The sequence below is a fragment of the Heteronotia binoei genome, chromosome 6, assembly GCF_032191835.1.
Source record: "Heteronotia binoei isolate CCM8104 ecotype False Entrance Well chromosome 6, APGP_CSIRO_Hbin_v1, whole genome shotgun sequence".
NCBI lineage: Eukaryota > Metazoa > Chordata > Lepidosauria > Squamata > Gekkonidae > Heteronotia > Heteronotia binoei.
The window spans coordinates 23,363,094-23,435,182 of NC_083228.1; the positions used below are offsets into that span (position 1 = coordinate 23,363,094).

The window sequence follows — 72,089 nt, forward strand, 5'->3', positions numbered from 1 at the left end:
ATCTTTTCCCAGTGGGGCACGTAGAAACCTAGTTTATCAGTATCCCATTAAGTATTGTCACTTTACCTAAAGACCTCATAACGATTTATCTTCCAGGCCAATCTTCCAGCATGGAACATTTTATTTTATATAGATATTTACACCCAGTTTTTCTGCTGAATGAGGGACTCAAAGAGGCTTACATCATTCTCTCCGTCTCCAGCATACTTGTATGATATGTTAGGTGAAGAAAAAATGACTAGTGCAAGTTCATCCATAACACAGTGGGAATTCAAACATGGGTCTCTAAGTTTCTAATCAGACACTCTAACTCAGGGGTGTCAAACATGCTGAATGAGGCCCCCAGAGGGCTCCTATCAGCCCCACCCCCCCCCGAGCAACTAGCTTCCATCTGCTTCCTTCTCCCTCTCTCTTGCTTCCTTTTGCATCACAGCTTGCTCTGCCATGTTTGCTCAATCGCACAGAACTATTGAGCCAAACCTATCTTCCTTCTATTGGCTGAGGATCCTCCCCCTCCTGGTCCTCTGGGGAAGAAAGGAAAGAGCCAGGGTTTCCTTTGCCCAGTTCCAGGGATCTCAAAGGACAGATAAAAAAGAAAGCACCATTAAGACTAACAAGTGCTAATGTTTAAAGCATGTTTTATTTTAATTTTTTTTTTAAATTAAATTGTGTTTGTCTGTGCCCTTTATAAATATTATATCTCTGCTACCTGGCATTGCATTTTATGACACACATGGCCAGCCCGACAAGGTCTCATTTGTGTCAGATTCTTCCCTCATAACAAATGAGTTTGATACCCCTGCACTAGTCCCTTTTAAAAGGCTCACAAACTTGACAGGCTGTGTTTGTCTAATGAGTCATACTTGAAAGTAATTACCATAATTTTTGTTTAATAAGGACAAGTCTGCAGACAATAAGAACAAAAGTCTCTTTCCTATCTGTTGTATTTCTATTGGTTGTATTTCCATAGTTTTCCAAATGTATTACCTATCTTCATATGCCAATGTAGTGTCAGATAGCATTGTATAATTAATGTGTGGTCATTCTTTCTCAAGGCAGCACTGACTATGTTTCCTGATGTTTTAAAAACATTTTAGTAGTCCCACTGAAGAGCAAAATTTAGCTTGCTGGCTTCCTTTATTATACAGGGAAAAAGTGGATTTATCTTGGACGGGAAAAGGACTCTTAACCGAGAATGAAATTGATACAAATAAGTCTTGTGTAAAAAAGAAAGATGTTTTCTTCATCCTTAACAGCCCACTCCACTGAAACGAGACATATGAAGTCGGGGCCATGGCTCAGCTGTAGAGCATCTGCTTGGTATTCAGAAGGTGCAGCTTCAAGCTCCAGCATAAAAAGAATCAAGCAGATGATGTGAACTCTGCCTGAGACACTGGAGAGCCGCTGCCAGTCTGAGTAGACAATATTCACTTTGCTGGATATAGGGCAGCTTCATGAGTATTCAAGCTGTCATTAAGTCAACAACCAAAAGCAAAAAAAATGTAGAAAATAATTAAAAACAAAGAACTTCTGAACAGGATAGGCGCTAAGCCACTCGAGTAATTCTACATCCTACCGCCAACACTGAAGATCCCCCCCGAGCCGCCCTCCATCCATCCTTTTCTTTCCACGGTTACCGTCAAGCAACGCGCATGCGCCGCGGCTCGCTTTGACGGCGAGCTGAGGTATAAGCCGGGACGTCACAAACCAATCACGGCTCTGAGTAGGCGGGGCCGCGCCTATTGTGAGGTTTGAGGTGAGAAGAGGCGGAGCTATAAACTTTTCGTGGAAACGGTCGCGGCCATTTGGAGCCCGGCGCGGCGAAGGAAGCCAAGCTGGTTGGGGCGGGTGCCGAGCGATCTGGCCCGGCCTGTCTTGGGGCGGCGGCAGGACAAAAGGAACAGCCACGACGACGACAACAGCAATCATGGTGTCTTGTATCATCTCCCGCGTTGTTGTGTAAGTGGGGGAAGGGTGGGTGGAAAGGTACCGAAACTGGCCGCTTCTCAGCCCCTCCCAACCGCTTTTCTGTCAGGCGCCGAACGTTTCCTCTCCCCCCCGATTGTGAGGTTTCTGTGAGGGGAGGGTGTGCTACTGCGCTTGCGCATGGATTGGAGGGAACAGGTTCGGGTGGGATGGGGGGCTCCTGCTCTGTTTACATGGCCTCTTTTGCGCGCTCCCAACAATGCGGGGCCGGCTTTAAGAAATGCTCTTTGTCATTCCCTTTAAAAAAAAAACTAATGTTTTCTATTTATAAATTCTTAATAGAAGCTTAATACTGTTCCAAAAAGAAAAAGCGAATGTAAGCACTTCAGTTACTCTCATTGTTGGTTAGTTACAATTTTTACTGCAAACTGCAATCAATATAGCATATATTGTACTGCTTGTTAAAATAATTAAAAAAAATGATATTGGTAAAGCACCCGCTGGCTTTCTTCCTTCTCACATTCTCCAGTCAAAAGGTTGACGTTTCATTCCCATGTTATGTTTCGGGGAGGGGGTGGGGGTGGTCTGATAGTGGAACTTGTGAATGCGACAGGTAAGGAAGGGGGTTTTTTTTGAGGCGCGCTGCTGCCTCTGGGTTTAGCTGCCGCTCCCGGCTGCTGCGCACTTGCTCTGCGGTTGGGTTCAAGGGCTAGGAATGGCACAGGCTGGGGAGCGCTTCTCGTTGTTGGTGGCGGCATGTGATAAAGAATGTGGCGGGACTGGATCGAGTTGTCTTGAATGTGGCCCTCATATGACAGGTGCTGCGTAGCCCAGAAAGCCTTCCTGAAGGCCAAGTCTTGGGATTGGGAAGTGCTTCCTCAAGGGAGGCTGTTTGTGGGTGGTAGACTCACTGTTTGAATTCTGTAGAACAAAGTAGAAGTCAGGAGCACCTTTAAGACAAACAAAGTTTTATTCAGAAAGTAAGCTTTCATGTGCTCTAAGCATGCTTAATTGAAAACTTTGTTGGTCTTAAAGGTGAACTTGACTTCTACTTTGTTCTACTGCTTCAGACCAACACGGCTGTCCATTTGGATCTGTTTGAACTCTGTGCATGTGTAAAGACTCTTTGACCCTTGTGTTCTGCTTGTTTTGCTCCCTGACACTGAAAATATTTTCGAGGACTTGGCTGTGATTAAGGCAGAAGTTGGCTCTTGAATGACAACGCTGTGAAGCGTCACAAAGAAAAACGGTAGAGTTTGTGGGATTTCTCAGCTTTTGGAGAAATGAAGGCTTTTATGGGAATGATGATGGGATTGCTGAGGCCCCGCTGGTGCTTGACTTAGCCCTTTGAGTGATACTCAGGATTTGCTACTTATATTTTAGCTGGTAGTACTGTATTAATTGGACTAATTAGTTTGGGCTTTGGAAGCACCATTTTGATTATGACAACATACAATTATTGTCTTGTTGGTTTGCTGTCAAATGGTTGTCAGAGGTTTGCAGTGCTTTCATTATGAGGTATTGAAAGTATGCTCTTTCCAGGGACTTAAACTCAAGTTGCAACTCTTGTTAGTATTTAATATGCTGCAGATTTGGGGTTAGATAGCCCCACCAACACGTGTGCTGTCAGCAGCACACCATAGTATTTGCTTGGCACTCAGCCAGATTTCAGCCAAACAACTGAAGCACTGGCAACATTGCTGGGGCCAGTGGTACAGGAGCAGGCATGATTTATGCCCATCATAATCTCCTGGACCTACACAACCATCAGCTGAGTCTTGGGTGAAGTCCTGAGATGCTATTAGTGCTTCTGGGGGTTGGCTTACCCCAAGAGAGTCTAGCCGTGTGTGTGTGTATTGTGTGGTCAAATCACTACTGACTTATGGGGCCCTGTAGGTTTTTCAAGGCAAGAGATGTTCAGAGGCGGTTTGCCATTGTCTCCCTCTGTATAACAACCCTGGAATTCCTTGGTGGTCTTTCCTCTGAATACCAAACAGAGCCAACTCTGCTTAGCTTCCAAGATTTGATGAGATTGAACTAGACTGGCCTATCCAGGTCAAGGCTAGCCCCGTATAGCCCCCATTATTATTATTATTTGGCTGGTGCGCCTTCACATCTTCACAGGAAGAAGTTGCAGGGGAGGGTTTTGGGGGGGAGGCAATTTAGGCTTTAAAAGTTGCTTATCCTAACAGGCCTTCTGTTGTACTTGAAATAAGGAGGTTGACGAACAGCTATCTCACGTTTTTACACTTATGTTGCAGGGATTTTAACTTAAGTTAGTGACAAGTGTAAAACAGAGACTGATTCCACATTAGCCTTTGTCCTGGTCTTGTTCTTGCCTCTTGAGTTGCTGCTGGGTAGGGAACATGCAGCCCTGTTCCAGAGATGCCAATGCAGAATCTGGGAAAAAAGAGCTGCTGCGAGGAGCCTTGCAACAAGAAGAGAAGCAAGTGGTAAGTGTGAAATCGGTCAGGGTGTTGGCTGGCCAACTGAATTCAGAAGAGGTGCTCAATTCTTAAATTACAGTTTTCTGTTATCTTAAAGTGTTGCTACCCCCATGCAGTTTGTTCCAGAACAGTAACTGTCTTGGAACTAGCCACTTCTCTTCTGAGAGCTCAGTTGAAGTCTGGTATTAAAAAATACCAAAGCTTAGATGGCAAAATGCATCTACAGTGCTGGTGGCTATGAATGGCACATAAACGCTGTGTTTGAGGAAAGACTGAGCCATTGTTTCCTTTTTTATTGTAGGGCAACTGGCAATATGTATGCATGCTCCATTAGAAAGTTGTGATTAAACTTTTTTTTTTGCCTTTTAAAGGGCATTATTTTTTTATGGCACCAGTGTTTTAGCTGTAAGGGACCTATTCTTTAAAAGGGAAGCTGTTTATTGTGGTGCAGCTAAGGCGTCCTGAGCATCTGTGCCACGTGAGCAAGCCATTAAGTGCTCAAAGCCTTTTCCTTAAAAGCGTGTAGTCAACCAGTAGACGTGTCTCAGATGTTTGGAATTCTATAATGATGAGTTTGTGGTAGAAATGGCCCAGGCAGCCAAGAGAGACTTGTTCTTAAAAACCTTTCTGAGCAAGCAGTAAGTTCCAATAAATGCATTGAGCTCTGAAGGTTCAGAGGCAGTCACTGCTCTGCTGGAGAATCAGCCACGTATCATCAAAGGGATAATGACATGGTTCTTAGAAGTCCAGCCTACTAATGTTCTAGTGGTGCATATGCATAGCATACAATAGGCTGATTTAAACTACTGATCTTAATCAAGATTTTCTATTTTAAGTACTTGCTAGGTAAAAGTGTAGATTAACTGATTGATTGCTGTGCAATAAAAATGTATTGATTTGATATACAGCCTCAAGGGGGGCGTGATAACTTTGTTATGTATTTAAATAGTTTTACTATTAGAAAGCATTCAGTTCTTAATTCCTTGTACCCCAGATGAGGAATCTTAACCCACAGCTATAAGAATTGGCCAGCACCTATCTACTACATTAGAAGCCACTTCTTTCCAGTGTTTGTTTTTGCATGTTGCTTTTTGTCTGGCCCATCCTGTAAGAAGCTAAGGGTGCCATGCAGGGCTTTCCCCACCTCAGTTTTCCTCTCACAACAGCCCTATGAAGTAGGCTATGTGACTGGCCCGGTCACTGAGTTTCGTGCCTTTTGGGTCTCCAAAATGCATATTACTATATTACAACTCTATATGGCTTTCTTTTTTTTATCCTGCCCTTTCTCCCCACTCTGTCCTGTCCCACCTCACAAAAATAACCTTGACCGGAAGCAAGGTCTGGCAGTGGTTAGTGGTGGAAGATGCTTATCTATTCATGGCCATGTCCTTTAATATTTCCTAATTAGAATGGCAAATGAATTCCAGAAATCTGGTATGGGTTTTTTTTTTTGGCAGACTTCTGGTGACCCCCTCGGGTTTTCAAGGCAAGACACATTCAGAGATGGTTTGTCATTGCCTGTCTCTGCATCATGACCCTGGTATTCTCTGGTGGTCTGCCTTCCAAATACTGCCCAGGGCAGATTCTGCTTAGCTTCTGAGATCTGACAAGATTGGGCTGGCCCGGGCTGTCCAGATCAGGGTGTAGATTGTAAGCATAAAACAAGAGTAAGAAGTTACCCAGATAGTTCAGTAATTCTGTGGTCAATGTGAAGCCATACTTAGAAGTATATGAATTGTTGTGCTGTGTGATTACTGATAAAGGTGTTTTTCTGCAGTTATTTCTTAGCAAAACAAAAAGCAGAGTTCTGTAAGTATATCAGTTTAAAGAACTGAATACATTTTCACTCAGTTCACACTTTATGCCAGATTATTTTTTTTAAAAGAAACAATACAGTTGAAGCTTTAAAACATAAACCCAGTTTAAGTAAATGAAAACATCTGATTCAGTTTTTTGGACACTTTTTAAAAATCATTTTTGCCACAAACGTGACCTGATCCTCTGTGCATCTGCATTGGTTACTGAGCAGTGAGTGGATGATTTGGCAAATCATTCGCTCAAGGCCAGTAATAGTTCTTTCTGGATGATTAGCTTAACTGGTTGAGAAAGCTGCTTAAATATTAGCATAATGAAGGCAAAGCTTAGCTTTGGCTATGCATATGGCCAGTTTAATTGAATTAGAATAACACTTTTATGGAATTAAAAGTGAATGATAATATATAATCTTAGGTTCTGTACCATTCTGTCTGAGCATAATTGTATTCCTGTCATAATTGATGGTTCATGCTCAAGTCAAGCAGTGTTACACTTTGACTTGGAATAAAAGGCCTTGCAGTATATATTGTCCTTTAATAGTACTAACAAGTAGGAGCTCTGCAAGGATTTACCGGGTGTGTAATTTCCCCCTCCCCCGCTATTTCCTCTTTCTTTTCCCTGAGGCCCCTGTAGTCTCTCCCCTTCTCCTGTTTCTCTCCTCACCTACCTTGTCCGTTCCTCTGTTTTCAGTTTTCCCACCTTCCCTTCCCCCAGCAGCCTCTCCCCATGCAAATGGTGGCCCATAAGGACAGCTCATTTCCCCTTGTATCTCATTCTGCACTCAATGTCCTCTTTCCTGCTGTTTGGCAACAAATGTATCTTCACTTTTCTTTGCTTCTTTGTCACCAGTTACCTTTTTTTCTGCTGTCTCCCTTCCCCCTATTTTCAGCAATCCTTATTTTGTTTATACCCCGCCTTTTCCCACAATGGAAACACAACATACATCATTTTCTTCTGCCTCACTTTATCCTCACAGTGATCCTGTGAGATAGGTTAGGCTAGAATAAGTAACTGGCCCAAGGTCACATAGGGAGCTTACAGGAGAGCAGGGATATGAATCTGGGTTTCTCAAATCTTAGACTGAAACTCTACTACACTGCATTGGATATTAGGGGTCAGGGCTCTGTTGAGCAGTATGAAGTAACCAGTCCTGGGTTACTCATGCAAATCACATGGTATCAAGTCAGCAGTGGTTTGTATTGATCCTTGTCCTGATGAACCTTCCCTCAAAGGCTGTAACAGACTTGGGAAGGGCCCTGCCCTCTGGCTTTAACTGACAAAACCGAGGCTTAAAGACTGGCAGTATCTATTGTGGCTGCCTAGCAATGGCCACTGAGGCATTTGTTTCTTAAAGCTACAGGCGCTCCTATTGTTTTGGGGGGATTAATTCCCAATGCATTTTTAACTTCAGATTTTTGTGCAACCCTGGTTTGTGGGCATATCTGTTTCATATGCTCATCCACAGAGTTGGCCACATTGAGAATGAGATGTATTGATCAAAGCAGGAGTCAAGTGGCACTTTTAAGACCAACCGAGTTTTATTGAAAACATAAGCTTTCGTGTGGTCTCTAAGCACACTTCATCAACTACTTTAGACCAACACAACTGCCCATTTGGATCTATCAAAATGTATTGATGTATGTCCAAAATAGCAAGCTTTTATTTCACTTTCTGCAAAGTACCCAGCAAACAAAAAAAAACAGCTTCAAGTAAAATAGTTTGTAAAAAAATGTTCAAATGTAAAACTGTAAGATTATTTAAGACCTCTTATTCAAATCTAATAACAGGGTCATTAACACATCACAAACCATTTGTAAAGGGTACCACCTGCTATATTTCTAAAATTGATCTTAAATCAGTTGCAAGAAATAGAAACCATCGAATATGTGCTTCTAAGATGTCCTTGGTATAGTTAAGCTCATGCTAAATACATTTTCCTTTGGGTTAAGGCTAAGCCAGGGCTATCTACTCAGTCTGTCTCATTTCAGATGCCAATCTGAATATCACAAAACAAGTAGCTAAGTTTTGTAATGCTTGTCTTTGTATTAGAAATGCATACATTTCTTGATTTTATGGATGCTTTTATTAATTTTACTATTCTATTTTAACCATGAATAATTTTGCCATTCAATGTTTAAATTTGTTTAATTATTAGGCTTTTTTGTTGGCTTGGTGCTGTATAAATAAACTGTACTGTACTGACTGTTTAAATGAGATACAGTAAGTAGGTTGCTTCTCTGAGTACTATGAGTAAACATCATTTGTGGACAGAGGTAACTTCATGATGCTGCGTTCAGCTTTCAGGGCTCTCCAGGAAACAGTTTTGAACCCTTGTTGGTAGCTTTTGTTGTTGGTTTACAACATATTTGTTTTATTTATTTATTTGTAATTTATATCCCACCCTTCCCACCAAGTGGCTCAGGGCGGAAGATGTAGCTGTTTTGGAAGATGTAGAATACTAAGTGTGAAAAACCTTTGAGTTCTGCTTCCTTACATGTCAGCAGTATTACACAGCTCTCAGCATTTGCACAACTAAGGATATATCTGTCCATCAGTTTCCAATTTTGGCATATTTATTTCCTTTACTGTGTTTCCCCCCTGGAATTAAACCAAAGTTAATGGTGACCATAGAAACTAAGCTTGTTATTCTGGTATGGTCATTGAATCTGTTAAACATCCTCATTACCTTGTATGCTAATTTACTGCTCACCCTCTATACGATTTCCATTTCATTGTATTTGAAGAAGTGTGCATGCACATGAAGGCTTATACTGTGAATAAAACTTAGTTGGTCTTAAAGGTGTCACTGGATTCACATTGTTCTGCTTTGGATCAACACAGCTACCTACCTGAATTTATTCCAAGCAGTCAGGAATAAAATGCAGCATTCACGTTGACATTTTCACACTTCATAGGTAGAGAAAATAGGAGAAGGAAGAAAGGAGAAAAAGAAAAGAAAGGAGAAAAGTCAATAACTTCTGTGTCAGCTGGTGTTGAGGTTTATAATCAAGTATGTAAATTTTAGAAATGATGGCTTTAAAAAGTGTACTTCAAGAAAGGCATCCTCCGGCTATCACATTACCTTCTTATTGTAATCCCTTTGCATAATAAATTCTGCATATATTGGTCATCACAGGAAAAAACCCTATAAAGTTCATATTAAAATTATATATCCAGTTAAACTTGTTACTGCTTAATAAAAGGACTGATGATTCCTTATAGAAAGGCAGTCACTGAAACCCTTATTTCTGCTCCTACTTCTACCATTTTCCATTCCAGGAAGGAAGAGAGAGGCCAGCAGGCCCTAGTTATAATACTCATATCTTTGTATGTCAATATGGAGTATTACTAGGGTTATTTGCGAACCTGGAAACAAATGCCCTGTCTACTCACTATGGGGAAATGAGCAGGTAATGCTTTCTGGCATATAAGAAAATATCACTTGGTAAATATTATACCATTAAGCCTCTACTAAAGGGGCAGGACGTTTTTCTTTAGGCCTCTTAGCAACCCAGTCTGTGATTTATGAATACAGAGTGTGAAAATTAGCCCTTTTAGAATGAGCAGAGACTCAACACCTAGAAACAAATGCTACAAGCGCTGCTAGTACACTTCATTTTTTAAAAGGTTGAATAGTACTTCAAAAGTATCAACTTTCTCTGCAGCTTGGAAGTAACTCTAGTTGAACGTTCTCCAATAAGAATTAAAACAGTTTTTTTCATTGGTGCCTCCAAATGTTTGATGCCTGTGAATTCTCATTATAGCTGCTATTCGTATCTTGCCCTTGAAGGATGGGCAATCGCTTAATTGGCTCCTATAGTTTACAGATGTGAATTGACTGAAATTAACCTAAAAGTGTTCTTCTCATAAACAAAATGGGTTAGAACAGTTTATCTCAAACTTTGAATTGAGATCCGAATTAGATCACAGGCCAGGAAGCAGAACATGAAGTGGAAGAAAAGGTTCTGGAGGGCTTGATGCCAAGTTTGGTTTCTCTTCTATATCATCTGAAATTTTCCATGAAATTGTTTGTCAATAATGCTGTAGTATATCTATAAATAATAAACACAAATAATACTATTTGTAAACGCTAAATGTAGAAAAAATAAACCTTATTCACAGGTCCATATCTACAGTGGGGGGCCCCAGAATCCCAGACCCACCTGTTAACTTCAAAGTAACATCCCCAGCCCCCCCAAACACAATCTACCATTGCCCCCAAATCCCCTGGACAGTCTGCACTGACCACGGAGGTCTCCGTGGTAGACCTTGGCTGAAGGTGAGAAGCCATATTTCTGAATGCTGGGAGTGAGGGGCAGACAGCGGTGCCAGGGGTGCTTCGCCCGGGGAGATGACGAGGGGGGAAGGGCGGCCAGCTTGCTTGCTCGCCTGCTCTTGGGCTCCTGTGCATGTCCTCCTCCCTGGCTGGCAGCTCTCACAGCTCATTCTGGCTATCTGGCCACTCATTCCTCTTGCCGTTGTGGTAGGAATTGGAACCTAGGAAGGTGTGTGGGGGGGTGGTGAGATGAGGTCTTGGACTTCTAAGGAGGGGACTTCTTGGAGGCCATACTTGGCTCACTGCATGGAGGGGGGAGGGACTATAAACCTTGTAGCTTCTCCTTGCAGCCATCTTTGTCTTGGGCAGCCCTCCCCCAACAAAAATCATTGCTGTGTGCCTCACCAAGGTCCCTACGTTTTATGCCGGAGAAGACAATGCCAGTGCGGTTTTCTGCACAGAATCTTGGACAAGGAACTGGACTCCCAAGGTTCAGATCGCCTGTGCCATGAAAGCTGATTGGGTGACCTTGAGCCAGTCATGTTTTCACAGTCTTACCTGCCAGAGTGGATTGGTGAAAGCTGATAGGGAGAGATGATGATGTAAATTCCCATAGGTCTCAGTAGGGGAGAAATACAAGCACAAATACCGAAATATATAAAACAGAGTTTAAGCCCAGTGGCACTTTTTAAGACCAACAACATTTTATTCAAGGTTTGAGCTTTTGTGTGCACTCACACTGTATCTGAGGAAGTGTGCTTGCATATGAAAGCTTATACCTTGAATAAAACTTAATTGGTCTTAATGGTGCCACTGGACTCAAACTTTGTTTTGCTTCAGACCAACATGGCTGCCCATTTGAAATACTTAAAATTATGGAGTTACTTTGCAGTAGGGCAGAAGTTTCTGCCCTTTTTGAGCCTGTGGGCATCTTTGGAATTCTGACACAGAATGGCAGGCACAATTACAAAATGGCTGTCTTAGGAGGTGGAGTCAGCCACAGAATGTCACTGAGTGAGATTATGCATAACTCTACAACATTTCAGGTAGAAGCTCTTTTTCATAAAATGTTTTTTAATATGGACATGTTGATATTTTGTTACCTATTTTCACCCCATGGAGAGCCAGTTTGGTGCAGTGGTTAAGTGTGCAGACTCTTATCTGGGAAAACCGGGTTTGATTCCCCACGCCTCCACTTGCAGCTGCTGGAATGGCTTTGGGTCAGTCATAGCTCTCGTAGGAGTTGTCGTTGAAAGGACAGCTGCTGTGAGAGCTCTCAACCCCACCTACCTCACAGGGTGTCTGTTGTGGGGGGAGAAAATATAGGAGATTGTAAGCCGCTCTGAGTCTCTGTTTCAGAGAGAAGGGTGGGGTATAAATCTGCAGTCTTCTTTTATGTATAGCTTACTTTCAATCATGCAATAAAGAGCCATGTGCTGGGATGGCAGCTACTGTTGAAGAAAGTTTTTAAAAATCTGCACAGCCAATCAGGCACCCTGCTGGGTAAAAGCCCCACTTGATCCCATCTATCTTCTAGGAACACTTGGCAGGCACCAAGAAAGATGTTTGTGGGGCCATGAAGCCCATAGGTGCCGTGATGGGAACCTGTGAAATAGGGTAAGTCTAGGTGTGGCTCCTACTTTAAGAAGCTCAATCAATGGATTAGAACTGTCTATTGTGATGGTCCCTCCTGCTTCCTCCCCGCAAATACTGGTTGTTAACTGAACTGCTATGCATTTGTTAAAGTGTTCACAATTCCAGTAACTTAATGGGTAAATGTAGCGTAAGGGTAGTGAAACATATATATATTCATTTAGATGCCTTTTAGAGAGATCAAAACACCTAGGGGCAGAGTGTTATTTGGTCTCCTGTCTGCTCCTCAAAGTAGTACTGTGATGAAGTAAAGCCTAAGAAGCACCGGCAGTGGGGATAGGGTTTTTTCTGATTTGATAAAGCTTCATAGTTGGTATCTGATGAAGTGTCAGAAACTGACTATTGCTGAGTTACAGTGATGCCTTATAATGTTCATCCAGAGCCAAAGGGCTCAAGGCTGAAAATTACTGGCAAGAAATCATTAAACAATGTAAAGAGTATAATTATTCAAAGATTCCTACATATATGCTAAACAATAAAAAACAATTTTATCATGTGTTTGTTACTATGTTTTTCGCTTTGACTCAAACTCCTGGTGAATCTGGGAGACCACAAATCAGCAGTTCGAAAACCAATGCAATCCACTGCAACCGTTCCAATCATTCAGAAGCAAAGTCCAGTGCCATTCTTTGGAGATTGTCATGGCATTAAAGCTGAACCCCAATTCCATGAGTTGATCACGGGTCCACAAGCTGGAACTGGCCGTTTCACACAGAGGCTTTGTCACATATTCATATACGGTTCATGCAAAATTTTATATGTTTACACTCTCTTCACAAACATTTCAAGTCAAAGTTGCTGGCTCCCTCAAGGATGTTGGTTGTGTGCATTTGGAAGTTCATACCGTGAATAAAACTTCGTTGGTCTTAAAGGTGCCACTGAACTTAGACAGCATCAGACAACAACAACCAGTGGGGAGAGTACACAACTTAGAAACAGATACAAAAGTCATGCAAACTGTTGCTTTTTATGGTGTGCTTGGGTGCCTCTAAGTCAGGGGTGGCCAATGGTAGCTCTCCAGATGTTTTTTGCCTACAACTCCCATCAGCCCCAGTCAGCATGGCCAATGGCAATAAACATCTGGAGAGCTACCGTTGGCCACCCCTGCTCAAAGTTACTTGTGTGCTGGCCGAGGTGGTTTAGGACCTGCCCTTATGAGAGTCTGTGTAGTCTGAAACAAAAGGGTGATGTGAAAAAGGCTCCATGGCAGAAATAAAGGTAGATATTGGTTTTAATACCCAGGAAAGCTTAAGGTTAGGAAAGAGAAGGTTGGGGGAAAAGACTAGGGCAATTTTTTAGAGCAGAACTTAGTGGCTGAATGCTTTTGGTGAAAACAATTTAAAAGGAATTGGTGACAGTGGAGACTGTGTAGTTAATAATTTGCTGACCTGTTTTATGTTTTTCGTTCCAGTGGTAGAGTAGGTGGGCTTTGGAGAACTGCATGCAGGCTGAATTAAAAGCACATCTATGTATTTCAGATGGTGTAATGTTTTAAATAAGTGTTCTTTGGCAGCAAGAGGGTATTTCCAGGACAAAAAGGCACTCATGCACATCCAGCTTTCTAAAATCCTGTTTAAAGAAGCAATGTTTTCAACTTGCCCTTAAAATAATACAAAATTTTCCTCTTGCACATTTTATTTAATGTGAACTGAACTGCCTTTTTAATAGTATGTGCTTGGTAGCATGTAGTCATAACACAAAACCAGTATTCAAAAGAAGCACATAGATTAATTTTGTTTGACTTTATCTTGAGTAAGTAACTCTGTGGTGAGGCGAGGAACTCTTTAAGTACAGCCTTTAAATACAATTTCTACTTTTATGTGCCTTTTAAAATTAAACCGTCTGCTGTTGCCAAGGCAAGTTATGCCACTGAACAATGAGAAATGTTTCAGTCTTGGAAAGTTGCTGTAGATTAGCTGTGGCTTGTGTTGTAGGTTCAGAATTGCAGGGTATGCTCAGAGTAAGATTCTTGGCAGTGAGGTATGGTAGCAAACTTATACTGAGAAATGTAAGCAGTATGCTCAAAAACAAGGCTGTTTAGCTGTAGTTACTTATCCCAAGCACTTATGAGTAAATTTTGTGGTTACATTGCATGTCTGAGTGAGGTCTCTATTACCTCCGTCTAACATTCTGGTAGCACAAGAGAGCAGGCAGTTATCTGTACATGTGTGTGAATATGTTGCTGCAGAATCATTTGGCTGTAGGCAGGTAACGGGCAGAATTGAACTGTGTGCTCCGTGGAACCAGGTCTGTTCCATCCTGTTGAAGTGCAGTCTGCTGTCCCTTCTAAATGTTTGAAATTTTGTGAAGAGGAGGGTTTGTTGTTCCAGATGAGTTTCTGACACACATTAACAACACTTGGAAGATTTTTCTCCATGGCCCTTAAGCCTGTGAAGTCTTTGCTTGTTTTTTTTATGGATGCTGTACTAATTTTCTGCTTTATGTCTATATTCTGTACCATGTCTAATATACAATGCTTATCCAGATTTCTGTAATCCCAGTACATTCCTTATTAGATGTCTTTTAATGCAGTTTGTATCAATTTATACTGTAATCCACTTTGCTTCTTAGTGAGAAATGTGGGCTATAAACGTAATACATAGAATCCTGACCATGATAGCTTTCACCAATGTTAATGAAGAGTTTATTCATGGGTTGGGTACTGTGTGCTGATCACATTGATTTACCCTTAGACAAAGACCAAAATACATGAAATGAATAAAGTTAGGGCTATGTATTGTCAGTAAAGTTTTGAATAGCAATCCTGCAATAGAAATCTAATGGTGAGTGTTGAGTATTGATTGCATTGCCCTGACCTGAATAGCTCAAGCAAGCCTGAGCTCAGAAGCTAAGCAAGGTCGACTCTGGCAGGTACTTGGATTGAGAGACCTCCTTGAAATACCAGTAGTCCGAAGGACAGATGCAAGGGTAAAAATGGTGTCTTGTACCAGCAGGCCAGATAGAGAGAGTGAGATAGGAGGGAAAGCAAGAGACAGAGAGCTTGAAGCCCTGTGCTTAAGACCAACAGCGTTATCAGAGAGAGTGTTGGTCTGGAAGGTATCACTAGAGGCCTCTGAGGGAGAACTCATTGGGCCCAGTCCTAATTTATTCCTAGCATTTTATAAAGTGCATTTATTCTGTGTCCACGAATGCATTGCTAAATTTATTTGGATTTTCCTTTACACTATGTTGAGAACACCAGTATGCCAGAAACATGCTTGCTTTGTATGTTATACTTGGCTTTATGTATGCAATAAATAGAACCTTTGGGATCTGGCACACACCTTAAAGTGATGCACCTCGAGATGTTGACATCAGAAGTAAATAGCCTTATAAAACATTTTAAAAGGTGTGTTACTTAAATGTCTTTGTTTTGAGACAGCACCTGTGATGTATGTATTCAGTATCTGATTTTCTGTATATTGTTTTGATTGTTTAGCAAAATATTATCTCCTTGGCATATTGGAAACAATCAGTGACATGTTTGCATTTTAGATTGAATTCTGGAAGATTTGAGCTTTCTGAAGTTTGTCCAGATTGAGAGATGTTTAAGGAGATTGGAGAGAGAAGATGTAATTTACTTTAGGCTCAAACTGTATATTCACAGCTAGTTTTAGTTAGCCAGCTCTCAATTGGTGTGTGTTACTCTGTTACTTGAAACTTGAAGTCTTATTTGTGAATCTGTTTGTTGAGGCAAGCTTAGAGCAGAAGAAAGGAAAACTTCACATTAAGGGAAATGCAAGTTCCTAAGATTGAGTTATATACAAAAAAGTTGGCAAAAGGGGTTCCCTGTAAGAGGTTCAGTATCTTTTTTATTTTTTGCTGTTGGCTTTTTCCAGTTTCTTTTGTTTAACTGTTTTAACAAAGCACTGAAGAGGAAAATATTACAATTCTGCTGGATGTTGTTGTGGCACAGAGTAAAAAACAATAGTTTTTGTCATTGAGACTGGTATAGGCTTAAAATGTGAAATCTCTTGCATATAACAGAATTGGGCTTTCTCTCTTGGGTTGTGAAGTGCCTTACAATTATACTTTGTTATAGAGCCTGTTAAATAATGGTTTTGGCTGCTGGTCAAACGACTGTTCAAAAGTGCCAGGCAGAGTGTTGCACAGACAATTGCACAGCTGCCTTTCTTGTGTTCTTCAGATACTGGAAAAACGAGCTGTTTAAATGGAACCTGCACACAAAGGCCAGCAGCAGGACTATAGCTGTAGCTTTAAGGTGTGGTAGGCAGGGCTGCTAAGAAATTAGATTCAAACATAATCACCAGCTAAATTTACTAAGTCCATGTTTATGTGATTTTGTATTATAGGTTTAATGATGTATTTGTATGTTGGTTTTAATGGCTTTTATTTTAATTTGTATGTTTTAATTTGTTAGCACCCTTGGTGGCTCCATGGCAGCAGAGAGTGGGATATTTTTTTGTATATTTTTGTGCATGTGCGTGTTTGTACCTGGAAGTCATGTTGACCTGTGGTGTGTGACCTCTACTGGGGGCCTGGAGGATATTCAGAAAGGTGGCTGAATAGAACCTGCCCCTGCTTCCTGACTGGGTATTTCAAGAAGTCTTCCATCCAAGTGCTAACCACAGGACTTTACTTAACTTCTGGGATCTGATGAGATCAGGTTTGCCTGGGTTATTCAGGTCAGGGCAACTATTTGATTTAATATACAAGAGTGTATTCTGCTCTATACTATTTTTCATTGATCTTTGAAACAAAAAGGCTTCTGTTGATCTTTTATGGTAAGAACTAGGGATGGGCATGACCCAGAAAAATGGAGGTTCAAACCAGGACAAACCCTCCCCCACTTCTGTGAAATGGTTCTGGTTTGTGATGTTTGTAGATCTTTCCTCCCTCCTTTCCTCTGGGGAGCAGCTCCTTGAGGCCAGCAGAATGGAAAAGCAGGGGGATCTTCCAAAACCCATTTAAAGGAAACTCATGAAAGCTTATACCCTGCCACAAATGTTGTTTGTTTTTAAGGTGCTACTGGACCTGAAGGGACAGTTTGACTGCCTTTATCTTTCAACACAAGTGCCATGTTCCAAGAGTATTGTGCAGCAACAAGTTTCAGGACGCATCTGCTAGCTGTATAAAGATTTTTGGGATGGGGGAACTCCAACTACTCAGAGGCCGTCCAAGAACGTGTGTGTGTGAATTCATCTGGTTATAGATGGTTCGGCAGCTGCCACTGACAAACCAAGTAAAGAATACCCAGACGCAAAGGTGTCAAATCTCAGTTCATAGTCTTAATGTTTTTGTTCTTCCATCTATGTCCCTTTTATGCTGGAAGAGGCACCAGTCCTAGAAGAGGAGGCAGCAGGTTGCAGTTTTTTGTTTTTGTTTGACCTTCTGTTCAGATGCAGCTGAATAGAGTATTGATTGTTTAACTCCAAAGGGATCTGTTGAGGCTGGGTGAGTGGGCATCATCGTGGCAGATGAGGTTCAATGTGGCCAAGTGCAAAGTAATGCACATCGGGGCCAAGAAGCCCAGCTACAAATACAAGTTGATGGGTTGTGAACTGGCAGAGACTGACCAAGAGAGAGATCTGGGGTTGTGGTAGATAACTCACTGAAAATGTCAAGACATTGTGTGATTGCAATAAAAAAGGCCAAGGCCATGCTGGGAATTATTAGGAAGGAAAATTAAAACAAATCAGCAAGTATCATAGTGCCCCTGTATAAATCAATGGTGCGGTCCCATTTGGAATACTGTGTACAATTCTGGTCACTGCACCTCAAAAAGGATATTGTAGCATTGGAAAAAGTGCAGAAAAGGGCAACTAGAATGATTAAAGGTTTGGAACACTTTCCCTATGAAGAAAGGTTAAAACGCTTGGGGCTCTTTAGCTTGGAGAAACATCAGCTGCGGGGGAGACATGATAGAGGTTTACAAGATTATGCATGGGATGGAGAAAGTAGAGAAAGAAGTACCGTATTTTTTGGACCATAAGACGCACTCCCCCCCCAAAAAAAGTGGGGGAAAAAGTGTGTGCGTCTTATGGAGCAAAGGGATGATAGGACGTACCTTCCTCCGGGGGGGGGGGGGGGCGATCCGCTGCCTCCGCCTCCGATCCCGGCGCTTCCCCCGCGCCTGCCTGGCTCCAGCTCTGCTTCCAGCAAGCGCTGGGATCGCTCCACACTGCCCCCACCGCAAACCCAGCGCTTCGTGAGCGCCGGCTGCGGAGGGGACAGCGTGCTTCCTCTGTGCCTGTCTGCCTGGCTCCAGCTCTGATGCTTAAAGCAAGCGCCAGGATCGCTCCCTCCGCCCTCCGATCCCGGCACTTGCTTTAAGCATCAGAGCTGGAGCCAGGCAGACAGAGATGGAGGAAGCACCTGCCCCCTCCGCAAACCCAGCGCTTTGCGAGCACTGGCTGCGGAGGGGGCAGCGTGCTTCCTCCGTGTCTGCCTGGCTTCATCTCTGATGCTTAAAGCAAGCACCGGGATCAGAGGGCGGAGGGAGCGATCCTGGCACTTGCTGTAAGTGTCAGAGCTGGAGCCAGGCAGACAGGCATGGAGGAAGCACGCTGCCCCCTCCGCAGCCGGCGCTCGCGAAGCGCTGGGTTTGCGGTGGGGGCAGCGTGGAGCGATCCCAGCGCTTGCTGGAAGCAGAGCTGGAGCCAGGCAGGCAGGCGCGGGGGAAGCGCCGGGATCGGAGGCGGAGGCAGTGGATCGCCCCCCAGGAGGAAGGTGCGTCCTATGGTCCGGAGCGTCTTATGGACCGAAAAATACGGTACTTTTCTCCCTTTCTCACAATACAAGAACTTGTAGGCATTCAGTGAAATTGCTGAGCGGTTGGGTTAGAACGAAAAAAGAGAAGTACTTCTTCACCCAAAGGGTGATTAACATGTGGAATTCACTGCCACAGGAGGTGGTGGCGGCTACAAGCATAGCCAGCTTCAAGAGGGGTTTGGATAAAAATATGGAGCAGAGGTCCGTCAGTGGCTATTAGCCATAGCATATTATTGGAACTGTCTGGGGCAGTGATGCTCTGTGTTCTTGGTGCTGGGGGTGGGGGGCAAAGTGGAAGGGCTTCTAACCCCACTTGTGAAACTCCTTTCTTTTTTTGGCCACTGTGTAACACAGTGTTGGACTGGATGGGCCATTGGCCTGATCCAACATGGCTTCTCTTACATTCTTATGTTCCTAGCCAGTGTGACTCTGCACTTATAGTATTGTAGTGGGCTGTAAGAATGCTTGCAAAGAAACTTTAGACATAATTAACATGAGGTGCTGAGGGTAGGACAGGGCTAAGACTGATACTTTAATCCAGTCCTGGAATGTGCTCTGTCCAAGCAGGGCTACAAAGTATCTCTCCCTGAGACTCAATTCTGCTTGCAAATCACAGGTTCATTTTGCATGCCTGTTTGCCTGAAAAATCATTTAAAGGGCTTGACAGTGTACTTCCAGGTAATAAGTGAAGCTAGACCACAGCCTCAGGCTGGTTCAGGTTCTCGATTCCCTGGAAAGGTTAGTGATGCCAACACAGATCCCTGCCTTCAGTTTAACAATGCATTTATCAGATTATATTAATGCTGAATTAAGTGAGCAGGTAAGTGCAAGATAATTGTGTATAATATTGTCCACTGTAAAAAAAAACCCAGTGGTTTTGAATTCCATTGAACCTCAAACAGTGGAAGATTTATGAAATTTAGGCTGAACAAAGTTTGGTTCCGGCAGCACTTTAAGACCAACAAAGTTTTATTCATGGTATATGCTTTCATATGCAAGCATGCTTCTTCAGATACATAGAAAAAGCTTATACCTGGAATAAAACTTAATTGGCCTTAAAGGTACCAGGGGCCTCAAACTTTGTTCCGCTGCCTCAAAGCAACACGACTACCCACCTGAAGCAATTTAGGTTTTCCAGTTAACTTTCATCTGTTCCTGGGATTTGGATTTTTTATTTAGGTTTTCATTGGACATGCTTCAGAACTACTATTGTAAACTGCCTAGAACCAAGAGGAAAGGTGAGGTTAAAAAGTTTTAACAAATAATAAATAAATAAAACAATAAATCTACCTCAAAATGCAGCTTCCCCCATTCAAGTTCAACAACAATAACCTATCAAATTAGCAGAAAAAATAAGCTCCACAAGAGAGAAATCTGAGAATTAAAAAGAGAATAATAATATTTGGTCATATTGTCTTGCAGTTTCTTCAACTATATACACCAAATAAACCAAATCACCTCCCAGGAGAAGGCTTTCTTAGAAGAAGTCCCAAGCTGGTGAGAGACAGTGTTAAAATTTATTAGAGGGAGGAAGCTTTTGTTAGCTGTATGTGAGATGATGGTTGTTACTGATTTAACCAGTTAAGAGACAGGTAGCACCCAAAATGCCTCTTAATTTGTTAGCAACCCTGCTAAATTACTTTCCTGCCTGGTTTCCCCCCCCCCCCAAAGAAGCAAAGAAACTTGTATAAACCCTGTCACCTTGCCTTGATCCATATCAGAAAGCTGGTTTTTATTCATCTAAACTGCTTTTCAGAGGGTTGGCATTTTCTAACGTAGGAGCCCAGTTTTAGTTGGCCAGAAGCAAAACTTGTTGTGGTAATCACTTTTATTTATTTGCCTTATTCACGTAAGCGGTATGGAATTCTTGAACTTGTTAATGCCACTTTTAGGTGGCTGGTGTAGGTGGGAGACAGTTGTTGGAACATGTTTGAGGTGAATGTAAATAGGTTATGCATATACTTAATTATGTGCAGTCTGTCTCCAGCAGACTCTTGCGTACATTTGCTGAAACCTATTCTGTACAGAAATGAAGGCCGTAGGAAATACTTGAAAGAACTGGAGTGTTGCCAGCACCTGTTTGGAATTGAAAACAGCCATCTGGTGATTTAAAGCATGGTTCACCAAGCTACCATGGCAACCAAGTATTAAATAGAAGCTAGCTCTTTGAGTTTAGAAAAACAAAATCCTCATTGTAAGAATGTGACTCTTTAATCCTGAACATACTGCTAAAGCACATAAACTAAAATAATGTTACTAGGTAGCAAGATGGTCTCTGGAGCATTGCAGCCCCACTACATTGTAGTAGATTGCAGACTGGAAATTAACTTTCCCAGCGTAAGGTAATACACTGCAGGTTTTCATAGGAGCCTTTTTATCTTTCCTACATGTCCTTGGTCACTATAATGTTTGGATCAGCCAAAAATGCTTGAGTTAGATGAATGAAAAGAATTATATGCCTGTCCTTCCAATAGGAGTGGGCAGCTTTTTAAATTTTTAGACATAAACAACCATGCCTCAAAGGTGTCGGGTTAATATCTTTTATTAAAAAAATACTTTAAAGCATGCCTTTGAAGGATAAAACATGCTGCAATGTACTAGTAGCACCATTCTGAGTAGTCACGGCACCTTCGGCTGTCTTGGTGGCCAGTTAAAACTTGTAGTCTCCACCAGCCCTGCTCCAGTTATTTATTTACTTGATTTATTCTCCATCCTTTCACAACCTCAGAGTCATGAACCCTCACACCACAAAAGGAGAGCCTAAGAATTACTGCAAAAGTTATCATGCAACTTAACATCTGTCAGACATTTCATCAGACGTTAAGTGATTTGTTTATTTTTATCTCTGAGTAACCAAGATGATTTATCCTCTGAAGAGGCTCACATGGTTCTCCTCTCCATTTTATCCTCTCAACAATACTGTGAAGTGGGTTAGGCTGAGAGTGTGTAACTGGCCCATGTTTTCCCAGCAGGCTTCCATGGCTGAGCAGGGATTCATGTGTGTAGTATAGCCAGGAGATCCTACAATTGTCTGGCTGCCAGAAGTTCTAGCTTTTTAGTGTCATCCAGGATGCACCATGAGGAGGTGAGCTAGAAGGCTACCAAGGCCAAGCAAAATTGGTGGTCTTGTATGTCTGGGACTGTTGAAGCTGCCTTGACTGTTCAATTCCCCCTGTCTATAACCTGATAAACACCAGTGAGGAGCCCTCAGGAATTGGCTTGCCACATAAAATATGGAAAACAGCTAATACAATATGAACAGACTTCGACAGTTGTGAAGACCTATTGTTTAAATGGGGCAAAATACCAGAACCTGAATGTGATTGTGGTGCAGCCCTCCAGGCTATATTCCATCTGTCACAGGAATGTAAGCATCATGCTTTCCAGGGAGATGTGAACTCTTTGAATTCTCCCCAGCTGCAACTGAGTGCACTGAAAAATCTAGATGTTAGTATTTAGAAGGATTGCCTAATTGGTCTGCATACCTGTTGTATCAACTTGATTACATATTTTGTATCATTATATACTTCCTGTGTGTAACTGCCATATGATAAATAATAAATAAACAGCAGGGATTCAAATCTGGGTCTCCCCATTCTTACTCTAACAGTCCAGCACACTAACCACCTAGTAGGGTTGCCATTCCCCAGCTGGAAGCAGGGATCCCCTGGTTTTGTGGGCTCCTACCATCCACAAAATTCCATCCCCAAACAGTGACATCACTAGAAATAAATGCAACATGCTTGTGTCAGCTGGAAGTGAAGTAGACATGTTGGTGACAACACTCAGGCTTCTGGGGGGCAAAACTCTATGGTTTGAGACTGATTTTACTATAGAGTTTTGCCCCAAAACCAGAGCGTTACTCCTGTCATTGGCATGCCCATGTCACTTCTGGGTGATGTAAGCATGTTGTGTGATAACACTTCTGGCTCCCAAAATGCCTCTCAATCCTCCCACCAGTGTTTCCAACAGAACCGGCAACCACTACACCATTGTGGCTCTAAGATGGCAAGTTAGGACGTCATAGGGAAAAATTGGGCTGAATTTTGGTTTGTCTGAAGTTCATCATTACTGCAGTGATAACCCCTACACCTTTTGTGATATTTTGTTTCAAATGCAAAGGTGGTGGAATAGTGGGATTTGGCAATGTAATTTTTTAAATTATCAAGAAAGCACAAGGATCACAGCAGAAACTAAAAATATAAACTCAAAGTATAAAATGTTCTGAGCCTATGAAAACATGAAATGGCTGGGCATTGCACGTTTCTCCTTCTGAGTCTACTCAGATCGGCAATAGCTTTTCAGTGTAGTTATCCCCCTTTGACTGTGGGTTCCCAGGTTAGAGTACTCACTAGGAAACAGTTTGCTAGTCCATTCAGCAGAGACAAGATGACTCAAAGCAACAACTCTTCATTTGCAAGGAGACAATTCCAGCATACAACAGCTTCAATTGGCCATACAAACGCTAGAAAGTGAAACTACTTCAGCTCCACTGCATTGAAATATCCTGCAGCATAGACAGTGTTGTGGAAAACGCAGAATGGTGGTCCGGGTCACGTCGCCTTGCTCTCAGTCGGGTCCATGAGCTCTCCTGCTTGCAACCCCCCCTGAGTCTGGCAGGGGGAGGGGTGACATGGATGTGACACCCCCAAAGAGGCCCTGGAGGGGTCTCTTTTTGGCATGGGGCTTTTACAGCAAGACGGGCGCAACAGCAGTTGCTCCTGTTCTTTCTGTATGCTCTGAAGCTTTCCCTGTCATGATCGCCATTACAGCAACAAGAGGTGAACGCCCTATCGCTTGCTTTTCTTCTCTTCAATAAGCTTTTGATCTCTCACCCCTCTATCTCAAGCATGACAACTCTACAATGCAAGTAAGTTGGCTTTCAATCGCCAATGGCTAATGGGTCGTTTTTACATTTCAATAAACTGGCAGTTCAAAGGAAGGGAAAGAAATCGATACCTCTAATTTCCCTGTGATTTAGGCCGTGAAAAGCTAAAGAACATCTCTAAGTACTGGAAACAATTTGAATTAATCTGAGTATGGATACTTAAATCGAACCAGATCATAATTGGATATTTGTTAAAGAGACTATTATTCGGCTGCAATATGGTCTGAACAAAATGAGATACTTGTTAGAGGGATTTCTCCTTGTTGTCTGATTTGAAATTAATACGCTAACATTTTTTTTTTAACTTTAAACATTTTATTAAGGCATAAAAGTAGCTTACAATCCATAGCGCAAGAAGTTTACCGTCAAGATTAACAGAAATAACATCGTAAGCTTAATAGACAGAATACAGAGCAAAAATAACCTTTAAAAACAAAATACAAACTGAAGGTAATAGTAATTATAATTATAATAACACAGTATTTGAAAATAAAATAAGATCAGGGAAAGGAAAAAGGAAGATATAATACACTTTAAATAACTTGAAATTAACTTGTTAAGAGAATTTTATAGCAAAAGGAAATCTTTATACATTTTATTTTTAGAATAAGAGTTAGCATAAAATGGATCGGTGTCAAGCTTTTATACGCTAACATTTAAAACTCCAGTTGGAGGAAACTGGGAAGGATGGAAGGATGGACTATTCAACCTACTTTTCAACCTGAGCTACTTTTCAACCTGAATTAATGGACTGAGTTTGCTGACAGAGAAAAATGGCTTTGCTAAGCAAAATTTTTCACAAATATATTTTAAGCAGTTTGAAGTCTCTGAGGTAAGATCTTGGTTTATTGACAGAGTTGGTTAAGAAGCAAATGGGAGCCTTTGTGCTGAAAGCTAGTGAAATCTCAAATCTACATGAGCAGAGAACCCGGTGACTTCTGTGGAATTGAAATGGGAGAGCGACTCATTGGGAAATGAACAAAAGAAAATCAAAATGGAACCCTATGGCGTAATTAAAAAGACCGGAAATGGAGACTGATTCAGGTGAGGTCAAGAGGAATAAAGGCTGTGGAATTTTTCCCACTTTCTTCGAGAAGGATGACTGCATTAAGAAGTAAGAAGATGCATTTTAACCAGAAAATCATGATGTGGAAATCTTTCAGAAAGAGCCTCCTGAATTATATTTTTCTCAGTGGATAGTTGGATATGGACTTTGTAAGAAAATCTGATATGTGATATTAGAAGGGTAAGTGAGATTCCTTTTTTCTTTTTTGGGCTACAGTAAGTTGTCTTGTTTAAAATAATATGGATATAAAAGCTAAAGGACTAAAAAGTCTTTGAAAATAATTTTATGCAAAAATAGTTAACTTAGATTAAGCTTTTAAGAAGGCAGCGTAATTACTTGATAAATTGGTGAACTTGTCTTTAACAGATAATGGTATTAGCATTTTATGTTTGTTATTGATATGGGTAATCCTACAAGTTAATCTATAACTCTTAAGAAGGTAGATATTGTAATTATTTTGTTAATTAGTAGATCTAATGTTTGTTTGAAGAAATTGTCTATAATAAGATAGATAAATTATTGTGCTCTTATTTCTAATCTGTCAAGTATAAAGATATTGGTCACAAACCATATTAAGGAGAGAGAAGGTGCATATTAGTTACAATTCAGGAGATAGATTTCTTCTTAGTAAGAAGGGTTTCCTGAAATGTTCTTATCTTGGTGGGTAGTTGGGTATGGAACTCTCAATAAGAACAGGCATGTGATTTTTATTTTTGGGTTGTAATAAGTTGTTTTTTTCTAGCCCAATAGGAATATAAGAGTTGGATTAATTGTTAAAAAGGCAAACAGCACAGTTGTTATGTAAACTGGTAGATTTGTCTTTATATGCCTCCCAGGAAAAACTGTTTATATTGAGATACATAATACTGTGTTGTATTTTTCTTTTAGCTTCTTAAGGATAAAGATATGAATTTTTTGTGTCTATGTTAATGAGGATAGTGTTAAACTAACAAACTAGTCTGTGTTTTTAACATGGTTAAGCCAAAGCAGCTAGTTCCGTGTTGAGATCGCTCTGACTTGTTTATACTTATATGTGTTGAAGAACTGTTTAGACTTGCATTCTAAATAATAGTTTAGTGAAAATGTTTTATAATGAAAGATAAAGATGGAAAAATAAATGGAGAATTCTATACTTGCAGGTAGAACGAATTGGATATTTTATTTGGAGGTAGAATTAAAATTGATATTAAATTTGTATTTTTTCCTGCTTTTTTCCATTCTGTATATGCCCTCCCCCCCCCCTTTTTTGTATCTATGCTTACTCTTCTTTCTTTTGTAGTTAAAACCAATAAAAATGATAAAATCCTGGAAAACACAGAATGGATTTTTCATTAAGGTATCTATCCTCAGTTAGACTACTCCCAGAGTAGTCTGTCTAGGTGCTGAGACCTTAATGGAAAATGCATTCTACATTTCTTTGCAGCTTTGCAAACCCAGAGGAGCTTTGTGTTGAATCAGGTAAAGACAAGGTAGAAGGAGCTGGGAACTTCAGCAGGGCAGCTTGGGAGAGCTTCGAAGGGTGAGGACAGGAGGGGGGTGGGGAGAAAATTCGTGGGCCTAATTAAAGCCCTGGGCGGGCTGGTTGCATTCTGTGGGCTGCAAGTTTGATACTCCTGATTTAGATAATATTTATGTAGCTTATGTTTTTATGATTTTTTTTACGTGCCTGTTGCCCTGAGTGGGTCTCTGGAGAGGCAGCAGACAGACTTTCTAAATAAAATGTTTGAGAGTATACTTTTTATCCAAATGGTTTTGCGGGTCAGAATGTTCAAGTAATTGATGGTGCTGTTTGCGCATGCGCTATATGGCTTACAAGAGACAAGGTCAAGGATCTGAGACTGCTTGATACGTAGGCAGAGATAGAAGAAGCTGTACTTTTGCCAACTACGTTTTGATAAATAACCATATTTGTTTACCTTAGTGCATTACTAGTAGTCTTTGTGATTGCTGCTGTTTACCTGAAATGTCAACAGTCTTCATTTATTAAGTTGTTTTCTGGCAAGCTGGAAAGGAATTACCTTTTGAGTTCCATGCAACAGTATTCTGTATAGCAAGTAAAGTGTCCCACATTTTCATGCTTCCCGTAAAATTCATCATGAGCCTCTGTAGGTTGTCCGTAACCCACTTGTTGCCGCTCATCAGCCCATTAAACTTCTAAAGCTGTACATCAAAGCCTCTAGGCACTATCTCGAGTGCAAGGGTATTCCTGTAGGAATGGCAAATAGGAAATTTACTATGGACTGTAATAGAGGTGGTGAAGGAAGATGCCATCAAGTCACAGCTGATGTTCCAAGGTGGTTTGCCATTGCCTGCCTTTGTGTCATGACTCTAGTATTTCTTGGAAGTCTTCCATCCAAATACTAGTCAGGGCCCACCTTACTTAGCTTCTGAGATCTGATGAGATCAGGCTAGCCTGGGCTATCCAGGTCAGTGCATAATAGAGGTAATCTGTGTTAATCTATTGGAGAAGGGGATGGGACTCACCTTTCCTAATATTTGTACTTTTTGTTAAAAAGCTTTTGTAGATAGTCTTGAAAAACAATAAGAAATGTGGACAAAGGGCAATTCTATCCTCAAACAGTCCTGAGGTTGTGTGCTACTATGTATTGACAGCAAACTGAGTTTGCTAATTATTTGACTGCAGAGAGGATTTGAGGAGTCTTGCATATTGCAAATTAGGGAGGGAAGAGATGCATAAAAGCCTAAGTCCAATGTTACATTTAGGCCTTGGATTTCAGGGATCCTGGGCATGCTTAAGTTTGTCTTGGGTTGTGGCTGAAATATGTAACTTTTGCTGGGGTGGGAGTTCACATTGTTGTTTCATTTGGACTGGCCAGATATATGACAACAGTAGTACTGGGAAGCTGAAGTGGTTGTTCTTGGGTGATCTTGTGGGAGTCAAAGGATGCCTTTGAACTGACTGGAAGAAAAGTCACTCTTTCCTTTCCCATGCCTTTTGTTTTTCCTCGACTGTTAAGGCTGCATTGTACGTGCATTGTTTGATTAATGTGTGACTTTTGTCAAACCTAAAATATTTGTTTTTCAACAGGTTGGTCTTCGGTATGCTGTATCCTGCTTATTATTCATACAAAGCGGTAAAGACAAAAAATGTGAAGGAATATGTGAGTATTTATTACTCTTTAAAGTTCTGACATGTTTTCATTTTGATTGGATAATGTTAAGGCACAGTCAAGTCATGCAGACTCTTGCCTAGGCACAAACATCCACAGTAGTTTCTAACAGCAACTGACCCACATTCACCCAGTGAGTTTTGTGGCACAGCAGAGCTTCAAACCTGGGTCTCCACTTTCATCTTCCACATTTCAACCACTATACCACACTGGCTCTCCTCCCTAAATATGCTGTCCATAACCTTGGACTATACAAGCTGAAGCATTAGTTAACACAGATCAAGCAGACACTCAAGGCACATCTAGCTTCCTATTTATTGTTGACCTAGCATTTAAGTTGGGATGGATGCAAGCAGGTTTGATCAAAAAGCTTTGTAAACTGCACATAGGGTTCTGTCATCTTTTTTGTGAAAAAAAACCCCATGCTACTCAAAATGGATCTGCTTGAATGGCCCCCGGCCAAGTGTGTTGGTGGTAGAGAAGTATGCTTCCTGGGGAATCTGTAAAATGAGCTACATCCCCTAGCTGCTCAATAAACTTCAGTTGGTTAATGGCTGAGAAATGCCCTGCACCCCAGAATTTCATGTTAGAACTTCATTAAAAGGGTGTTGGGGTTTTATATATGCTCCGTGAGTGCCACAATGGTTTTTACCAGCTTCTGTTAACTAACAAGGGAAAAGCAGTTTAGGCATGACTCATTTTACAGACAGGGAGCAATTTGGTGCCCTACAAAGGCAAATAACACAAAGGAGGAACAAAAGGTGCACCAATTCACGCTTCAGCTAGAGAATCATGTCTAGGAATGCAAAGAATGACCAAAGCTCAGAGAGCAAAAGGGAATGGATTCTGTCTACCCTTTGGAGTAGACCCACAACATGGTGGTCAAAGAGGGATTCCATATTGTCTGGCCATGAGGAAGAAGCACTTGGTTGCTCTTGGCCATTTCGTCTTAAGCCACGAAGGACAAAGCCATTCTTGTTTACACCTGAACTCCATCTTGAGCATAGACTGCTGATGTTTGCAATGGGGAAAAATCCCACACAAGGGAACTGAGGTAATGATCTACTTCTGACTGTTTGAAACTGCAAGAAGAAGTAGCCTATCTTAAGCTAACATCTTTTAAGGTATATAGGTGGCTTAGGGAAAGGTGAATGTGGTTTTACTCTTTGGTTCTTTGCTAAATTTGCTGTTGTAGGAAAATAAATCAGAGCTCTTTTGTTAATTTCATTTTCTTTTGAATGCTTTATTTTGAACTCTGTGACGCTCAGTTTGCTCCAGTTGATTATATTTATCCAGAGAGAGAGAGAGAGAGAGAGACTCAAAGGAGTGGGCAGCATGTAAGCCTCTCAGTCTATGCAAATGAAGCTGCCACTCCCTAGGATCACCAAAGAAAAGAGAGCTGGAAAGTGCCCAACCAAAGCCTCTGATGGCAGCACAAGAAAGGAGCCTGAGATCAGACCGGTCAGGTGGGGATTTCCTCTGATACGGTGTGTCGTGCCACTGTCTATTCAGAGAGATTAAGGGGAGCCAGGCTGGACAGAGATTCAGTCGGCTGAGCAGCTTTCTCTTCCTTAGATGAGGGAACAGGCTCTTGTAAGGGCCAATACTCCACAGGTTCAATTAGTATTGGAAAGTGTGGGATTGTCTAATTTCCTGGACAGCCTTTCCATTCTAGAAGTTAACTGAATGTGATCTTTCAAAACAGCAAATCACCAGCTGTTTCACAGTAGAGCCTTGTTAAACTTCACTAAGAAAAGAATATCTAAGAATATCTAAATAACCAACCCGTCTCACACAAATAGCTGTTTGAAGTAGTTACGATGTTGTCAGAGGCTTGTTCACCACCACCAGGTGTGTCTGTTGAAAATAAAAAATATGTGACTCTGCCTCTACGAGAAGCAATGACTGATGATCTGAGACCAATGTCCAAGAAGGGATATACACCCCCATAACTAATAATATGGACAGGGCAAAGTAGTCATTAAAATGAGAGTAAGCTAAAATTTCCATGCTTGGGCTTTTAATGTTGTGTTTATTCCCTGCAAGTTCAGAGATTGACTAGTGTGGACAGGGGGATATTGATCTCTCTTCCTTTTACTGCTTCTGTTACTCACTTTCAAGTAGTAGAAGCAGGGCTCAAAATCAGGGTATCCATTGCTGAGAATGTTATTATATAATGCAGCAGCAGACAAGGTTCTCTGATACTGTGTTTCCAGTAAAGATTTCTTGTTTTGCTAGATTTGTTATATTCATTTATTTATTTTGCCCGATTTATATCCCGTCCTCTCTGCCAGAGCAGGCTCAGGGCGGCTTACATGTTTATGTTTGCCATGTCTGTTTTTACTTTCTCCTTACTTGGTGGCTGTTTGCCCCTTTTAACACTGCTGACCCTTTTATCATTGGCTGCCTGTTCCTCCTGTGGGAAAGATCCATTGCAATATGAGAGTTGTGGGTTGTTGTTCATGGGCTATGGGGGACCACACTATAGCTTTGCATTTGAATTACACATTATCTTAATGGGAGTGTCTGACAAGTCCAGAGTCTAAAATTACCTTCCTGTGCTGCTGATTGGATCTAACAGCCCAGTCCTAAACAAATTTACTCTGATCTAGGTCCATTTATTTTAGAGGGTTTAAACAGGAATAACTCTGCATGGGATTATACTGAAAGACTCACCGTTCTTCAAAAAGCTGATTGCAAAACTAATTCCACCTTTAAAAAAAAAAGTCTACAACCAAATTTTCTTACAGCCTTCATAAAATGCCAACAAGTTAGGTAGAGTAGATAGCGTGTCCTTGGAGGTGCGATTATGCAGGAACTACCTACCTTCTCAGTCCTTGGCTGTTGTCTATAGGAGAGTCAACACATGTCAGCTGTTATTCAAGGTAGCTGACAAATCCTCAGGCTACAGAGATCAAAGGTTGTTGGTTCTTGTGACCTGTTTGGACATTCTAAAAGATTAAATGTTTGAAGCGTATAGAATTGTTCTTATGTGTGAGTGTGGACTGCAGTTGTATTTGACCCTTTCCTCACAACGCGGGCGTTCCTTTAAATTCTCAAAAGGCAAGCAGTACCTTCCAGACTTCTAAAAACCATGGAGTTATATCCTACTGATGCTCCAGTGATAGAAAATCTTTCCCCAGCACTTTTAGGGACATGGTTGGTATCTATGAAATCCCTACAGGCCAAAAACTGTGCAGCTCAGAGAGCTGCACTGAGGGAACAGAATTGGGTGGGTTTGCTTCTCTTCCCCAGTTCTGTCAGCAGCATGCCTGTATGATATGACCATTTGTGTTTCTGGTCATTACTAGTAGAATTTTAACTATCAATCTACATAGATTAGATAGGAATCTGGGACATAAGGCAACCACACAGTGTCCATATCCTCAGTCTCATAATTGGAGATTGAAGATTAGATAAGGGATGTACACATAGTTAAAATGGTGCCACCTTCCCTATTTGTGCAGTTTGTGGGCCTAAATATTGTCTTTAACATGCCTTCTTTTGAAATCCTGACAACTCCTGCAATAGACCTATGTTCCTGCAAGGGAGAACAGCTATTCTAAAAAGGGCTAGAAATGGAACAAATGGTTTAGATGCTATAGGAAGAAGAAACAGGTGATATAATTTAAGGGGTGGCTGAGAATGTCTCAGCTTGGTTCCTTAAATAACTTAATTATGTTTTGGCTACGAATATTCTTAACTGTTAAGTAGCTTCAGATATTTTTCTTTATCAGTTGTCTGTGTATTGAGGAAAGAGGTAGGCATGAACTTCAGTCTGCTTTGGAAGCTGTGCTACATTAAATTTCTGCATGATATCCCACTATGATGCAAATGTTAATACTTCCATTTTGGTACTTTGCATGTTTGTTTCTTTTGCATAGTTGAATGAGGAATTGGGAGCTGAGGTGTGGGGAGGGGCAAGGTGGTAGGTAGCACTGGCAACACTTGGAACTGTTGACACTCCCCAACCAAGTGTGCTTCAGAAAGGGAAAAAAGTCAGAGCGGAAAGTGTGCCCTCTGTGCTTACTGCTTAAAGCTTCTTGCCGTCACCACTGTCCCCAACTGTTGATGGGGAATGGAGGGGGAATCTGTCCCGCCCATCCACCTTCACCAGTAGGTGGGTGGCTACAGCAAGAATAGATAGTTAAAAAGGTGTACTTCTTCCGTCAACCTTCCAAGCTCTGATGCCCAGCTGATTGGGGGTCTGGTCAGCAGAAGAGTTAAGAAAAGAGGAGGAACCAATTCAATAGAGAAAATGGAAGGGAGAAAATGGAGAAATTGAGGGGATGAGGAAGATGAGATTTCCCTTCTTCACAAATCTCACAGGTATCCCACTACTTACATGCAGCACTTCTGTCATTACTTTTATAAAATTTCAAGAAACTGGGTAGACGTTAGAGTTCTAGAGCCAAAGAAAATTTAACACCCAGGAGGATGAATGCTAGAAAATGTCCCAGGTGGTAAACAGCAACAAAGATGCTGTTAACAGAAAGGAAGAAGGCATTTTCATCCACCAATCTTGGTACCCAGCTCTGCAAAACACCCTACAGACTATAAATTGCAGAAAGTCACAGAACAACCAGCACATTACACAGAACAATCAGCACAGTCAACAACCATCTTCCTTATCTTCACACCCCTTCCAACCCTCCCAGCAATTAACACAGAACAGTGGTCACATTCAACAGCCAGTTTCCTTATCACTACCCTTCCAGGAAGCCCCACCAAACAATGGGCACATCCACAAACCAATTGCCCTTTCATCACACCCCCTCCAGCCTATAAATAGCAGCTCTCCAGCAGCCCTGGCCCCACTCAATGCACAGCAGCCAAGAAGGTCAGAGCGCCTGCTCCGGCTGCAACGCCACTGAGGATGTTCTCCGCAGCTGAGAACGAAACGTCTGGAAGGAAAACTTTCTCCAGTAGAACACGGCACTTGAGCCCGAAAGATTCTACAAACCCTAATGATGTTACTAGCCATGAAAACCTGAAATCTTTGATAGCAACAAAGATGGTTGAACTGTTTAGACCTGATAATATACTGGTGGATAACAAAATAGTTTTGTGAGGTCAGTAAACTTTGGAAGTGCTTGGATCAGTGAACCAATAGAGTTTTTATGTGAAATTCTTCTGAGAAACCTTTACAGAGTGAATAAACAACCTCCAGTTGCGCATTTTCCTTTTGACAGTTTTTTTTAACCTAATGCCCTGCAGCATCCTTACTCGGATTGGTAAATATATATTATTGCAACGACATAAAGTGGTATAGTACTACCCAGCTAAGTGTGACTTTTACATTGCACTGAATTACTTTTGCACTTCCTGAGTGAACTTGAGTGTCAAGATTGTATTGTCTTTATTCATATAGCAGGATATACACTTGATCTGGTTATCTCTGGGGTCAAAATGCATGGCATTTTCTTCCATACTTCAGAAATGGTTTTATTGGAAACAAATTAGAGTGGTGACTGGCAGTATAGAGATAGCTGGATGGATAAATGTTAGCTTTCTGAATAGAGGAAATTTACAGCCTAATCTTTCTAAATTGGGCTTCCTAATTTTTCAAGCAATAGGGTGTGCCAAAGTTTGAAGCTATTCTGGTTTAAGGAGTGATTGGAATAGAGCGTTTTTCATATGAAGGTTAGTACCAAGTTTGCTGCACAGAGAGCTAGATGTACTTCTGTCTTATTAAGCCTGTTTGTTGCCAAGGCAGCCCTCTGAAATCAAGGTGTGTAAAAAGACTCAAAAGATGGACTAAGCAGAAGTAGTATATCTGTTGTGAAACATAATTGTAGAAGTGTTCACTCCTTGTCCATAATTTTCAGTTCAATTTTCATTTCATTTGGAAAAAGCCTAAGGAAACCGAAGTGGCTCCATAAAGAGCTCTCTAAAGACTTTAGAAATAAAAAAGACTCCTTTAGAAATTGGAAGGAGGGTCTTATAACCAAGGATGAATATAAACAAATCACCAATGCTTGTAGATAAAAAGTTAGGAAAGCTAAAGCTCAGTATGAGCTTAGGCTGGCCAAAGATGCTAAAAACAACAAAAAAGGGTTCTTTTCTTATGTCCAGAGTAAGAAAAAGAGCAAGGACATGGTAGACTCATTGCGAGGGCAAGAAAGTGAAATTGTAACGGGTAATGAAGAGAGTGCGGAACTGCTCATTTCCTACTTTTCCTCAGTCTTCTCTTCTGAGAGAAACGGTGCTCAACAAGGCAAGAACAGAACATATAAGGAGGATATGAAGTTCCAACCTAGGATCAGCGTAGGGGTAGTACATAAACACCTAGTTTCTTTAAATGAAACTAAGCCCTCTGGGCCAGATGAATTGCATCCAAGGGTTCTAAAAGAGCTTGCGGATGTAATTTCTGAGCCTCTGGCTATTTTTGAAAATTCTTGGAGAACAGGAGAGGTGCCGGAAGATTGGAGGCGGGCGAATGTTGTCCCCATCTTCAAGAAGGGGAAAAAAGAGGATCCGGGTAACTACCGACCTGTCAGCTTGACATCTATATCTGGAAAAGTTTTAGAACAAATCATTAGTTGGTCCTGGAACATTTAGAAAAAATGGATGTGATTACTAAGAGCCAGCATGATTTTCTCAAGAACAAGTCATGTCAGACTAACCTGATCTCTTTTTTTTAAGTGACTACCTTGCTGGATCTGTAGACATCGTTTATCTTGATTTCAGTAAGGCTTTTGATAAGGTTCCACATACTATCCTTGTTGACAAGTTGGTAAAATGTGGTTTGGATCCTGTTACCATTAGGTAGGTCTGTAACTGGTTGACAGATCGCACCCAAAGAGTGCTTGTGAATGTTTCCTCATCCTCTTGGAGAGGAGTGACAAGTGGAGTGTCTCAGGGATCTGTCCTGGGACCTGTTTTGTTCAACATCTTTATCAATGATTTGGATGAAGGACTAGAGGGAATGCTTATTAAATTTGCATATAATACTAAATTGGGAGGGGTTGCAAACACAGAAGAAGACAGAAACAGGATACAGGATGACCTTGCCAGGCTGGAAAACTGGGCTAAAACCAATAAAATGAATTTTAACAGGGATAAATGTAAAGTTCTGCATTTAGGTAGGAAAAATCCAATGCATGGTTATAGGATGGGGGAGACTTGTCTTAGCAGTAGTATGTGCTAAAAGGATCTAGGGGTCTTAGTGGATCATACGCTGAACATGAGTCAACAGTGTGATGTGGTGGCTAAAAAGGCAAATGCAATTTTGGGCTGTATCAACAGAAGTATCGTGTCCAGATCACGTGATGTGATGGTATCGCTTTACTCTGCTCTGGTAAGACCTCATCTGGAGTATTGTGTTCAGTTTTGGGGACCGCATTTTAAGAAGGATATAGACAAGGTGGAACAGGTCCAGAGGAGGGTGACGAAGCTGGTGAGGGGTCTGGAGCCCAAGCCCTATGAGGAAAGGTTGAAGGAGCTGGGGATGTTTAGCCTGGAGAGGAGGCGGCTGAGAGGTGATATGATCACCATCTTCAAGTACTTGAAGGGCTGTCATATAGAAGATGGTGTGGAATTGTTTTCTGTGGCCCCGGAAGGTAGGACCAGAACCAATGGGTTGAAATTAAATCAAAAGTTTCTGGCTCAACATTAGGAAGAACTTCCTGACCGTTAGAGTGATTCCTCAGTGGAACAGGCTTTCTCGAGAGGTGGTGGGCTCTCCTTCCTTGGAGGTTTTTAAACAGAGGCTAGATGGCCATCTGACAGCAATGAAGGTCCTGTGAATTTAGGGGGAGGTGTTTGTGAGTTTCCTGCATTGTGCAGGGGTTGGACTAGATGACCCTAGAGGTACCTTCCAACTCTATGGTTCTGTGATTCTATGATTCATTTAATTTTATTTTTAAACATTTCATTTTAAAAGTTTTTGTTCCAAAAAATATGAAATTGTCTTTTCCACAAAAGGACTAAAGTGGGACATCCTTGACTATTAACACTGTCAGTATTTTGTTTACTCTCAAATTTAACTATGTGCTGCAGTCACTTTCCCCCAGGAATTGTGACATGAGAAGTAATTCTAAATTAAAACACAATTATTGGTGTTCTTCATTGGGAAGATTGGTGCCTTGTTTGACATACCAAAGTTTGTATTGTGCAGTTCTATTTTAGCACTGTTTCTCTGTTCTGTTTAAGCTTTCTTATTGATTTGTTAGAGAATGAAGCACAAGACTGAACTTTGATTCCCTGATGGGCCAAAATTGCAAAGTCTCCTCGTCATGTGAAGATAATGTACTTGGACTTTGGCATTTTGCTTTTGTCATTTTGTTAAATGAGGTATTTTGTGGCCATTAGTTCCTCACAGGCTGCTGTGGATATGAATAATCAGGCACTTTGGTTCTATCGGATTCTCAGAAATATGCATTTTAAGTACACTCTAGGGAAGGAAACTGTGAAAGTTACAGCAAACTGCTAATAAAATGCTCATAATGCTATACATTTCAGTGAATAAGCACTTTTCTGCTAGCACCATGCAAACATTTCTGATATTGACTGTAACCTCTATATCTGAATATAAAAATAACTGTTTTTGAATATGCACTTATCTGAAGTGTAAAACTTCTGTACACACAATATGTTCAGTATATAGTTAATCCAGTTTCTTAGATTTTAACTGAATGCACTGAACTGCTTTTTCAATTCAAATTCTTGGTTTTCGTTCTACATATGCTATAATTGGTTATTGTCTATCCACCATTTCTCTGTCAGCCATAACAGCAACATTCCAGATGAAGAGAAGATGGTTTAGCTCCATGCTGGCCTATGCTTCCAGCCTGTGCATGTGGACAATTGGTATGCCTGTGAGGATAAGGTTCCTTTAAGAAATGTTAAAAAGGAACTAGTAACAGAGACTAAGGAAGAAGTGTATGGCTGTCAGGCAGAAGAGCTTCAGGAGAGCAAGCAGAAAGGCTCTGCACAGATAGAGTCCTTTGGTTAATAATGTTAATAAAGTATTAATTATAGAATAAAGATTTCTGCATTATTTACCAGCCTGAGAACACCACAGCCTAGTCTATGGGGACCCCTGGTAGCCACAGTTGGATATCCTGCTCAGAAAAGGGCCTGTCTGCAAGACTCTTGCCTCCTGCTTTTGAAGAGTGGTAATTGGCTAGATAGGGTCTCCGTATTAAAGGCCCCCTTTGAGCATAATGTCAAATGCATAGGCATCAAGTAGGCCAAAGGTAGAGTGGTGCAGTCCTAAACCCCAGCATAGAGTCTCTACGGAGCTGCTCTATTCAGTAGTTGCTCTAAATATAACGGTGGTTTACATAATCAAAGGTCTTATTTACTGGAATTACAATAAAAACCAAGAATAAAGCTCCGATGATAGGGCCACTGAACTGTAGATGTAAGTATCTTTGAAGGATTAAATTCCTGTCCCAGACTTTCATTTAAGAGCATCTATTATCCCATAGGAAATATCCTGGGAAAATACAGACTTCAAGCGCCTTTGTCTATAAGGGTTTAAAATTATTTGATTAAAAAGAGAGCATCTTTTTTAAATGGTGCTTTTCTTGCAGACATGTCACTAAGGGGTCAAAATAGATTTGAAAAAAAAATTGAAGAGCATAGATCTCTTCACATGGCAGTCCTATGCAGAATTGCTCCAGTCTAAGCTCACTGAAATCAGGTTTTTGCATCTGATCAAGTGGGCTTTAGTCCCTGGAAGCTTACGCTCTAATAAATCCACAGATTTCAGGTGCCACAATATTGTTTTTTATGTTCGCTACAGGAGGCTAATGCAGCTTTCCCACTGGAATTTGCAGTCAGGATTTATGTTTCCTTAAATGGCTACATTTTATTTTGGGGCCTTTTATTTTAAAACAGTGACTTAATTTTATATTTTAAAATTTGTACCCCACTAAATTTGGCTCCATGAAGCTTCCAGTGTGATTAACAGACATATATGCCAGAATCTTGAATTACACTTGTTTTAAAGCCAAGCTATTTTTTCCCTATTTTGTTGGCGTTGAAGTCTTGTGTTCAGTCTACAAAGTTCATATGAAGGTCAGCTTTTCAGATAAGACAGCCCATCAGTGTAGTAACTTTAGCTGGCGTGTACACTAATTTAACTCTGTTCCTTCAGGCTTAAAATACCCTCTAATTCCTTTGAGAGTTAAGCTTAGGATATCATCACATGACTAGCATTCTGTTCAATCTCAATGCTAAGAAGTCTGTCTAAACCCAAAGAATTTCAAGGCATAAAGGGAATGAGAGAGGGCATGATTCAAGACATGAGCTCATAGTTACTAAAATTGATTTATCAAGCTATGTTGTCCACTGATTAAGCAGTTTTTAGTAATTACATACTTTCTAATAAATGCCGAATCCTCAATATTTGTGTGGTTTTGAGATATCTGAAAGAAATATAAAGTATGAGCAATCTACCATGCATTCTGGAAAGTAAAAGGAGATACAAGCATATGAATTACATCTTTGGGGCCTTTTATGTTTACAGTGGGAAAGGTTTTTTTTGATGGGACAAAAATTAGTTGTACTGAATGAAATGATTCTGTACCTTATTTTTTTTCTTGAAAATTACCAGTGGCGGCTTTTTGGAATAGCCTTCCTTCTACATTAGAAGATGCAGGACATCCCCACTAACAAAGTAGTTATTTTCATGGCAACAGACATTCAGAGGTGGCTTTCCATTCCCTTCCTCCACCTCACAATGCTGGTATTCCTTGGTGGTCTCCCTTCCAAATACTAGCTAGGGCTTGACCCTCTTAGCTTCTGAGATCTGAGGATATCAGGCTAGTCTGAGCTATCCAAGTCAGGCCACTTATGAAGTTTTAGACACTTCTGTTTTTTATGTGTAAAAGCAGGACAGTGGATATAATATGCTAACCTGCATTAGAGTTGAATTTGTTTTTAAAAATCTATAACCTTGTCTAATACTGGAAGGCTAAGTTCTGTTTTTTAAAACAAGTAAAATAGCATCTGGCTCCTTTTTGCGGTGGCGTATATAGTGTGGATAGGAATAGATTCCTTCTGTCCTCCACTCTGAAGTATGAAATCTGACATCAGTCAGTGTAGGAATTGTAGAATACGCAGATTAAATATCTCGTGGGAGCAGATCCTTGAACTTAATACTGCAGTTCACTTTTCATCTTGCGAATGCTGTAGACAATTATTTAAATAGTGACTACAAACTGGAGACACTTCTCTTGCCCACCAGACACACGCTTTGAGAACGTTTGCTCTTTAAAAAAAATGTATTGGGAGGCTCAGCATGGTATTTCTAGCCAGTCTGTGCTCCTGCATTCCAGCTGTGCCTGGTGCCATTCAATACATTGTACAACATGAGTAGAGCATGCTGGCAGAGTGGATGATTTGCCCATGAAATGACAGGGTTAGATAATGCAGAGGCAGCAGCTCCGATTAGTCTAAGCGTAAGCTGCCCTGTCTCAAGCTGCAGCCTATGCTTGTGGTACCCAGTCACCTTAACTCTGCACCTCTGTCATAGCTTGTTAAAGGACAGAACACCCAGGTTACTTTCTGTTGTACTTCAGCACCACCATTGCAGATGGCTGAAGGGTGGTACTGCAGCTACCAGCTTGGCTTGGCTCTTGTGGCGCAGGAGACCAGTAGAATTTTGCCTGACCTTCTCAAGTTGCTTAGCCTCTCATTGTTCAAACACATTACTGAACTCCTTTGTCACTGCCTGTCTGCTTCCTGGCTTGACAACCAGCTTGCCCCCTCAGACCTTAGAGCAGGAAATGAGAACAGCCATGAAATGGGCCAGTTACACATCTCTGCTATATGTAGTTTGTCTGAACAATAGGAAATTGTTTCTACTGCTTTTTTAAAAATTCTAGTCTTGTCAAAAGTAACAATAGCAATCGTATAGTGTCAGTTTCCTTTCAGGTAGAGACCACTTCATACTTCAGTGGCTTTTAATAATGAGGATGCCAGGGTCACAGCATTTGATGTTGAGCTTGCTTTTTCACTCTGTTGAATGAACAGTTCCATTTTTTCATTCCTTAGGGAAGCCAGTTCAAACCTGCTGAAAGAGCATGTGGCATGATCTTAATTGGAAGACATGATTTTATGTTGCATGGGGGGAGACGTTCCCTCTAACCATACTAATGTTGCCTTTATTTTATGTTAGCCACATTGAGTCTTTGTAGAATGGACTGCATATAAGTCCAACGTAACAAATAAATAAGCTGAGTTAGTGTGAGATAGCTCACAGTTTTGTTTTAACGTAAGAAAAATAGCCCCAAAACTAATTTATGCAGTAGCTCAGAACTTTAATGCTAGTATTTCATGAAGTAGAATTTTTGCTCACAAGACTTCACAGCTTAGAGGGAGTATCAGTTTAAACATTACCTTATATGGGAAATTAGCACGTGGAGGATTAGGGTTTTGACATAGCCATCTTCCTGACATGCTGTCTTTCTATAGCAGAGACATATGGAGAACATAGAGTGTTGGGGCTTAACTATACTTTATGCAGGGGTGTTGAACTCATATATTATGAGGGCCAAATTTAACCTAAATGAGACCTTGTTGGGCCTGGGCCATGTTTGTCATAAAATGTAATGCCAGGTAGCACAGATATAAACTTTATAAAGGGCACAGACAAACACAGATTTCTTTTACTTAAAAGTAAGACATGCTCACAACATTAGCACGCTTGCAATATTTTCTTTAACAGTCTCTGATAACTGATACCTCTTGCTTTGAATTATTGCATCAAAAACTGGAGATAATGTCTGAGCTGTAGCAATCTTGAGTATACTGTTCAGGTGCGCACCTCTAAGTTGCAAACCTACTTTAGATTTATTGACATTCATTACAGAAATCTCATGGTTAGTGCTTTGATCCTATGACCCAGAGGAAAACATAAAATGGCTGGGCATTGTGAGCTTTTGTATGTAAGTTGCTTCAAGTGCTGGATAAGAACATATGAAGGCACCATGGCACAGACTGAGGACTGTGTTTATCTACATAACTGTAGTCTTCCCTAGAAAAATAACTGTAGCTCCTATGAGACAGTGCAGGAACAGAGAGAGAGCCATGTATAGTTGTCAGTACCAGCCTTCTATCTGGGAAGTCCAAGTTCAAAATCCCCAATCAATCAAAGGAAAATGTGAAACAAAATCAAAGGAAATGTGCTGGGTAAACTTGGTCTGGACACACACTCTGTCTTATTCTGGCTTGCTGTTATTCTTCTAAATAGTTTGCACACTTTCCTACTGAGAAAGACTGGATCACGAGAGCATGAATAAAGATGGAGGCAAACTTAGTTAAACCCATAACAAGCCCATCACTCACTCGCTGTCTCTCCATAGCAGGGCAAAACACTCATAGCTTCAACAAAACATCACTATTCTTAAAAGTGTTTTCTTTGCATCTTTCCCAACAGAGGGAACTGGGCAAAGGAAGCTCTCTGTTCCTCCTTCCCCAGGAGACGAGGAGGGGGAGTAGCGTCAGCCACTAAGGAAGAGAGGCTTAGCTCAGTAGCTCTGCAATTTGATTGATTGAGCCTGGCAAACTTAATCATCCTGCAGAGCTACAGAGCCCAGCTCTTCTATTGGCCGAGGTGCCTCCTCCTCCCTTTGGGAAAGGGGAGGGGGGAGACAGAAAGAGCAGAAGAAACTGCTTTGCTGGCTGGCATATCACAGGGGAGAAACTCAAAATGACAACTGAAGGAAGCAGGCAAGAGAGAAGGAAATAGGCAATGTCTAGTTGCTTGTGGGCCTGATTGGAGCCCTCTGGGGGCTGGATCGGGCCCGTGGGCCATATGTTTGACACCCTGCCTTATGAGATAATTCAGGCCTTTTCTTTGTTCTAGGAGTCTGCACCAAAATTTGGATGCCAGACTCATTTGTTTGTCTGCCTTTCTCACTGAGACTCAAGGCAGAATGCCCAATTAAAAACAATGTAATAAGAGCAGTATAATACATAATGATCAACACTGCGGTAGAACTGCAAGTATAACAGAGTTGCATATTCAATGTACAAATACATGAAAACAGCCTAAAATTGCAAACATTAACTATGACCCTATGTCCTTTATAAATGTTTCTGCTGAACAGTTCCTTTTTGTACATTCTACAGAATGATAAAAACATTGGGAGCACTCCTGATCTTATTGCGGGTGCCCCATCAGCAGGCATTGATCTGTACCCATTTGCAAGGTGTAAAACTTTCAGAAGGCTTTGCTCAAGATAGCAGAGCTGCCACATCAGGTTGTATTGGGATATACAGGCCCTAAGCCATAAAGCAGTTTGTAGGTGGTTGTCAGTATTTTGACTTGAACCTGGAAGCTAAATAGTTAATGAAGCAACTGCAGAAAAGGACTATGGTAGAATAGCCTGCTCTGTCCCACAGGCACTGTTCTACTGTGCCCTCTAAGGCAGGGATCCCCAACCACTGATCCATGGCCTGGTACCGGTCTGTGACCTGCAAGCAGCTGGGCCGTGGAATTAGGCAGAGCAGCCCCAGACTAAAGAGGCAGCATGGCCTCACTCCAAGGCTGCCTACCCTTGCAGGATCCCAGACCTGTAGAAGGAGGAGCAGCAGCAGCTGCTGCTGCTGTGACCTTAGCCTACTCATTTATAGACTCTTTAAATAGGTCTTTAAATGGGTGGGGGAGGCAGAAACAGTCCCCGTCTTCCCCCATTTAAAGACCCCCATGAGGGGCAGGGAAATGACCAGGGCTGGCTCTCCCGCTAGGCAAACTAGGCGGTTGCCTAGGGCGCCGGGAGGATGGGGGTGCCAAATTGGGCTCTGCACCCCCCTCCCAGTGCCCCAGGCAAGCACCTAGTTTGCCTTTGTCCCCCACCACTATAGCCACTCCCCACCCCTCCATTCCCTTCCCTCCTTTCGCCTCCTCCCCATGGCTCCGCGCCTCCCCGCCGCTCCTCCTCCTCCCTCCCTTTGGACCTTTTCCCAGATACGGTGAGCGCAGCCCGGCCCCGCAACGTGGTTTTACCCGCAATTTGAGTGTTCGGGCGGGGGGGGGCTTTAGAGAGCCGGAACTCTGCGCTACAGCCAGTTCCACCAGCTGGGAAAGGGTCTGAAGGGAGGGAGGGAGGAGGAGGTGCGGTGGGGAGGGGAGGGGAGAGGTGCCGGGGTGGTTGTGGGGCACCAGGCAGCGAGTCTGCCTAGGGTGCCATGGGGCATCGGGTCGCCCTTGGATGTGGCATGAGTGGGGGGGGGCAGCCTGGGGTGGCAAACCCCCTAGCTCTGCCCAGCCACTGGTTCGTGGAAAAATTGTCTTCCACAAAACCGATCTCTGGTGCCAAAAAGGTTGGGGGTCATTGCTCTAAGGCATCTGTGGCCCAGTGGCTGACCAAGGTCTCCATCTGGCACATACCAGTCACCTGGTTTTTCCAACTCCTAGAGGGGTTTTTTCCTCTCTCTGTTCAAGTGCTGCCGCTACCTGGCCTTTGTAGAAGTTGCCCATGGGGAGAACCAGGGTCCCTGGCTTCCTCGTCCTGTTTTGAGGCCCAGCCTCTGTGTTTCAAAGAAAATGCAGGAGCAATCTGCTGCTGTGCTGTTTTTCAGATATACCCTCAAATATATTTGGGTTTTTTTTGTGCCCCTCCCCCCAATAAAAGCCTTGATATTTTTTGGGATTCTGAAATATATCTGAAAAATGCTGTTAAGGTATTTTTCAGATATATTCTTAGCTTGGGTGTATCCAAATGCACACCGCTAAATGTTTGTTATATAAATATACTTTAAAACTATGATGCTGATATAGTACTACAGAATTCAGTGTTTTCAGTGTTATAACATTTAATTCCATGTTCGTATGTGCTGTTGGCCCTGTTGTAACTGTGGGAAGACCATATGTGTTCAAAGAGCACATATTTTGTATACTACAAAATCCTGAGAATTTTTGTTTGTTTGTTTACATCTCCAATAGCAAGAACTAGGATGCATATGCTGAAATACTGTAGGGTGCAGCAGATAGAGGCTGAACGTTGGTCCAAAGCAAAATACAAATACAAAAGCCACATGATGCTTTTGATTGGGACCAATCAAGATGATGCAAAACTATGTGCAGGCTTTTTTTTTTTTTTTAGTTGTCAAACTGTTTATCAGGCTGGATAGGGAGGGGGAGTGGATTATAAGAACATAAGAGAAGCCATGCTGGATCAGGCCAACGGCCCATCAAGTCCAACACTCTGTGTCACACAGTGGCAAAAAATGTTATATACACACATACACTGTGGCTAATAGCCACTGATGGACCTCTGCTCCATATTTTTATCTAAACCCCTCTTGAAGGTGGCTATACTTGTGGCCGCCACCACCTCCTGTGGCAGTGAATTCCACATGTTAATCACCCTTTGGGTGAAGAAGTACTTCCTTTTATCCGTTTTAACCTGTCTGCTCAGCAATTTCATCGAATGCCCACGAGTTCTTGTATTGTGAGAAAGGGAGAAAAGTACTTCTTTCTCTACTTTCTCCATTCCATGCATTATCTTGTAAACCTCTATCATGTCACCCCGCAGTCGACGTTTCTCCAAGCTAAAGAGTCCCAAGCGTTTCAACCTTTCTTCATAGGGAAAGTGCTCCAGCCCTTTAATCATTCTAGTTGCCCTTCTCTGCACCTTCTCTAAAGCTATTATGTCTCAGACCATGCCCTCGAGGCCATGACTTATAAGTATGGTTGGTGAAATGTGAGGAAGGAGGGTAGATTGAAAAGTATAGGTACTGGTGTTAAGCTGTCTTCTGGGGAGAAGACTAAAAAAAAAAGCACCCCACTAAAAATACCAAAACCAACATATGTTCAAATACTCTTCTAACATTTGACAGGGCACACAGCTCCTTTAGAACGTAGAGGGAAAGGGAGGACATGGTCAGGATCATGATCTGAGAAATTTCTGCCCTCTGCCCTATACTTCTGGAGAAATTGAAAGCTTGTACATTTTATTATATTATTTTGCCTAGTCCTAACAAAATATATAAAGTGGCTTTTGTTTTTAAGGCCAAGCAGTTTGCAGTGCTTTGTCTCTAGTATTGGCAGTTTTTCTTGTAGGAAAGCAAGGCTGCAGTTCTAACAGCACTTTCATGCTGTGTTGAATAGTATGGGATTTATTTATGAGTATATATGCTGACATTGTATTATAAGACATACTTATGAATTTCATAAATATGCCAAACAGAATTTTATACCCTGATACATTTTTGTTAAAGCAGTAAAAAGTTCAGACTTTGATATTCATCATCAGTGTAATTCTCACCATTGTTCAGCCTGTGAAATACTTAAAACAGAAAGCAGAGCCATGAACAGATTAAAAAAATCTTACTGTAAACCTGAGAAAAGCCCCAAGTTGCAGAAAAATCCAATATCTAAAATAATATAGTTTAAACCCCTTAAATTATATAAACAGCACTTCTAGTGGATTGGCAAACACAGCAGTATTGCCAGCCCTAAGGCCTTGGTTTCTATCAGTAAAAGGTGGGGGCAGGCCCTTCCTAGAGCTGTTTTGGCTTTTGAGGGAGGACATATAGGGACCAGGCCTGGCAGCAGCCACCAGACGACTTACTACCATATAACTTGAATGACTCAGCCTGGCCTGGCTGCTTGCTACTACTGTTCAATACACTCAGTATAACCCTACCTCACAGGGTTGTTGTGGAGATAAAATACAAGAGTTGAGAGAGATGTAAGCTGTTTTGGGTCCCCATTATGGGGAAAGTTGGGGCACAAACGAAGTTATATAGCTGAAGATAAGGGCTGCAGAAGGAAGCAGGGAAACTTGTGGATATAGGGGCTACCAGAAGAGTGAAAAGAAGAAATAATATAGGGAGGGGGGATATTGGGAGAAGGCACGTTCTGCAGGTGCACCACTGTGCAAACAGGCCTATTCTGTCCATCACCAGATAACTGGCCCAGCTCAGCGAACACTGTGCAACTGAGTTATGACCCCACAACTGGCACAACACAATTATTTTCCCAGGGAAAAGTTTCCATGGGGAGGGAGGAGAGGAAGCTGAAAATAGCTGGGGGGGGGGGGGAGAAAGATAAATGTAGGTTGACTGGTGGGTTGATAAAGAGAAGGAAACAGGAAAAAGTGGGAGGCTATAGGATTCTCAGGGAAGGGAAAGGAAAGGTGGAGATAATGGGGAGATGAGATGCCTTCTGCAGGTCCCCAGCTTGTAGATACCTATCTTTCACAAACATCCTGTGTTCTAGAAAAGAAACTTTTCTTCCCTCCACCAGTTACTTCAAAATTTCCTCTTTGTAAGCAAGAATTTTAGCACCCTTACCAAACCAAAGCTACTGATATTTTGGAGGAGGGGGGATGATGGCATGAAAGTTAAACTAGTATAACAAGGGTGGTTTTAGCTGAGAGTCCTAGCTACCATTGTTGCTGAAATGAAATTTTGAACATACATAGCTGATTTCTCAATCAGTAAGCATATTTTAATGCTCTCTAAATTATTTGTTTTCATTAAAAGATGGTGGGGTTATGTCTGGGTTGACGAAGGGGGTGTGCGTTTGTAAAGGAAATAAATTCAATAGATAACATTTTCACTGATTGCAGTGCACTGATGGCGGTGTGAGAACAGTTGCTTCCTGAACATGTTGGAGGCTCACTTGACAGCAGAAGTTGGCCAGACTGTCAGAGCTGCTTTGACGCAGGCTAGAACAAAAGAACTGTGTATCAGAAGGCTTTTAAATCTCTTGTCTGCTGCTTACAGTTCCAATCCTTTAAAAGAACATAATTACTAAAAACAAGAACACATAGCTTGACTTGTGTTGAAATGTGAATACAGCCAATTATGTGTGTGTGCATGTCAGATGTATTTAAAACTAAAATGATTGGCTTAACGCTGTTTTTGTTCTTTCTCAGGTACGGTGGATGATGTACTGGATTGTCTTTGCGCTTTACACAGTTACTGAAACAATAGCAGACCTAATGATCTCTTGGTGAGAACCGCTGGAGCACTAAACATATCACAGCTATAATGTGTTTCCTACATATGAAATACATGCTTAATGATGTAAAAGATCATAAGAAGTCATCCTGTGAAAAGTAGAGTTATAATGTAACACCCTGTACTAAAGAACCTATCATTCTCCCCCTGAACCTTGGATTTATTGCAAAAAACACTTAAAGTGTAACACTGAGTGCAGTGCAAGGGTAATGGAAGGAGTGTACTTGGTCTTCAGTAGTGTGTAACCTGATTCTGTACTCTGATTTATGTATTGCAGGTTTCCACTGTACTATGAACTGAAAATTGCTTTTGTTATTTGGCTTCTCTCTCCATATACTAGAGGGGCAAGTCTAATCTATAGGAAATTTCTTCATCCTCTTCTTTCTTCAAAAGAGAAGGTGAGAGTTTCCCCAGAATTGTATAAAATACTTAAATGCAAGTATAGCTGGGGTGGAAGGGTTGTTTTTAAAGTGTATATTTGTGTGTGTGTGTGAGAGAGAGACAGGGAGAGAGACCTGCAGTAAAACTTTGTGTTTAACACTAAGAAATGTATATGTTGTGGGTTGTAGATGTCATAATAGATTAATGTCTGTCCTCTGGTGCTTTTTCCCCCTTTTCCTCTTAGGAGATTGATGAATATATTGTGCAAGCTAAAGAACGAGGCTATGAAACAATGGTTAACTTTGGAAAACAAGGTTTAAATTTAGCAGCTACTGCTGCAGTCACTGCAGCAGTAAAGGTAAATACTGCATATTATTTGTTCAGTGGAAAAATATAGTGTGCATACACAAAGAAAAGCTGAGTAACTTACTCTAACAGCATGTTCTAAAAATGTGTTATCTTTTAAAACACTGGCTATATTATGACTTTCTAATGGTAAAGATGACCCTTTCTCTTTCTCTTGTTGCCTTTTCTTGCTGGTAATCACACTCCATAGGATTTCTGGCCTCTTTCTGCTGTTTTCCTTCAATCAAGTTGAGGTAATTGCTTATGGAAAATAAAGCATGGAATAGTGCTGCTCTCTATACAAGTGGACAATGGACATGACTCCACACTGAGCTCTTGTTTGCTTTTAGAATAAAACATTAATTCTGCTGCATCAGCTCTTGCTTCTGTGGCTTGAAGTTGTGTAATATTAGGAAATGTTAGTATGGCCTGAGCTGTTTGATATGGACTTGGAGGTTCTCCTTGCTTCCTGTAATTTATTGAAAGTAATGACCAATTCAGTCCTCACTATAATGCAGGCATGTAGCTAACGGTCACTAATGCTATCATCTTTTGTAACTACAACAATATAGAAATAGTACCTGTATACCACTAAGCACGTTTGGTTGGAATAGATGGAGAAAGATGAACTGAGCATTTCTAGAATTACCTGCTGTAATTATTCCTCCTTTTGGGTTTCCTTATCTTTTTCTTGGCTGAGCAGCCCCTTCTTTCTTTGTTTCTCTGTCCCACCCAGTTCTTTAAATCCGGAGAGATATATGCTGACTCAGCTTAGGGAACCTCAGGACTGACTAAAATCCGTCTTTTGTCTTTGTCTGATAATGGCACACTAGAGGCTGATGGTAATTCAAAACTAACAGACTGCTTTATTTCACTTTTGTGGGGAAATGGTCAGGTAGGTATCAGGTTTAGGACTTAGAAGGTGAACAGGCAGCAAGAATGAGGTATTTTTGTGTAAACAATCTATAGTTTGGCACAAACTATAGATTTTTTGTGTAGCTATAGCTGTTTTGTTATACTGATAGATCTTTAAAACTGAGGAGAGAGATTTCTTGGCAGTTTCTGCTTAAATAAACAAGCATAAACCTTTTTTGTCTCAAAGATACTTAAGTTGGTGAAGGCAGGAACATTCACACAAGTTCCATTTCCCCTTCTTTAACCACTTGATAGGGATCATTCCTCTTTACTAGGAGCTATTTTCTTTCAGGAAGAGCCACCTGTCCCACTTCTAGGAATGGACACGAACTAGTTCATAGGCTAGTATTTGTCACAAGTTTGGCCCAGTTTGGGGGTCTGAAGCAATGTCCAGGAAAGGTGGCTTCCCTGAACATTTACCAAACTTTTGCCCAGTTCAGTTCAGCTCTTTGAAGTGTGGATAGGCACACCTGCCTGCTGATAGATTTAAATGGCTGTGAGTGCCAGTGTGCTGTAGTGGTTAAGAGTGGCAGACTCTAATCTGGAGAATTGGGTTTGATTCCCCACTCCTCCACATGCAGTCAGCGGGATGATCTTGGGTCAATTGCTGTTCTCTCAAGAGTAGTTTTCTCAGAGCTCTCTCAGCCCCACCTTCCTCACAGGGTATCTGTTGTGGGAAGAGGAAGATAAGGAGATTGTAAGCTGCTTTGAGACTCCTTTAGGTAGAGAAAAGTGGGGCATAAAAACCAACTCTTCTTCTTAACTCTCCTTCACCGTCAACTGTCATTCTTAATTGCAGCACCTAACTGATACTCTCAGCTGTAGAATTCTGTTTGTATTGCCTGTCATTCAGGGTTGTCAGATTGGGTTAAAGATTTATCTATTAATTGTCCATCACAACTGCACTGAATCTGTGTATTATCAAAAGGCAGTTTGGGTGGGATTTTTTTTACAGTCTCCTTTCTTGACATCCAGGAGTCAAGGTGACAATAACATTGGGGTGGGAGGTCACATTTCCTTCACACTGCTAAATGTTCATGCCATATGGACTTACTGAAGAACTCTCACTATGTTTCCTCATGTCAGTGGAGATGGCAAGAGAGGTATACAGGAACTCTTTAATTAAGCCTAGGTTGCAAGAACAGTTGCTGCTCTCTCAAGAGCAGTTCTCGCAGAGCTCTCAGTCCCACCTACCTTGCAGGCAGAACATTTGTAGTTGTAAACAGGAGAGCCAGTTTGGTGTAGTGGTTAAGTGTGCAGACTCTTATCTGGGAGAACCAGGTTTGATTCCCCACTCCTCCACTTGCACCTGCTGGTATGGCCTTGGGTCAGCCATAGCTCTGGCAGAGGTTGTCCTTGAAAGGGCAGCTGCTGTGAGAGCCCTCTCCAGCCCCACCCACCTCACAGGGTGTCTGTTGTGGGGGAGGAAGGTAAAGGAGATTGTGAGCTGCTCTGAGACTCTTCGGAGTGGAGGGCAGGATATAAATCCAATATCTTCTTCTTCATCTTCTTAAATACTGGGATTTTCTTAGTGCTTCCAGGAATGCCTGATGAAAGACTGACGGGGGTGTGGAAGAGGATCTGCAGATCTCATAAAGGAAAAAGAAGCCATGTGGGCCTCCCTTTAAAAAATTAATCCTAGGTATAAGTAGGTCACAGGACAGCCAGTACTCGCCTCGTACAAAGATTGGCTATCCGGTTATTGTTCTGTTTTAATACAGTACTAAGTACATATACAAACTTTATACATATATATCTAGGGAATTAAGATGGCTACAGTGCTTATGGTACTAGGAACAATGAAAGCCTGTTCTCTAGCAGGCTGAAATGAAGATTTTACTCTTTTAACAGCTCTTATGAATGTTGATAAAAGTGGCAACTTTCTGTGTTTTTGTGGAAAATGATATGCAGAAAAAAGGGTTTATTGCAGTAGAGTTTTCTACCTTGGCTGGACATTTGCCGATTTATGATAGTTGTTTACACTGCTGAGCTCATTAGTTTTCAAGAGTTAAATTAGTATTTCAGCCCACCTCTAGATATGGGGATGTCTGTACTTAATGTGGAAGCCAGAGATTACGTTACATTTTCACAGCATCTGAGTTGGCTCAAGGGATACCCTAGCCCCCAGCACCACCAGAGTAATTTTTTATATATGGCAGTATCACTTGTGGATTTAATACATTTTAAATGTAGCTTAAAGTATCCACAGAGCAGTTCCATTAGCCTTCATAAGAGCATGGCGCTTGTATTATGATGGTTATAATCGCTTTGGGGCGATTGCACACGGCTGTTTTAGATGTTACTTTTTGTCATGGAATGCTGTTAAGAGAAAAGCTTTTCCAAAAACGATTATAGGGATAACATTTGAACTGAGTCTCATGTTTAGCTGTTGGTGGAACATGGCAGCTACTCAAATTGCATGCAACTGTTTTGTTCAGGAAACAGCGATTACGTTAATTGAAACTGCAGGAGGTACTGAGAGGGGAAATAATTCCTAGTTGGCAAGGTCTGAACACAGCCATTCTTGGAGAAACTGTTGGATCCTTAATGGCTGCTACCGCTCATGCCATGTCTGATGAGACATGCTTGCCTTTGGTGTATGATCCATAGCATTTTGTGTGACTCTTCTTCATTTAGTAATCTCAAATGTGACCTGGCATGATTCATCTGCAAATCTCATCCAGATTAGCAGAATGTGATTTTGTCTGTCTGATTTTGTGCAATAGGCCCAATAGATAAAACGCTTTTCAAAACTAGGTTCTGGTACTGTAAAAAAGTAATCTTGGAAGCATTTTCTTGGGGATAGGTGTGGGAAGACAGAACTTTGGTTTAGAGGTTTCAGCCTAATTCTTTGTGTTTCAAACCTTTATGCTGAGCTATCATTGCCATGAGCTTTTTAAGGAAGGGGATTGTCCACTCCCTACAGATGGAGAACTGATAAGGTGATAAGATTCTGCAGTGTTCTTGGAAATGTAGACCAGTCTGAGGTGCAGGCAAGGATTTTGATCCTGCTGCGTTCATTCATTATCAAGGCAGGCTTGTCCTCTATATCACACAGCTTGGTTTATTTATTTATGGGTGGGGGGAGGCTGCACAAGACCATATGATGCTCAGCTTCCATGCTGTGTGGCTTGTTTATGGATTCCATGATCAAGATGCCTGGTGTATTTTAAAGCATTTCACTTCTTCCAATTAAACAGTGCAAACGCCAGATGGTGCACAGCCAAAACAGCTTCTCATTTTGCTTTCTAGTATAATATCAAATACTTGGCCAAGGTTTGTCTGTTTACCATATTCTTATCCTTGGATCTAGCTGTTAGTAACAGCCATTATATTTTTGAATACATAATCTATTGTTGGAGAGATTTTCTCTATTAGTTTATATGCAAGGGGATCATCATGACCTTTGGCCAAGGTTAACATTGGGCAGTTTATTACTCAAGTGGTGATGATTTTGAGAGAGAGATTCAGTACTTATGCCATTTTGCAGTTTTGTTTAGATAGCTTGCTGTACATCATGTGCCTCTAAGAAAAAGTTTGTTCCAAAATATTGACACTGAAAACCTTACTGTTGTTTTTTTTAGTTCTTTTCAGTCATAACTTCTATCCTTTGCTAAACCAAATGTCTCTCCAAATGTCGTTAATGGGGCAGTTAGTACCATTATTGAATTAATGATGGTGGAGTTTGTGATTGTCAAATTGTATAGAAAGGAAATACAATTGTAGGCTTAAAATAAATTGGCAAATGTGCTTTGAACACTTGGAACTCAGATAGGAACCAGGTGATATCAAATTGAATGGCTGAGTGAGGCACAGCTAGAGTATTAAAACCTTGTATGATAAACATTCAAGGCTGGATAGGTTATAATACTATCGGTTATAGTAGTTAAGAGTGGTGGAATCTAATCTGGAGGCCTGGGTTTGATTCCCCACTTCTCCACAAAAAGCCTGTTATTCCTGTTTTGTTTTTGCATTTGTTAAATGTCTTCATTATGTTGTACTAGGCATGAGACCTATTGTGGGAGGAAATTCAATGGGCTCTAGGAAGAAGCTCTGGACGAGTGCTCCGCCCCCTTGCTATCTTCCCATCCACCCAGGGTGGTTGTTTTCTGTAGGGGAACTGATCTGACGTCAGCATTTCATCTCCTCCCCCCTCCTTGCAGCCTCTACCTAGGAAAAGTACATTCTTTCTCCACAGTGCAGACCAAAGCAGCTTACATCATTCTTCTCCTTTTGTTCTGCAAAACAACCCTGTGAAGTAGGATAGATTGAAAAGTATGAGTAGTCCAAAAGCACAATGTGGAGCTCAGCAGGGTATAATGACACAGAGTCCAGCCAGCAAAGCAGCCATTTTCTCCAGGGGAGCTGATTTCTGCCATCTGGAAAGCAGCTGTAATTCTGACTGATCTCCAGCCCTCACCTGGCGATTGGCAACAATGGTTCCTCAGGAGAAAGTGTCTGGGTTGGAGGGTAAAGTGTATGGCATTGTACCTGTCTGAGGTCCCACCCCTCCTCAAACCCCACCCTCTCCAGGCTCCACTCCTCAAATTTCCAGGAATTCCCTAACCTGGAACTGGCAACCCTATCTCCTTCCTTTATCTGCCCCTTTGACTTCAGCTTTCCATCACCTCCCCTCCCTGCTGCCTCTACCTAGGAAAAGCAGTCTTCCCCACAGTGAGGTAAGGGCCAAAGCAGCTTACTTCATTCTCTCCCCCTTTGATCTGCACAACCACCCTGTGAGGTAGGTTAGGCTGAAAGTCTGTGACTAGTCCAAAATCACCAGTCAGCTTCCACAGCAAGAACTTGGGTCTGGCAGACCCTGCTCTGAAGCCCTAACTCCTGTGTCACACTGGCTGTCACAACAGATCTCTCTCTCTCTGGAAAAAACAACTGCTTTAGAGGGTAGACTGTGTGTTGTTATATTCAGCTGAGGCCTCTTGCCTCCCCAAACTCTGTACTCCTCAAACTCCACCACAAAATCTCCAGAAATTTCCCACTAGCAGCCCTAGTCAGGACTGGGCCCAGTGAGTTCTTCCTCAAAGGCCTTTAGTGATACCTTTCAGGCCAGCACCTTCTCTCTGATAATGTTAGTCTTAAACACAGGTCTTCATTCTCTCTCTCTGGCTTTCTCTCCCCCCCTCCCCGCATCTGCTCTGCTGCCATTGGACGCCATTCCCCCTCTCCCCCAGTCTCTTACTGTTTCCTTTCCAGAGGAGGAGAGGGAGGAGCTCTCAGCCAATTGAGGGAAGGCATTCTCTGGCTCTTCCCTCCTTCAGTCAATCAAGGGAAGGTATCTTTCTTTCCTTTGCAAAGCAGTGCCTCCGTCCTTGTCTGTCCTGAGGCTGGAGGGTGTGGGTTGCTCTCCATTGAGATTGAGTGACAGGAAGCTCAGCCAATGGGAGACTAGGTGAACTGTGACCAGTCTGTCTGGAGAATTATAGGAGAGATGCTAATTTGCTGTTCACCCTCTACCTACATATATGGACCGGTAACTTCCATTTCAGTGTATCTGAGAAGTGTGCATGCACACAAAAGCTTATACTTTGAATAAAACTTGTTGACCTTAAAGGTGCCACTAGAATTTTGTTCTGTTGCTTCAGACCAACACAGCTACCCACCTGAATCTGTCTTCCTTGATATGATATCCTTGGCTTATTTTTCAATGTGGGAGGATTTTAAATTGCTAAGTAATAACATTTTACTTCCAACTTGGGGTCCAACTTGAACATTACATACTCTGTTGTTACAGTTCTCTACAAAATGTGCTGGGGGCTGGGGTGTAAATAATTTTTGCATTTACAAAAAAAGATACTGATTGTTGCTAAATAAGAATTATGCATTTATACAAGTCATCTCTCATTGATCTATACTGTCTTCAAGCTGCTGTCAACTAATTGTGGTTGTTAGTAGGTACCAGTTATGGAGTGTTCAGTATTCTCATGTCTGAAGGATCCCTTAATGCAAGGGAGAATACTGAAATATTTAGGGGTATATGCTTTTCCACAGTTAAAAGTAAACAGTGAAATCTGCTGTATATAACATGAACTTGGTGCTACAAAATTAGAAAGTTGCTATTGGGCAGTAGATGGTTTGTGTTTAAGCATAACTTGAATGCCAGACTTGAGCTGAATTAAAGCTTTTAAAGTGAGAAAGAATGGCTTTATAAATTACTTTACTAACTTAAACGATTCCTTTATAAAATGGGAAATGTTAGGGCTGAGCAAAGTGTTACCCAAAAGAACACAAATGTTTTGTTGGTGTCAAACATAAAACACAGCATGCAGAGTCTATGTCACAGAACAACGGTGTATTCAACTACCACAGTCAGTTTGTAGAAACGGGTATCCACCTCCCCCTTGCAACACTTTTTCTTCCTCTTTTACTGTTCCAGAGTCAAGGAGCAATAACTGAGAGATTGCGAAGTTTCAGTATGCATGACTTAACAGCTATTCAAGGTGATGAACCAGTGGGACAAAGACACTATCAAACCTTACCGGAGACCAGAAAGAGAGGGAAAAGCGCCACTAATGAATCTTTAGGTTGGTATTTTACTAAAAAACTTCGGTTCTCTGTTTTTGCTTCATGACATTCCTGTAGATGTCAAGAAGCGTCTTATCTAGTCACAGGAAACCGTGTGCTATATGCTTGGTACAGATGGCCAGAGGTTTGGCATTATTTAAGTAATGCATCTTCCTCTTTATTTGGAATACATGAATACCATGAAACAGTTGTTTGTGTCCAGGCCGTAGTGATGCTATCTTTCCTTCCTTTTTAGGCTAGTTCTACTGACTTAATATGTCTTCACAGTTGGTAGGATACAGTTTGGTTTTCATAGTCAGCATTGTCTGCAGCATGTCTCAGCGTGGACCTTTTGTGAAATGATATGCAGATTCAGTCCTTATGTGATTTCTTTGTTGAGTTGATAGGCATTGCTGTTTCCTTCTGCTGTGACTCAGCTCATCCAGCACTGGCAGGATTCATGTTAAATAACCTCAGGCACAGAGACTTCCTGCCTGTGATGAACTGTAATATTCTCCCCCCCCCCCCAAAAAAAAAATCTGTTATGAAACATAAATGCATTGACAACATGTATATTTCAGTGCATTTGATGAAGTGAGTTCTGACTCACAGAAGCTTATGGTGGAATTTAATAGATTCAGCTAGACTGTAAATTTGCTGGAATAAATAAATATTGTTAGCCTTCAAGATGCTGTTGGATGCACGTTTTATTTTGCTGCTGCAGACTTGCTTCTCTAGGGTAATCTGCTGTTCTGTATTCTAAAAACTAGTGACTAGATGGTGGTGTGAGCTTTTGTGATTCATTACCTGACTCAAGAAAGCTTGCATCCACTGATCTTTAAAGTGCTATTTGACTCTTGAGGATCACTCCAAAGTATTTCCTCTTCCTTTTTTCACAAACTTAAATTGCCACATTTTGGGTTAGATATTTTTGAACCAATAGGTGGAAGTGGTATTACACTGCAAGCAAAAAGGATCTTTCAGTGTTCAGAAAGATGCTGATCCTAAGAAATTCAAAAGTAGCATCCATGTACTATCTCTTTAAGATGCATGAAAGTAACACAGAGTGGTGTGTGTTCTTAGATTTTTGTCCACATTCTGTGTAGAATACCCTGCAGACTAATGGGACTGGTTGGAACTGGTCCGGTTGTAAAATACTGTGAACCATTCAATATACCAAACAATGGCCTTTTGACATCTTCTGCTTCTTTGTATGTGGCAGGATAATAACTAGTAGGTTTTCACTCAAATCTTAGCCACCTTTTAGATCAGCTAAGGGAAAACTAGGAAGTGTGTTTTAAATGCTCTTCAGTGCTGTGTTCACGATTCAAAGAGCTACTTCAGGAATGCTCAAGGAGTTTAGGTGTCTCCAGTGGCATTGTGTATTTTCTTCTTTGAACACCTGACACCATCACTGTACCATATCACAAATTGCTTTTGGAAAGGCTCTCCTGTTTTAAAAGCAATTTGGCAATTTTGGGAGTGGGTCTGCTCTTGAACCAAAAAGGGCCAAAGGATTGTCGCCTTGGATCCAAAAATTCTGTTCTGTGAGGAGTGGAGCCTTTCTCTGTTGCAAGGAGCTTGCTTCAGTAACAAAGCACTGATGGAAAACTCATTGCACTATTGTAGAAGACTCCTCTGTTATCAAAAAGAAATCTTTTTATCATGTCCATGGTTCTTTGGATCCCTTCCTTACATATATGTTGAAAAACCAGTCTTGCATTTGGTAATGAAATAACTTGGATGTTCTGCCTTTTGTTAAATAATAATGACAAATGGTGTAAATTTCAGTAATAGTGTTCAGACATTATTTTTTGGTTAGGTTTTGGTATTCCAGTAAAAAAGGATTCGGAAGATGATAAAACGGATGAGGAAAGAGAAGGGACATATTCCGAAGATGAAATGTTTGCTCAGAGAGGTCTTAAGCGAACACAAAGTATGAAATCAGTAAAAACTATCAAAGGCCGCAAAGAGGCAAGTATAATCTACTGAAATATAAGATCATTGTGTACAAGCCAGAATATTCTAATAATGCAGTTAAATTTTGGTTATAGAAAAAATTAATTGGTAGTACCCAAAAGTGGTGCTACAGTTTTAAGGGATGAATTGTTGCTACAGTCCTTTGTTATCTCCACATCATCAGATGGCTTTGATAAAACAGATTGATTGGAAGGGAAAACCTTTTAGAGCTAGCGTATTCTTTATATATATTGCTGATTTCCTTGTGTTGTGTATCTGTCTACCTATGGTATGGCTGTGATGCACAGGGAATGTGCATACACCCTGGTTTGTTCTGAGAAACACCCAGGCGCTACCCCTCCAGGAAATGTTTTTTTCATGCTACTGCAGAATATCCCCAGGTGCAAAAAGCCATTTGAAGACTTGACATAGGAACTGCTTAAAGAGAAGTTTGGTTGGGAATGGATGTGGGAATACCACAAGTACACTCATTTCCTTTTTAAAAACCTCAGAATGCCTTTTGGACTTGGGGTTTAAAGTAAACTTGGGAACTCTTTATGAATATGGTGAGAGATTACACAACCCTCCTTTGTAAAAAAACCTTCCACAACCAGAACATAGTCCTCCTCAATGCCGGAACACCTCAAAGCTCTAGAATCTGTGAACTGTCGTCAATGTGATGTATTAGCTAAAGTAAACAAAATGTCTAAAATTGTGACTTGCATGAATTAATAATAAAGGGAATAAAATGTGGAAGCTTATACAATAACATTTGCTTATTTTTAAAAATATCTATTGGTAATGGCCATCTGGGATGAAACAACCATGTGGGATTCAGCTGAACAGCAAGTCTTAAACTATGCTCTGTTTCAGGTGCCCTCCTTTTGCTTGCTAGCGCACACACTCTCCAAATGGTTCTCAATAAAATGAAATGCTAGGTACAAAATACAGGTAAAAGGTTAAGAAAGTTAATCCAGTAATTCAAGTAAAACAGCCCTGCAATCCAAAGATGCGCAATAAAGTAGAAACCCCATTGATAATCAACATAACTCAAATCTATCAAAATTTTGTTCCTCTGTAATATTTTGATTTTCCTTTGCATTTTGTCTGTACTGTGTTACATCTATTTATATCCAAGCCTGACGTGAAATGCATGGTTTTTGGATTAGGGGATAGTTTTGGTGTTTGCAAAATGTTTCACGGATCTTCCTCTCTCTTTTCCTTTTCAGGTGCGGTATGGCTCATTAAAATATAAAGTGAAGAGAAGACCACAAGTGTACTTCTAAACTACCTTGACAATTCAGCTCCAATCAAACCGCTGCGTTTGTTGCTTCTGCAATGGGTACCTGGTCCTGAGTGCAGGGCTTTCCCATTCTCTGAAGAGGAAACATTCACATCTGTTTGGATTCCCCTTTGCTAGTGCAAAGCTTTACCAGGCTCATTAAAGAGAAGAAGGAAGATCTTGCATGAGCGGAGCTCTCCATGCCTGTCTCAATAACTGGCCATTGTGTTCAGGAACTTCATGTACCAGATACAATGATAGGGATTTGTCGCTTTACAGAGATGAGCAAGATAACTTCCGTTTCTAATTTTCTTAAAACTGACAGCTAAATACGAATATTTTAGACTTTTGTATTGTGTAAACAATGAAATTATTTCATGACTGACTCAAAGAGGTTCTTAGTTGTGGCTGTTGTTGGTCGTACCACATTCGGTGAGCATTTAAGTGGTTGGTAAGTGTCTATTGCTTAATTCAAATTGCACAGCTCCAGCATTTCCTTTAATGTACACAGGAAATTTATACTTGAATGAATTTTAATTCTGGGTTCCCAGAAAGTTTAGTATCTAATTTTAGAGAAAGAAATGAGAGGAAGGGATCTTTTTGCAGCTGATCTTCATCTGCTTTTTAAACTCTGTGATCAAAACCCAAGGTATGTCTTAAAAGGGTTTCTACCAATTTCTTATTTTTTAAAAACAGCTAAGCCCCTGCACTGCATCACCTGTGTTGGAATTTCCCTTATTGTCCTGTGATGTGGGAAGCAAGATAGTTCCGGTTCAGGGCAGGGTTCATCATACAATTATGGCTGATGTCATCCTATGAGAATAATAATGTGTGTGAAAGGATGCAAACTGGCTCAGGTGCCTTTTTGTTTTGCTTCAAGTCTTATTTCACTGTAGCATTATCTGTACAGGAATTCACCAAAAACTTTCAAACCTGTCTATTAAATACTTAAAGTCAGACAACATTTGGATCACTAGACACGTCAGTTACAACAAATAAGAGAATATTCATGTCATAGAGTTGTTTATTTTCCCTGTGGTTTAGAGTTCCTGGATTTTTATTGTTGGTTTTTAAAACTTTTGTGTATTTTTGTTTGTATATCTTTGCTAAAGGCTTTCTGTTGGGAGCAGCACTCCGGAAAGGAAGCCATGTTAGGAGTACAGAGTAGCTAGATAGATGTATGTATCCATGTAAATCCAGCGTACTCTGAAGCGTGTATGTTAACATGATGCATTTCTGTGATGTCCTTTTGGTGTGATTTCAAGGTGGCACTTGGTATATTTTAAAATCCTGATTAAATATTAGCTCACAAGAATGCTACTGCTTAACCTGCTAGATTCCTTAAGAGTTACCTGTGTTTTCTGGTCAGGGGAGCATCTCCCATTTTGTTGGTATAACTAGGAGCTTTAGTATTGCCACCTCTGGATGTAAGAATCATTGGCATGCCCTGCATCTTTTGATGGCATTTAGAAATCATGTAATGAGACTTGCATTTTAAAACCACATAGCTGTGGGCGCTGGAACATTTTAAAATGGAACACTTTAAAAAAAAAAAAAGCTGCTGTTTTTTGTATCGCTTGGTACTAGGCTTTAACCTGAAGTGATTCCAAAGAAACATAACTTCTGCTGCAGATATATATATATATATAAATTATTCTGATTCCATACCATGTAGGAGTGTGTTGCTAGAAAGTATTTAAATCTCTTCGACTAAGGAAGGATTTAACTGTTCACTTTCAGTACTGGTAATCCGTTGAATATGAGGGACTGAACGATTGCTTTCTCTTCTGCTACATGCTTCGTTGGTGGGATTGGTAGTACAGAGAAGGCAGTGCCTCCTTCTGCATTGTTAGGTAGTTTATAGTTTGATTGCACTGCACATAGAATATGTGGCATACAAATCAGACCTATGTAGCCTTTGTGGAGTGTGTGCACTTGCACACACTCTCTCAAACTCTGAAACATTCAAGTCTTCCTATTCTGTAAATCCACAACTTGATAATACATTGGAGGAGTGAAAACATATTGCATATCCTGCATATTGTCAGGATGTTGCTCTAAAACTTCGGCTTTGTTTTCAGTCGCTATTATACTACCACATGTGGTTTTAGGATCCCTGTCCCTTGACACGTTGAAACTCTACTCTAGGTCATACAAATACTCTTCTGTTGTCCTACAATTGACTTGAACTGGATAACTTCAGAAGGATTGAACAAGGGACAGTCATGGATATATGCATGCAGTCTCTGCTACATTTCAGCAATATGACAATTGCAGTCTGAGAACCTCTTAAATAATGAGTGGCGAGATTCCCTGGCTTAATGTCCATCAGTAGGCTCATTGTTTCTGAATTTATCCAAGTCTTTTGGCTAAGAAATTCAGCCATTAAGTTGGCAAGTTTTAAAGGCCACATTATGTTTCTACTGTGTGCCTTTATTATACATGCTAAAAATGTAATGTGCAGTGATTAAAGAGTATGTCAGTATACTCCACGGGGAGGTGCTGATTGGCTAGAACTTCCTAGGGCAGGTACCTGCTTTGGAATACTGGGGGCACTTCACATCAGATTGATAGAGGCTGAAAGTAGTACGCTCAGTGAGAATGTCCTTCACTGAATTAAGACCCAGTCCCCATCCTTAAGTATCTTGAGTTCTAAGAATGGCAAGGCAGATGCTGGAAGTTGCATATAATGCCTGTGCTATATCAAAATACCTTATTTTTAAACAAGGTATAGGGCCTCTATCAATTATTGTGGATAAGACACATGTTCTAAAGGAACTTAAAACTACTTTCAAAAACTGCTTCCATTTATCAATTCTTAGAATTTCAATATCAGCCTTCAGACTAAAATGATAACTTTGAAACACTGTAAGCTTTTAACTTTTCCTATTTGTAATAACTGGCAACTTGTTTACATATTTGTAGTACTGGGGAGTCTTTCTTCCATTTTGTACTAATATTTCTTTACCTTTGTAAATGCTATTTTTGAAGGTGCAATGGCTCTTGCGACATTTTTAAAAAAACAATGCACAATAAAGTGAGTACACTCAAGTCTCGTCTAATTCAATTTCAGTTTTAAAACTTTGAGAGGAAGATTGGGCACATTGAAGCAAGTGAACCTGATAGAGTGGTCTCAAGTGGCAATTGCAAATTGCTGGTTGTATTGTATTAGAGAAGAAAAAGCACAAAAACATTGAAATCTTGTAAATTGAGATCTACAAAGGGCTTTTTAAAAATCTGTGGTGTGTTTTATGGAACAGCTGAAGTGGTTTGCTATATGCCTTCTTCAAAATGTACTGACTGCATAAATAGCCAATGGCATTTGTTCTAATTCCTTTCATAGCTTTATTGTTGGGCAATATACTTTGTGTAGGAGATGGAAGAGGGGCAAGTCTCACAGTATATGCTTCCCAGGCAGTAATATAGAGAGCCAATTTGGTGTAGTGGTTAAGTGTGCGGACTTTTACCTGGGAGAACTGGGTTTGATTCCCCACTCCTTCACTTGCACCTGCTGGAATGGCCTTGGGTCAGCCATAGCTCTGGCAGAGGTTGTCCTTGAAAGGACAGCTGCTGTGAGAGTCCTCTCAGTCCCATCCACCTCACAGGGTGTCTGTTGTGGGGGAGGATAAAGGACATTGTGAGCCACTCTGATTGGAGGGCAGAATATAAATCCAATGTCGTCATCTTCTAATTTAAAAGTCACAAGAGTTCAGTGAGAATTCTTCTGAATCAACTTTTGGTATGGCTGGATTGTGTTTTACTACTTCAGATTTGTACCCAATCCTCCTTCTAAAGACCCCAAGGGAGGTATATAGCAATTACCCTCATAGCGCTTTTATAAGGTAGGGTCAAGCTTGGAGTTGGTGGTTGACCCAGTGAGCGTCATGAACAAGCTTTGTTTTAGAGCTTGTTTTTTCCATCTAGCACCCTGTCCATTACATTGCACTGGCTGTCATTTTGGGGCATGGAAGTTACCTAACAACACACAAGGAAGGAATATTAATTGAAGTTATGTGGTACAGTAGATCTATTTTATTTGTTTAGAACACTTTTACGCTGCCTTTCCACCATTTAGGGTCCTCGAGGTGGTGAATAATCAGAACAGCTTTTTAAGATGTGCTATAAAACCAGTTAAAATACAACAACAGAAAGGAGGGCCGGTGAGGGAACACCAACAATAGAGAAGCCTTCATCTGTTGATGAAAGACAGTGATCAAAGGGAACAGACCAATCTCCCTGGGGAGGGAATTCCATAATTTTGGTGCCATGACTTGAGAAAGCCCATTTCAAATTACCATCTATGCAGTCTCAGATGGAACGACACCCAAGGAAGAGGCCATGTGGATGACCGCATTGAATTAGGTAGGTTCAAATGGGAGTAGGTAGCCTTTAAGGTATATTGGTTCCAAGCTGTATTGGGCTTTAAAGAGTTTGCTAACTTGTATAAACCCAGATGGGGGTTGGTGGAAGAATAGAGCTGGGCATTTCACACTGCGGGTGGGTTGGGGGGGAGAGAGGTATTTGTGAGATTTCTGCATTGTTCAGGGGGTTAGACTAGATGATCCTAGAGGTCCCTTTCAACTCTATGATTCTTGGCATGAAAAACTTGTCACATGAGGGAAGAGCTGTGGGTTCACCCCTTTGGATCCTGGAGAGACCAGTTCAGGTGGTATCAGCATGTCATAGCTGTGTTTAGAGTTCTGTTTATGGAGGTATTCAATCTTCAAATGGTAGACTTGCTTGCTGAAAGCTAGTTGTGGCCGCGCTCCCCATCCTTCTGAGTTCTTTCTATGCAACACTTCTAATTCTGTAAAATTATACATGTAAATTTTAGATTCTATTTTCTTGTAGTTCATCAAAGAAACTTTTGGACAGTATGTGTCTGTCTGTCCATGGGCAAGGGCAGAACTCCTTAAAGGCGTTTGTTAAACCAACTAAATAATTTTGAAATGAACAATATAAATTGCATGTGCGTTTTAGGTTACTGTACCGGAAATCGTGTTTATTGATGAAACAATATATGAAACCTGGGTGCAGCAAACTAGGTATTCATTATTTTTTGTTGAAATCTAAATGGCATTACTCTCCCAAGTGCAATCCTATACAGTGACTCCTGCATATTTTAGTCATCTAACAGTGCTAAATTAAACTACTGATGGCACATATAAGGAGGGTGATGGAGAAGAGGAGCTGTGGAGACTCCTACAGGGAGGCTATCCTGGAAAGATGGACACACAGGCCCTCATTTAGTATTTTTGAAAAACTTGGGAGATGTGTCTATACTTGTTTGTTGTTCTGGGAAAAGCTACACAGAGAACAACCGCAGGAGCCTTTGGAACCTTAGCAACCTCCAGGAGTGGAATCCAGCATAGTTGGACAGAATAAATGAGAGAGAGAAATAAAAAGTGAAGGTGGGTTCCATCTACTTAGTAATATTCCTCTTTCCCTCCGAAACAGGGAATTGCATTGTTGATTTTGGGGATGGCTCTAGTTATGCCAGGAGCAATGCCAGGTCTAGCTGGTCATTCTTGTACACTTGAACTGATGGTTCTGGTTTGTACAAGAGAATGTGAACAACCCTCATTTTATGCTGCTGATTGGCAGAGTGATAACTAGCAACTACCTCTTAAGTCTCTTCTGACTCCAGCATCTGCAGGCGCCCATTGGAAAGGGATTCCCCTCTCTGACAAATTAATATACTTGCATCCAACAGTTCCGCCAAAGACCTTGGTGTAGTCTTTGGCAGAGTAAGGCCATATCAGCCTTGATGGATCAATGCTCTGACTTCATGCAAAATAGTTCCTGTGTTCATTATCTGCCAGATCAGACTGTAACTTTAAAGCAGTGCCTTTAGGGACTTCCGGGGAAGGAAAATGCCGAGCTGAGCTGCTTCTCATAAAGGGAGCAGGCTGGAACTTCTGTTCGGGGTAGTGGAAGGCAAATTAATGCCTACTGCCTACTTTTCTCAGTCAGAGATTAGTCCAACATATGCACAGAAAACTTTGAGGAGATTTTCCTTGGCTGAAAGGGAGTCCCGGGGGGGGGGGGGCTCCTTTGAGGCTTTGAGGGGTCTCCGGAGAAGAGTTGCATTTTCATCATCTGCAGAAGTTTACAGAGTCATTTATTTGACATAAGCTCGACAGAATCCTAACCTTCTTGGACATTATGAAACATCTAAAGCTACACAAGACCGGTGTGGATCTGGATAATTTGCAGAATAGGTACAGATTACTATCTTTCATTCCGGGACTATTTAAAGTTAAACAGAATAAATTCAAAAGGTGGGAAATGGAAATCTAGAAAGCTTGGAAGAAGAAGGGATGAAGAGGTGAAATTTGAATTTTTTAAATTTAAAGGACAGTGCTAAAAAGTGAGAAGGAATTTATTGTTTGGTATACTTGCAGTTTTGAAAAAAGAACACCATTGTCACAGACCTGCAGCATACACAGTCAACACAGGAAGTACGTCAAGTATTGTGAGATCTCTCTACCAGCGAAAACGGGATTTGGTGGCAGGTAAAGCAGGAAGTATTAGATGAAAAGCCTACTCTAGGACTATAATACCATAGAAAAACATTGGCGGCCATTGCAAGGTCAAAATTAAAATAATAATTTTAAGGTGTTCGGGACAAGCCTATGTATAAATGCAGACCTTACAGAAGATATGATAATTAGTAAAGGTACAAGACAAGGGTGTCTGTTTATAATGACACTTGAAATTTTGCTGATGCAAGTTCAAGAAGACAAAGAAATAGAAGGATTAAAAATAAAAGGATTTACTTATATAGACCATTTGCAGATGATATAATGTTTATAAATGAAAATCCAACTCAAGTAACACCCTTGCTGTTAGCTAAAATACAAGAATATGGAGAATTGGCGGGACTTTATATAAATAAAGAAAAATCAAAAATTTTATGTAAGAATATGCAAGTAAGTAAACAAAAGGAGTTGTGAAGTTACCTCGAAGGTAAAATATTTGGGTGTGGAGATAACAATGAAGAATACTGATTTGTTTAAAAATAATTATGAGAAGCTATGGCGTAAAATGGATGAAGACATGATAAAATTGAATAAACTTAATTTGTCATTACTGGGAAGAATAGCTGCAATTAAAATGAACATTTTACCAAGAATAATGTATTTATTTCAAACTATTCTGATTGTGAAAGTTAGCAAACAGTTTAACAGATGGCAGAGAAAGATCTCAGAATTTGTGTGGGCTGGGAAGAAACCAAGGATCAAAATGAAAATTTTAACAGATGCAAAAGAGAGAGGAGGATTCCAATGACCAGATTTAAAACTATATCATGAAGCAGTCTTAGTGTGGATAAAAGAATGGGTGATGCTACTAAATAGAAAACTTTTGGAAGGTCATGGAAATAAATTCGTTGGAAGGTCATGGAAATACATTCGGCTGGCAAGCTTATATGTACTATGGGAAAAAAAGATGGATGTTTTTTTCTCTCACAATTATATAAGAAATAATTTGTTGAATACGTGGATGAAATATAAGAAATATGGTGATGAGAGAAAACTGTTATGGATAGTGCCAGCAGAAGTGATAAAAATAATGGCTGAAGTGGGTGAAGAAAAGTGGTTGTCATATAATCAGCTATTAAAAATACAAGGCGGTAAAATAGAGCTGAAAACTGAAAGAGTTGAACAATAAATATGACTGGTTTCAAATGCAACAAATAAAGTGTTTGGTGGAAAAAGACATTAAAACTGAAGGAATAAGAAAAGAACAAACAGAAATGGAAATAGTTCTGCTATAGCAGTGGATCAATAAGAACAAGAATTATATCAATATCTAATCAATATGTATGGCTTAGCAGTGCTGGAATGAAGGGAAATAACAGTGCTTTTAGAAAATAGTTTTTAGTGGCAATTTAAGGAAAGGAGAAATCAACTTGCTGAGGCGTCAGGAAACCAGAGAGGTGACGAAAGGTTAGTGACCTTTTGAGAAAAACCACAGGACAGCTGGAGCCCCAGCAGCGAGCTTAAGAAGAACTTCCTCTTTCTGCAGGTAGAAGATATATGCAAGATAATAGCAATTTAGCAATAAGGAATGTGTTGGTAATATTCTCAATAAGGAAACAAGGGACAGCTGGCAGGGAGAGAAGGCCCATATAAGGTAAATAAACCCAGGGAGAGGAACTAACGGACTGATACATCACATAAATTGTGGTCGATGCATGTTTTTGTCAGTGTCCCAGGGACCTGGGAAGCTGAGCTGATTTAAGATAGTGAGTGGGTGGAGGCACCCTATAAAGGACGGCAGGTAACTACAGTCATTGCTCAGAGTTCAGAGTCCAGACTCTCTCTCTGACGCCCGTGTACAAGGGCCCGTGCACGTTAAATAAAGAAGCTGTTTTTCCTGATTCCTCGTCTCCGCTGCCTCCATTATTGATCCGGCTGAAATTGGTAACGTATAAATAGGGTTTTCCCGTAACACTGCTTGGAAATAATGAAAAGTTAATTTCAAAACTATATAAACTGCTTTTGAAATGGTCTACAGAAGATGAAGTAGTGAAATCTCAAGTGATTAAGTGGGCAATAAATGTAAATAAAGAAATACAGATGGAAAAGACAGGTTGCTTACCTGTAACTGTGGATCTTTGAGTGGTCATCTGTGCATTCACACCCATGGGGATAGACTGCCTGCGCCGATCCCCAAATCGGTATCTGAAAAGCCCGGGATTTTTCCGCGCTTGGCGCCAATGGGCATGCGCAGGCGTCCCAGTACGCATGCTCACTGGCGCCAGCGCGGGGAACCCGCCAGTTCCTTCCTGACCGCTGGAAGCCCCTGCTGGAGGGAGACCGTCAGCAGTGGGGAAGGAGGGTGGGTAGTGTGAATGCACAGATGACCACTTGAAGATCTACAGTTACAGGTAAGCAACCTGCCTATCTTCTTCGTGGTCTCTGTGCTTCACACCCATGGGAGATTAGCAAGCAAGACATACCTGGAGGCAGGAAGACGGTCAACCAGAAGAAACAGCTTGCAACACCGCCATTCCCAACTGAGTCCTCTGCTGAGCATGCACATCCAGCGCGTAGTGCTTCATGAAGGCATGCAGAGAAGACCAGGTGGCAGCCTTGCAGACATCAGAAAGGGACACGCCTCTCAGGAACGCCACCGACATGGCCATCGCTCTTGTGGAGTGTCCACGAACAGGTCCAGGTAACGGTGTCTTCGCCAACAAATAACAGAGTTTAATCGTCTCAGTGAGACATTTGGAGAGCCTCTGAGACGAAATCCTGGAACCTATCTTGGGAGCAGCATACGAAACAAAAAGCTGCTTGTCCTTATGAAAAACCTTTGAACGTTTCAAATAAAACAGTAAAGCACGCTTAACGTCCAGAGCATGCAACCTACGTTCCTCGTCCGAGGAAGGGCTAGGGTAAAAAGTGGGCAACCAGACTTCTAAATTGAGGTGGAACTGAGAGACCACCTTCAGAAGAAAACTAATGTCTGGAGCCAGGGAAACCCCAGCCTCTCTAAAAACAAGATAAGGGTAATCACACCGCATCGCTGTGAGCTCCCCAACACGACGTGCTGATGTGATGGCAACCAAAAATGCAGTCTTCCATGACAAGAGCTGCAAAGAGCACGTGGCCATCGGCTCAAAGGGGCGCCGAGTTAGTTTGTCCAGCACTAAAGTCAAGTCCCACAACTGAGGGGGCGATTATGACGGTGGGTGCAGCCTAAACAACCCCTTCAAAAATCTTTTGGACTGAGAGTGTGCGAAAACAGAGTACCCCTCCACCGGATCATGGAAGGCAGATACTGCCGCCAAATAAACTTTAATGGAGGAGAAAACCAGGCCCGCATCCACTAGTGACAGCAAAAAATAAAAAATTTTCGCCAATCCCACCTTGCTAGGTGAGACCAAAGGGTCAACTAAAAACTTAGTAAATTTCCGCCACTTCCTGTCATAGGAAGCGCGGGTGGATGGTTTTCCGCTGTTCATAAGAACTTGCTGGACCCTGTCAGAGAACCCTACTGGTCGATGAACCACGCTGTCAGCTTCAGATGGGGCATGTTGTGATGGAATTCATGCCCGCCCTGAGCTGACAGAAGGTCCGGTTCTGCCGGGAACTGGTAGAAGACCCCCCTCGAGAGTTGGAGCAGGATCGAGAACCAGTTCTGGCGAGGCCACCAGGGAGTCACCAGGATGCAGCGTGGTCTTTCCCTTGCTATTTTGTTGACCACTTTCGTCAACAACGGCAGAGGCGGGAACATGTAGAGGAACCGGCCTTCCCAAGGAAGCAGGAGCCCGTCTCCCAGAGATGCTGAATCCGTTCCCCCTCTGGAACAGAACCTGGGGCATTTCTTGTTCTCGGCCGTGGCAAAGACATCCAGCTGCAGGTACCCCCAAAGCTGGAATACAGGCTTCAGAAAATGCCACTGCAGTTCCCACTCGTGTGGGGAAGCCCCACCTCTGCTGAGGGAGTCTGCCTGAATGTTGAGGACCTCCGGAAGATGTGCCACTTTCATGAAGATGTCGTACTGGAGACACTCCAACCAGAGATCCATCGCCAATGCGCAGAGCCGACGAGACACTGTCCCCCCTACCTGTTGATATAGCACAGGGCAGTGGTATTGTCCGTAAGCAGTGCTACAGTCTTCCCTGCCACTAGAGGACGAAAAGAGCGTAGGGCAAAGTGAACCGCCAGCAGTTCCAGGTAGTTTATGTGGAACTGAGTCAGTTTTGGCAGCCACTGCCCCCCCCCCCACAGGCCTTCCATGTGGGCCCCCCAACCCCACAAGGAAGCATCTGTGGTGATAGTCACAGTGGGAGTTGGCAGATGGAAGGGAGCTCCCTGGCAGATGTTGTTCTCTGACTCCCACCACTGTAGCGTCTGAAGAGTCCCTGATGGGATGGTGAACCTCTTTTGAGGTGAGTCTCTGAGTGGACGAAACTGGTGAAGAAACCACAACTGTAGGCCTCTCATTCTCAGTTTCGCGAAAAGTAGCACACTTGTCGTCGCCGCCATCAGCCCCAGCATCCGCTGAAGCTGCTGTGCCCCACTTTCACCTCTGAAGCAGTTGTACCAGACCGACAATGTCCTTTGCCCTCTGTGAAGGCAGGTATGCATGATGCTGGTCCGTATCCAGCAAAGCCCCTATGAACTGCACTGTCCTTGACGGAGTAAGATGGGATTTCTCCAAATTGACCTGCAACCCCAAAGTTTCGAGAAGACATAGAGTGATGGCAATGTGCGTTGACAAACTTTCCCTCGACTTCGCCACAAGGAGCCAGTCGTCGATGTATGGAAAAACGACAACTCCCTGGAGACGGAGATGGGCAGCCACAACGCTCATCATCTTCGTAAACACCCGAGGTGCAGTGGACAGGCCGAACGGAAGGGCTTTGAACTGGAAGTGCTGGGAACCCACTGCAAACCTGAGGAAACGCCTGAACGCCGGATGGATGCTGACATGGAAGTAGGCATCCTTGAGGTCCAGGGTTGCCATCCAGTCCCCTTGGTTGATGAGGGGCAGGATTGTTTGCAGCGTGGCCATTCTGAACTTCTGGTACAGAATGAATTTGTTCAGATTCCGAAGATCCACAATTGGTCTTAAGCCCCCGTCCCACTTGGGGACCAGAAAGTAACGAGAGTAAAAACTTCCCGTCCTGGCCTCCGCCGGAACTCTCTCTATGGCTTGTTTCTGTAGGAGGTTGTTCACCTCCGCCAGCAGAGGTGGGGAAGGGGGAGTGGTAATCACCACGGATTGGTTCGGAACCTGCACAAACTCTATTTTGTAGCCCTCTTCTATGATGGACAGAGCCCACCTGTCTGTAGAGATCAACTCCCAGGCAGGTAGGAAAAGGCGGAGGCGGATAGATGCTGAAGTGGGGGCGATGATGCGTGCCACAAGAAAGTCAAAGGCCCTGCTTTTGAGGGCGGGCACCCTTAGACTTGCCAGTGGCCTGAGAACCATAGCGGTTTCTGTTGTTGCCCGAGTATGATGGTCTGTCAGGCTGGGTGGAGCGAGGTCGCCATTGCTGTTCGGGCAAAAACTTTTGGTAAGGCATTTTGGCCCACGGTTTGTGCCACTGCTTCGCCTTAGGAGCCCTAGAGGTGGCCTGCACACCCAGGTTCCTGGAGGTCTTGAGGCTCTTATCGATTTCCTGCAGTGCACTGTCTGTGGTGGTGCTAAACAGGCTATCCCCTTCAAAGGGCAAGTCCTCGACAAAGCCCTAGTGTCCTGCTGCAGGGCTGTTGATCATAACCAGGAGTGCCAACGAATGCACACAGCAGACGTGATTGCCTTTGCCGACACGTCCACCATGTGCTTTGCTGCAGCCAATTGCTGTTTGGCCACAGCAAAGCCTTCTTTCTGCAGCTTCCTGGCAGTAGCCTTTTTGTCCTCGCTCAGGGAAGAAAGGAGAGGGGTGAGTTGTTCCCATACGGAGTACTGGTATCTAGCCATGCAAGCCACATAATTAGATACCTTTACTCCTAGGGCCCCTGCAAAATAAACCTTTCTCCCCATGTTGTCCAGCTTCTTTCCCTCCTTGTCTGGTGGGGATAAGTGGACCTTTCGTGCCTTGGAGGAAGAAGAGACGACTACTGAGTTCGGTTTTGGATGGGTGAAAAGGAACTCAGCCCCCGTCTCCTGGACCCTGTACATATGGTCCAGCCTTCTGGATGACACTGGAGTTGAAGATGGTTTCTTCCAGGGCTCCTTCACTGCCTGCAGAATCACTTTGGTGACCGGCAAAGCGATTGCTGTGGATGTGTCCCTTTGCATAATGTCAAAGACATTATAATCCACGACGGGTTGTGGTTGCTTCACAGGCAGAGAGAGGGAGGTTGCCATCCTCTTCACCAGGTCGCCATAGGACTTCAGATCCTCCGATGGCGAACTAGGAAGATCTTCGGCCGTCTGGGAACCTGGCGAAGGCTCCAAAGCACCTTCCTGGGCATCGGTACCGCTCTCTGAGTTCGATGAAGAAGACTCCCGGTGTATGGAGTGCTCAGAGAGGATCGGCGTCGATTCCTGAATCGGTGAGTGGATCGACGTCGATGGTCGCCGATGAGTCTCAGCTGCTGGGGTGGTGTGCCTCTCCGGAGGGATCGATACTGATGGCCTTCGGGAATGGTGTGACTGCCTCGACATGCAGGATGCCTCTGACTGTTGATCCCACTCCGCAAACTCCCTCGGTGGATACCACTGGTAAGGAGGGTAGGGATACGGGTAGGTGGGCGGCCACTGGCGCTGCTCCCACGACGGTAGCAGTGGGAAACGGCGTGGTGCCATGGAGGGCTCTAGCTGCCGTCTGTTTCTGGGCTCCATCGGGGGAGACGGTTCCATCGGTGCCGAAGCCTCCACTTCCGAGATCGAACCGCTCCCGCTGCGACCGGGATGACGATCGCTGGGTGAGGTCGATCTCCTGCTCAGACAACGAGAGACGGGGCTGTTGAGTACTGCCTCTTGATGCCGATGGGCTGTGGCACGGGGACGCCAGGATCTTCCTCGGTGGAGCAGAGGTCATCAGTGCTGAAGCGTCATGAGAAGGCGATGGAGTGCGGGGCCTCTTCCGCTTCTCCTTGGACTTGGCCTTCTTCGAAGTGGATGCTCGGATCCCCGAGTCATCCCGCCGCTTCTTGGCGGGCGTGTCCACTGATCCCTCATGGGATTGTTTTGTGGAGGAGCCTCACTCTATCGGCATTTAGGTCACGATCGGGGTCACATCGGCCGATGTGACCATCGGGGCTGGGGTGTCTGCCATGGTTGATGCCGATGGGCCCGATGCCGATCTCTGAGGGCGGAGTGCCAACTCAGTCAAAGCCGCCGAAAGCCGCGCCGCCCGGT

The 72,089-nt window shown here is 42.0% G+C and overlaps 1 protein-coding gene across 1 annotated transcript; it reads left to right on the plus strand.

Moving 5' to 3' along the window:
* The first annotated feature begins 1,713 nt into the window (after nucleotides 1-1,713).
* REEP3 (receptor accessory protein 3) lies at nucleotides 1,714-59,835 on the plus strand. The gene is made up of 8 exons (XM_060241115.1): nucleotides 1,714-1,959; nucleotides 27,853-27,925; nucleotides 46,777-46,853; nucleotides 47,139-47,259; nucleotides 47,487-47,600; nucleotides 54,894-55,041; nucleotides 56,844-56,995; nucleotides 58,210-59,835. The coding sequence occupies exons 1-8, from the start codon at nucleotides 1,928-1,930 to the stop codon at nucleotides 58,264-58,266; spliced, it is 774 nt and encodes a 257-aa protein (XP_060097098.1). The 5' UTR covers nucleotides 1,714-1,927; the 3' UTR covers nucleotides 58,267-59,835.
* Nucleotides 59,836-72,089: the final 12,254 nt, after the last annotated feature.

What these genes read in the sequence shown, in the direction of transcription:
- REEP3 (XM_060241115.1), top strand. Translation starts at nt 1,928, where the DNA reads ATGGTGTCTTGTATCATCTCCCGCGTTGTTGT. An exon ending in ATCATCTCCCGCGTTGTTGT is followed by an intron (nt 1,960 to 27,852) that starts GTAAGTGGGGGA and finishes GTTTTTCAACAG; the next exon opens with GTTGGTCTTCGGTATGCTGT. An exon ending in CGCCACTAATGAATCTTTAG is followed by an intron (nt 55,042 to 56,843) that starts GTTGGTATTTTA and finishes TTTTTTGGTTAG; the next exon opens with GTTTTGGTATTCCAGTAAAA.